General features: G+C 33.4%; 4 protein-coding genes and 2 pseudogenes across 5 annotated transcripts; all 6 read right to left on the bottom strand.

The window, feature by feature from the left end:
• Positions 1–3,445: 3,445 nt before the first annotated feature.
• Positions 3,446–10,016, bottom strand: LOC112018095 (probable magnesium transporter NIPA6). 2 transcript variants are annotated; one of them, XM_065778573.1, is made up of 9 exons: positions 9,491–10,016; positions 7,874–7,930; positions 7,646–7,736; positions 7,385–7,545; positions 7,126–7,253; positions 6,822–6,959; positions 5,902–5,994; positions 5,666–5,783; positions 3,446–3,961 (listed from the first exon to the last, which is right to left on the bottom strand). In XM_065778573.1, exons 1-9 carry the CDS (start codon positions 9,612–9,614, stop codon positions 3,867–3,869), a joined length of 1,005 nt encoding a protein of 334 aa, XP_065634645.1. In that variant the 5' UTR covers positions 9,615–10,016; the 3' UTR covers positions 3,446–3,866. The 2 variants fall into 2 exon arrangements, with proteins under 2 accessions (XP_065634645.1, XP_065634646.1); XM_065778574.1 differs by lacking the exon at positions 9,491–10,016 and adding an exon at positions 8,690–8,991.
• A 10,509-nt stretch (positions 10,017–20,525) lies between these two features.
• LOC112004176 (peptidyl-prolyl cis-trans isomerase) lies at positions 20,526–21,430 on the bottom strand. Its single transcript, XM_024036411.2, has one exon. The coding sequence runs from the start codon at positions 21,339–21,341 to the stop codon at positions 20,820–20,822; it is 522 nt and encodes a 173-aa protein (XP_023892179.1). The 5' UTR covers positions 21,342–21,430; the 3' UTR covers positions 20,526–20,819.
• Positions 21,431–22,715: 1,285 nt separating this feature from the next.
• Positions 22,716–23,485, bottom strand: LOC112004179 (auxin-responsive protein SAUR21-like; annotated as a pseudogene).
• A 1,856-nt stretch (positions 23,486–25,341) lies between these two features.
• LOC112004178 (auxin-responsive protein SAUR21) lies at positions 25,342–26,357 on the bottom strand. Its single transcript, XM_024036413.2, has one exon. The coding sequence runs from the start codon at positions 26,024–26,026 to the stop codon at positions 25,724–25,726; it is 303 nt and encodes a 100-aa protein (XP_023892181.1). The 5' UTR covers positions 26,027–26,357; the 3' UTR covers positions 25,342–25,723.
• A 3,974-nt stretch (positions 26,358–30,331) lies between these two features.
• Positions 30,332–59,883, bottom strand: LOC112004180 (uncharacterized; annotated as a pseudogene).
• Positions 37,340–39,867, bottom strand: LOC112004184 (subtilisin-like protease SBT3). The gene is given in 2 exon segments (XM_024036418.2): positions 37,340–37,795; positions 37,798–39,867. Coding segments are annotated over 2 exon segments (2,304 nt in total). The 5' UTR covers positions 39,815–39,867; the 3' UTR covers positions 37,340–37,508.
• Positions 59,884–66,663: the final 6,780 nt, after the last annotated feature.

Here is a 66,663-nt window from a genome sequence, read left to right as displayed (position 1 = left end):
TTTTTTTTTTTTTTTTGTTAGGTTTAAAAATAGTTATCCACATTCTCAAGCGTGGAAGTTTTACAACCCTTAATTTTTCTTATTATATTAACATTTAAAATATATATATATATATATATTTTGGTTAAACTTGGTTGGTTGTAACTCTAATATAAAACAAGAGGCACTTTAAGGGGAGAAGAATGAGGAGTAGAGTAGAATTGACTAAAAATAAGTAAATTTTGGATTAAATCTACTCTATTCTACTCTACTCCGTCTCCCCCCTCCCTTAATTCAAACGAACCATAAGAATTAATAATTGTGTCATTTCTAATTAAAACTTTTAAAAATAATAATAAGTGCTCTAGATAGAGTTAAATCCACAATTTTTTTTTTTAGTTTAGGAAGCTCTTGATTTTCAATCTTTAAGATGAATGCATATTATAAATTCAATCAATGAGTTGTCCAAAAAAAGAAGTTTACTCAACGCACTTATACTATACTGTTATGAATTGCTTATCTTCTTTTTTTTCTATTAATGTAAAAAAAATATAAGCATTATATTCATTAACATGCGTTGCATTAGATTTGATGTGTGTAACCAAGAAATTTGGTACATCCTTTATCCAAGCACTCATGTCTTCTCTTCTACATGTTGATATATTTTGCCAAGCATCGGATAACTTTGTTACATCTCTTACCTATATGTTGCCCTACCCACCTCCTAAATTGTCTAAGGCTATGCTTTGCTTCATCAAGAATGTGTCCCGCTCTAGATAGATTTGGTTTGTTGGATGGATGCTTACACAATTGTTGGAGAATTACATCCCAAACACCAACATTCCCAATAAAGCTTATTCCTCAAGCTAATGTAATTGCTTCTTTTTTTTTCTTTTTTGGTCCGATTAACTGATGTTATAAAGCATTCAATAAGGAAGTATTTAATGCAACATGCTGCAATCACTTTTTATGCTTTTAAAACACACATGCATTGTCACTTTCTCTCAATCCCATAAAATATGAGGTTATTTTAGTATATTTAATACAACTTTAATGGGTACCATCTTTTGGATTCAAATTCTCTAAATTTCCTAAAGTACTCTACCAAATAGATTTTTTTAAATCCAAACCACTCTTTAATGATTTAATCGTCAAGATTCTGCTATATCAGCATTCTACTAACAATAATCTTAATTGTTTTGTTTGCAACATTATTTTATTATTTTAAAAATATTGTTAGTGGAATACTAACGTGGCAGAATCTTGACTATTAAATTATTAAAGAGTGGTTAAGATTTAAAGAAATCTACTAACATAGTACCCTAAGAAATTTAAAAGATTTGAATCCCCATCTTTTTAATGAAAAAAAAAAGGTATTTTATTCATTCACTTGCATCACATCATGTTGGAAGCGTGTAAACCATGCAGGTTCAGTACATCCGTTATCCAATCACTCAAAAAGGTGACATCTTCTATATGTGGGGTAGATATTACCCAAAAAGTCGGCAAATTTCTTGGCCCTCTTACCTACATGATGCACTTCTCACCTCCTAAATTGTCTATGGTTGCTCCTTTGCTTCATCAAGAATGTCCCTTCTTAGATATATTCGGTTCTTTGGACAAGCACACAGTTGTTAGAGAAATTGCCTTCTAGAATCACATCCCAAACAACATTCCTGACAAGTGACAAGTTATTATTGCTCCCGCTACTGGAATTGCTTCAATTTCCTCTGCATCATAAACCATCCTTTCTTACTTTGCTCAAAGCACCTATTATTAATTTATTAGCAATCCTTTTTCATCCCTTATAACCACACCCATACTAAATAGATATCACCACATATCTAATTTATATTATTCATCTCAAACTACTAAGATCACTTGCAAGGGTGCTAAAAGGTTATTTGGAGTTGCAACAATGGAGCTATAACTAAAAAATTTGGCTTCTTAGCTACAGTGCACAACTAAAGATAGCTGTACACTATAACTCAATGGTAAAATATATATATATATATATATATATATATATTTTTTTTTTTTAATTTTATTTTGTGTTCACACTACTGGTTAGAATATTTATGGTGTTTTTTTTTTTAGTGGAATGTATTATTTTATTGTAGTAAATATATTATTTTATTATAATGTTTATATTATTTTATTGTATTGAAAACTAAAATAAATCTACTACTGTAGTATGTAAGTAGGTAAAATAGATAAAGTAACTTTTTGTAATGCCAAATAACTAAAAATATAGTTCCAATGCTATGAATGCTCTTGTCATAACTAGCTAATAAGACAATGAGATCGTAAGGCATTGCTACTTGGAGAGTTCAAAATGGCAAAGAGAAAACCTTTATCCCCTTTCTCATTCTCTCCGAAATCCAAAAAGAGGGTAAAAGATCCCCTTTTTTTAATAACTTTTTAATATAAAATAGGAATGAACTAAATTTAGAACTAGCAGTCTATAAGCTTCAAAAACCACTTTGTTTTAAGAAACTTTTGACTACCACCTTTCCAAAATTTAATGTTGAAATTAAGTAGCTAATCAAGAGAGAATTGAGATGGTGTAAAACTTGTCATGATTAATTTTACACTTAGTCACAAATATATTGCTTGAGATTTTACAAATTAATGGAGTCCTTTTTGTATCAAGAATATATGCTGAGGTCACCTTAAAGGAGAGGACAAGGGCCGCAAAAGACAGTTTAGGCCCTTAAGGGACTAAAACATTGCTTAACCGTTAATTTGGTAATGAAATTTGTTCGCTTTGTCATGTTTGGCTCTGAACGTGAACTTCTTCTCCACAAAAAACGAAAAAAACAAAAAACAAAAGCAAAAACAAAAACTGTGATCAATTTTACAGTCAAAGTATGCACCAGCGCAACTACCACCAACAAATCGAAAAATGGGTCAAGTTGAGTTTTTGCCAAAATTTGAAATTCGCGAAGAGAAAATTCCTGCAACCTAGTCCATGAGAATGTATATCATGCATCGCATATGCATTATCTCTATTTTAGGTAGCGTTTGAATCCAACGTATTCAAGGCTGCGTTTTCTTCTTGCACATTTTGCCTTTTTTTTTTTTTTTTTCTTTTTTTCTTTCTTGGTTAGCCGCGCTTTTTGACTCTCTGTTAGTGTACATTGCACACCAATGTACTATTCAGCAACTTTTTATTAAAAATAAGTTTCACAGCACTATTCACTCATTTAAAGATTATTTTGCTACAGTATTTTCAGTTTTCAGCAAAATAAATTATATCCAAATGGACCCTTAGTATGTAGATCCAACATAAAATCATGTGATCCATATGTTGTGAAAGTAACGCCGCAGCTTTAAAGTTCAAACCACAACGTGATGTATAATCCTAACAAGCTCATCCAGTTGGTTTTGCCAATTCAATTGGCATGTATTCGATCCTTTAACTATGTTACTATTAATTATCGATCGCAGTACTTTGTGCTGAAAATTGATCAAGTAAAAAAACACTAAATTAAACAGACTCAAAAGTGAAAAAAGAATCAGCGAGATAAACCCTCAACTGAACCATCAATATGTACAGCAAAAAATCATGAACTGTTTATTATAGATGATGAAACCTGCCATGAGCTCATTTTAGGTATCTCCACTTCTGCTGAATGTTGATACAGCTCCAACCCCCATTGGAGTGAAAAAAAAAAACAGTGCATCACCCATAGATTCAGGCGCTCCATGGACCTTGTCCCCTGGCTTCTCATGAACAAGGGAAGATATGTTGCAACCAACTATTGATATCCCAAGGTCTGTCTAGAGAAAATGAGGAGCTCATCATTCTGCACAAGCAATATCTTAACAAGTTGCAGGTTACTTCGGCGCTGTGGCCTGTGGATAAGTTCTCTTGCAAGAAAAACTCATTGTTCAAGACCTTCTGAATTACGTATGGTGATCAAATGTTCATCTTCAAAACTCTTCACTGAATCCCCACTAACATACCACGTTACAGTCCCTGCAGTTAATAGCAAAAGTACCATCATAAACTAAAGGCTTGATGATGATGGGAATATGTACAAAATTCCCAGTGTGAAATGCAAAAATAGAGAAAAATATACACCAAAGAAAAAAATAATAATCACACACAAGACAATAGTTTCGTGGTTCGGCAATTTGCCTACGTCCACAAAGTTACAGAGATTTTACTATTCTCAGGGAAAAATATAGAGTGCAGCAGTACAGTTTTTCTCTCTCAAAAACGATATCGAAAAAAACCCTAATCTCCAAAAAGACATTTTTTATATCCTGCGCACAAGATTCACAATGGGCTACAAAAACGGGCCATAAAAAAAAAAAAATTACAGCTTGAGACTATCAGCCCCAGCCTCCGCTCCATGAACTAAGTTTCAAAAAATCTTCCATTAAAAACTGTAACAACGATATTTCGGGTCGGGTCATAATCCGGATCAAATGCAACTGAGCTCCACAAAACCCAACAGATGAGGCAAAAAAACCCCCACTTTGTAAAAAATTATGAGTTCTTAGTCTATCTTTAAGATTGTACGGAAGACAGCTCTAGAAGCGTTTCATTTAGAAAACAGGCACAACAGTTTTTTAAGGTATTAAGGATCCCAACAAATGAACCAGAAAAAAAGGTAATAATAAAAATTATTACAGAAAATCAGCACACCATCAGTTGCTCCATCCAGGATAAATTCTATTATTAAAACTGGTGTAAAAATTATCAAGATTAGATAGGTAGATAATTGGCCACAAAAGGAGATAGTCTGTTATATTATTCTACCTATAATAATAACATTTGCAGTTCTGAGATAACATTCATCACCCAGACAGGCATGGGGAACCCCACAACCAATCAGCTTAATCCACAATTACCAGTTCCAAAGAAAGAGGACAAGTAGATGAGGGTACTACCCCATTGTAGTCAAATAAGTATTTACCTATATATATCTTGAAGATTACCCATAACTCTAAAAAATAATTCAGTCCTGCTCCTTGACAAACAAGTACATTTAAGAAGGCACAACAGGACCCACCATCCACACAAACTATAGGTGCAGTCATACCCGAAAAATAAATTTTATAAAAAAATTAAAATAAATAAAAAATAAAAAAGAAGATGAAAACCTCTTTCTAAACAACTCAGAATTACCACCAGGACCTTAGGTAGGATAAAAAGCTTGCAGTCCATAAGCAATAATTTGGTTTTCTGTAATCTCAAAAGGCCTCCTTGTGAGGAATCCACTCAATATTCTAATCCAACCACTATTTCCAATGACGACAGGGAGTCTGTATCTTTACTTGTAAAATACAGTACGAATTTTCTACTATCCAGGTCAGTTTCTCTCTTTGGTCGGGTTTAATATCAGACCTGGTTGGGATCAAATGCAAGTTTCGTCAGAGTCAAAAAAATCAATTGGCATCAGTCCAAGGGTGATATAGATTATGCAGAAATCAAGTTTCATTTCTGACATCCTCATGGTTTGTGCCAACATGTATGGTCTAATGCTTGTATACTTCTTGTAACTGTCAGTGCTTAAGTTTTACTAAATGATGTATAAGGGTTTGAGTTATTAACATTAAATGGAGTTCCAAGGAGATATTGAAAGGGTCACATGAACATATCAACTATGATAGATTAGATCTGTATCAAATCAAAGGTAATAAAAGCATTTTTAGAATAATTAAGTTAAATTACCTAGAGGAGGACGTGGCTCCTGTTCTCTGGTCGCATGAAGTATGATTGTTCCTGAAAGCACAGTGATGAATCCACATATCTCAGAGGCAATGCTGCTGACAGTCTGACCTGACCAATCCTGCACAATATACAAGAAGAAAAAGATTACAGCTCACCATTTCTAAGTAATGCATGCAAATTATAAAAGCATCATGTAGCATCAGAAGCATATTTCAGGATATGTTTGAGATACCTACCTTGAACATTATGGCACTAGCAATGATAGTCAGAGTTGTGAACATTACATAATATACTGGAGAAACAATTGCTGCATCGAATGTGTCCAATGCCTGAAATGAAGAAGCCAGAAACATCAGCAAACATGAGAAACTCGCCCTTTCATTTGGCATGGTATTAAAAAAACTTCTACACAGACTTGGACTAAAAGAAAGCCTGAAAACCAATTTATATTGATGGAATAGTCATCTAAGTAGCATACACTATTTAGAAACTTAAGTTTCTATGAAGTGGCATCAATGTATTCAATATTTTGCATTAACAGAGGTATGATTTCACTGGAAAACCTTAAGGACAAAGGCAGACAGGTGCATACACAGAATGACTAATTGGAGCCAACTTACAGTCTTATGTACCCAATTTACACTCGTGTGTATAAATTTGAAGGATTGAAAATTGACACAGATCATTAAGGCTCCAGAAATATGACTCATGCCGTTAAATTAGCACTCAAAAATAAATACGGTTGAAAATTATGAATGCTTGATCCAAGACTCCTGTATTCAATGACAACCTTATCCCCAATCTTTAGAGAGGCTAATTTCCAAACTCAAACCTGTGACACATTTGCTTGGATGAAGGGTACTTGCTATCACACCAAGGTTGTCTGACCACTACATTCTAGCTTGAAGACTTTAATAAAAATAAGAGTAACATTCAAGCCCTATCCAAGGGAAAGCAAGTAATCAACTTGGATTTGAAATATCTTATATTCAATTTTTCATATGCCAAATAATTATAGTATTCACAGTAGGTAGAGATTTGATTTCCTAGCACGAGATGATTAGTCACTCCAAAAGCAACACTGGTTTTTACACGTACAGATATAAATCCAACCAGTAAATAGTACCACTGCCAACAATGATAACACCATACTCACCTTGTTCAGGTAATTTAATTGTGTAATGACGCAGATGACCGCTACAGTGAAAAAAAACCAAGTCTGAGGATAAGCTATTTGACTTACTCCCTCCAATGTAAGCTTAATTGCAATTCCAATGGCCTTTATGCTTACAACCTGAATCAAAGTGCAGGAAGGTTTCAAAGATAAATGATTAGGATGGTATTAAATTATTAATACTACATTGTGAAATTTAAATGCCATAGGAGCTTGATGACATAGTACGATATATAATAGATAACCTTTTGATAAAAAAAATTAAAAAATAAAAATAAAATTTTACCGTAAGTGAGCCCATTAAAGAACAAATTCCCAAGTAGATTAGTATATTTGTCTGCCCACAGCGAGGTTCAAAGTGCAAAATAAAGGCCAGCACTATTGAAAGTGAAGCTACAACATATATTAGAAAGGCTGTTGAAAGAAAAACGGAAAGGAAAAACAATTAGTAATCTCAAGAATATAAACAGTCAATCACAAATAACATCGAAGATAGAAAAAAAAAAGGGGGTCTAAACTCTAGACACGCACACATTTGTATATACCTGGTTGTGTCGCCAAGATCCAGATTTCTTGTACAGAACTTGGAGTGTGCTCCTGAGGTGCATGGATTACAATTATAACTGATCCCACAATGCAGGACACACATCCTACAACACCCATCTTCTGCAGGCGTTCCTTCAACAAGAAGTGAGCCAAAACAGCACTGCACACATATTAATCAAATATATAAGCTATGAAACAAACTTCAAACAGTTTCCCATATGAAATTACCACTTATAAGAAAATCTCACATTGGCATTTACCTGATAATTATACTCAGAGCACCAAGTGGGGTTACTAGAACTGCTGGAGCATAGACATAAGCCACAAAGTTTGCAACCTCTCCAACGATCACTATATTGTCCAGAAATATCAAAGTATAAGATCAAAGCTATTATACAATTCTGCCTACCATTTCAAAGGGGGGAGAGAGAGAGAGAGAGAGAGAGAGAGAGAGAGAGAGAGAGCAGGATCACTATTGCTATACTTACTTGTCACCATGCCTGCCCACCAAAGTGGCTCTAGCAAATAAGTATAACCTCCTACTCCTACATTAGTAAAGAAACAAAAGTCAGTTACAGGAAACAAAAGTCAGTTACAGGAAACAAAAGGCATACATAACCTCAATAAACTCTAGGATTGACAGCACATAACATAATAGCATTACAATAAGCTATTCAACAATACTAGCTTTCTATCTTTTAATAAGTGAAAATTTGTGTTTGATAATTAATTCAGAATTTTGCTACTGTCAAACATTTTTTTTTAAAGGTATATTTTATTTATTTACTACTGTCAAACATATTGAAACTAAACCTTAATGCACTCCAAGTTTAATATCCTTTTCCTCAATTTATGAGAAGAATGGTAACTTCTGTTTAGCGTTTAACCCATCATCTTGTATATTTCTAACATATTTTGAAATTTATATCTTAAAATTTTACTCTATCAAACAACTATAGTTTAGTCACTAACAGTTCCTTATTTATGACTCACTTGAATAGACAGACAACTAGATTTTTGGTTTTTCATAACTGAGATACATCAGGATACAAACAATAAACAGGCAGCACAGGAAAACGTTTTTTGGAGTAAAATGTCGAAGATACATGACAACTTCATAATTGCACGCAGTGAAAGAGACATTGACAACCTCATTTAGAAACAACAAAAACAAGAAAGTCGATAACAAAAATTTAAAGACAAGGGCATAGCTCCTATCCAATCCAGTGCTGAACTGGACACATGGTCCACATGCAAAAAAAAAACAAAAAAAGCAATGGCATGAGTGGCCCCAGAAAACATACAGCTTTCATTCCTGTTCGACACTGGACAGATCAAGGACAATAATAGCAACAAGAAACTTCAAGCATTTCCCTCTCATTTTAACTCTTCTCCTCTTCCTCTAAACTTTCCATGAATCAATCAATCTCAACTGGGTATTACAAAACAGACTACCCCGATAGCAATACAATAGTTCTTCAATAACCCTTCTAGCCACTGGGGGCTAATAGTTCAAAAATTAGAAGCCACTCATGACTGCCTAACCAAAGCAATTGGCTCCAATTTTCTAAGCACTCCGATAGCACTATCAGTGTGCTCAATATGTATATTTCTTGTTTGAAACATTTTATGTAGAAGAGGGGGATTTAAAACCTGGAAATAATTGTTAGAAACATGAGGAAATGCAATTTGACATTATAAAAAATAAAAATAAAAATAAAAAATTTCTTAGTTAACAGCAATTTACTATTTAAAAAAGAAACCTCACCTCGAAATTCAACAACTTTCACACTCCGATGTGTCTGACAGTATTTCTCGGTAATTAAAATCCCAACACTACCAACTTCAATCAGTGAAAAAAAAAAAACTGAATCTTTCTTTCCTATCAAATACAAAGATTCAAACTTCAAAAACCAAAATCAAACTAAACCTCTATATCAAACACAAACACACACAATGCATCTAAAAACTAATACATTGAAATTCAATCCAAACTAAATTCACCGATTTCTCCGCCAAACAAACACTCCATAGCGATCCGATACAAACTTCAAAATACCCAATTGAATAAACAAAAAGAAGAAAGAAAGAAAAAAATGACAAACCTGCACGAGTACCAGTGGAACCAGCTCGTTTAAGACCTTTCTTCTTCAAGATGAAGCTCGTCCCAATGAACACACTCGACGACACCGCTAGTATCAGCCCCTTCGCATTGTCTGACATTCCCATCTCTCTCTCTCTCTCTCTCTAGGTTAGAGAAGAATTAAGTGAAAGAATCAAATTATAGCTTCAATTTTTCCCGCCAAAAAAAAGAGAAACCTCGGATACCCTTTACCTTAAAAACAAAGAAACAAACAAAAAAAAAAGAGAATTTCTGTGTTTTTTTGACTTTGATGACTTTCTTCTGACTTTGCAACCGGGCGACTCAGTGGAGAATGTGACTCAACGAGTTCTGAGTTTCTGAAACCCAATCAAAATAAATAGAAAAATATACTATATATTTAAATAAATACCATTATTGCTTTTGTACAGAGATTTTATAGTTTGAGGGAGAGATCTAAAAAAAGTCTTCTACTTCTTCACGAAGCGAAACACTCTCTCTCTCTCTCACAGTCTCACTCTGAACTCAAAACTCACACTCAAACAACGCGTCGTGTACGTGTTGTTAGAAGCTTCCTCTGATTCCGTGTTTTAGCGGTTTGTTTTTCCCACTTTGCACCCGGTCTCCGCGCCGCTGATCTGATGCTTTAGCCACGTGGTAGGTTTCGTGTGGATTTTGATTTGTGCCGGAAGTGAATACTACGAAAGCGTGTGTACTTTACTATACTAGTACTACTTTTTGGTATTTTGCTTATTATTGCTCATTATTACTTTTTTAGATTTTTTTTAGCACAAAAGAAAAAAGAGTTCAAATTAGGCGTCGTTTGCAGCGTAACTAGAAAAATAGATTTCAGTGTTAAAATAATACTATACATATTTTTATATTTTTTTTATTTACACATATTTTTAAAAAATACAAACAACATTATCAAATACTTCTCAAATACTCTCTTAGTAATTACAACTTGCCAAGTTTAGTTAAAAAAAATTTTGAAAAATAATTACAATATACTGCTAATCCTACCTCGAATTCTTTCCTCCTAGACCCTCAAGCACTTTGTACATGAGGAGGTACTAATTTAGCAATAAGGCCTTTGGCAAGTTCAGTTGAAATTTAAGTTGCTTTTTGTTTGAAATTTAATATTTTACTCACTTAAGGTTAGTTCAATTAGATTTTCATAACCCATCTTTGTTAAAAACATTATTAAATATGTAATTTTACTCTACTTTTATGTCTCTTTCCTCTAAAAATATAAAAATATAAGATTAAAAAGAATCCAACAATACATTTGCATAATGAGATTTCGAATTACAAATAGACAATTTAAATTTCGATTAAACTTTATGTAGGTAAAATGTTACTGCATGGAACAAACCATAAGTGTGCAATGAGTAATTTGCCAAAAATTAAAAAAATAAAATAAAAAAATATTTTGTTTTTGTAAATTTTGAGGTTAGTCTAGTCATGATGTGGTTCGAGGCTTCGAGGTCACTGTTGGGCCATATGATTGTTGCTGAGATTGTTGCTGATGTTGAGAAAAGACCAAAGTAGCCTCTCTAGAATATAATAAATATATTAAACATATTTGATTAATAATATTAATAGCTAAAAATTTTTAAATTAAAGGATTTATAGAGCAAACTCTATCTAATTTATTAAGAATTTTTTATTTAATATCAAATTACTCATATTAAAAAAATTTAATAAGTTCTAATTCATTATTTAAATTTTAAAGCTCCTTAACAAAAAAAAAAATTAAATCAATATACCACAATTTAGCACTATTTGTAACTCTAAAAACCAAACTAATAACAGAAGAAAATAAAAACCAAAATTTTATATATATATATATAAGTAATAAAGATCTATTTCATTATTGATTATTTATTGGACAATATTTTTATACAAACTAAGTGGCAGAAATTTGAAAGCAATCACTACGTGACTGATAAATAGATTAAGGGTTTGTTTGAGATCTGCTTATTTTGTTGAAATTGAAAAATTTTGTTAAAAATACTATAATAAAGGTAAAAATTAACTAAAATAGTACAGTAAACACTAAATAGTACCAAAAATGCAAGACCCATAAATAGTATAAAAAATAAGTTGATTTTTTAATTTGGAGCCAAACGTACACTAAATTTCATAAAAACCTTGCTCTTATTTATTTCATCTTTATATGCTCTAATAACAAGTAGAATGACAAGGGGAAAAATACACTATAATATAAGTAAAAAAAAAAAAATTCAGCAAAAAAAAGAAAAAGAAAAAAAAAAAAAAGAAAAAAAAAAGGAGAGTAAACATTTTTAAGGTGGCTAGCGGCTAGTTTTATAAGAGAATAGTTTTGTAATTCCAGTAAAGCCCAATGACAGCATAAAGCACAGTGTTGTCCATGATTGCAGCACAAGAAAAGCACAGACATTGGTCTTGGATAGAGGCCTTTTTGGTTTCCCCAATGGCTCTCTCTCTTGCACTTGTCATTTTTTTTTTTTTTTTTTTTTTTTTGAGAATCGCACTTCCTATATTGGAGAGTGGAGGCGGTGAGAATTGAGAAAATATTAATGACTATAATCTAAATGATAGACCTATTCCTTTGTTGCCAAGTATAATCATATTACCTTTGCTAAAAAAAAAAGTATAATCATATTACCAAAATAAAAAGATTATAATCTTATTAATATTCGATTTTTGTATAATTTTTTTTTATAAGAAGATTCTTAAAAGATTGAGTGAAAGATTACTGTTACTTACAACAATTGAGTGAAAGATTCCATAATAAAAAAATAAAATAAAAAGTGAGGAAGATTTCATCCTTATCCATTATCTTTTCAACAGGAGAGACAGCAATACCACTCTTGTACACAAAAGACTATTGAAGAATTTGGTGTTGAGTTGGTAGAGATGGGTCACACGTTTAAAATGTCATATCCATCTACATATAGGCGTGTTCAAGAGACACTTGTAAAGTTGCAATTGTCTAGTACCACAATATGCTAGTATAAGGAGTTTTGTTTGTATAATCATGTATTATTATTATTATTATTATGTTTTTTTTTTTTTGGATAGTTAAAAATACTATTTACACTCATATGTTGTTCCGGCATCTCATACCCAACATTTAACATGAATACAAGATTCATCAAAGGAGAAGACATGGATATAAAAGGAGAAGACATGGATATATACACAAACTGTAATAATAAAGATTCAATCTCACTGTCATAATATACACACACATATGTATATAAACATACATACATACATATATATATATATATTGTATGTATGTATGTATGACTAGTGGGTGACAAAGTGAAATTTTAGATATATATATATATATATATTCTTTATAAAAAAATCATAAAAGGGAAGAGGAAATTTTTCAAAATTTAAAAGTTTCTTTGTATTTGCCAGTGGGAAAATAGATACTTTCAAAGTTATATAGCATGATTTATCCTTCTAGTCTACATGCCTTGAAAAAATTATTATCTTCATCTCAAATTATTCTATTTTATGGTTTAAATTAAACCTTACAAGCCTAAAGGAGAATCTAATATCAATTATCAAGTCATTTAAATTTATAATTAAGGTAACGCCATAAATTTTGTTACATAAAAGAAATAAAGTTTTAATGTGAAATAAGAGAAGTGATATCTTTCTTTTCTTTTTCTTTTTCTTTTTCTTTTTTTTTGAAGAAAAAGAGAGGTGGTATCTTATGTACTTAGTCCATAGATTAAACTACTTACAACTATGAAATTCGTGAATATGATAGTTATTCAAAGTAATGAGAATATTATTTCACATAAATATGGCTTTTATGGTTGTATGAATCTGAACGACTTTTGTGAAATTAACTAAACGAATATATATTAAGGATTTCTATAGATAGAGCTACAATTTTTGTTTTTTTCTTTTGTGAGAAGTTAAAGCTGCAACTGATTGTTTGTGAAAGATTTTTTTTTATTACTGGTAAGTTAGTTACACACATTTAATAAGTTTATACATGACTTTACCCTCTACCTAAAACTTATAAAATGAAAAACTAATTTAAGAAACACATTCCATCCATAAATTAGACTGGTAAAGGAATAAACTTTTGCATTTTTTTTTTTTTTTTTTTGAGAAACATAAACTTTTGCATCTAGTCAAGACAAAGAAAAACAATGCTTTTCAAGTTTTTCAAACATCGAATCAAAAAAAGCTATTTTTAACACAATAAAGCCAGCGATCGAGTTGCTTTGAGTCCATTCAGCAACTTTGATTGCGCTTTTCTTCTACATCTCTTTTAGATGACAAAGAACCACATTGCACAACCCTACATTCTTTATAAATCAAGAAAGGAATCTAAGACCTTAGTTCCAACTTCTTTAGCCATGTAACCCACTTTACCTATTGAAATGCCAGTGAAAAATTTCAGTCAATTTTAATAATTCAAAGATTCCTGAGAAAGGTTAGGGATGCAAGGAAGAATGAAAAGGAAGCTTCCTTTCAAGGACCGACGGCGGCGTCCGGTGGACGACATGATGAAGTTCACCTTCGCCACGCGGCAGACGGCGAGGCACACGTCCCTGTCGTACAGCCTGGCAGTTCTTCCGACGATGTCCCGTCGGATCTCGGCTGGAAGGTCGTAGAAGCGTTCCATGATGAATAGATGAAGAAGAGAAACCCAATGGAGTGCGGTCCACGTGGCGCTCCGCGATGGAAGCCACGTGGTTATCCATCCCGAGGCTCGAGTTCCTTTCCTTAGTTACCAAGTAAAATTGGCCCATAAATATATCTTATCAATCAAATCTCACATCAACCAAAATGACCACCACTAGGCAGCAGATCCATGAGCTACAGGCTCTGGTCCAAGAGCTGAGCCATAAAGTGGCCCGCCTGGAGGCGGAGAAGGCGAATCAAGATTGGATCGATTGGCGCGATACGCCCAAGGAATACGGGCCGAAGCCCAGGTACTGGACTCATCCCATCCCTGGCGGGTTCGCTATGGTGGATGAGATGGTCGAACGCGATAAACGGATGATGGCGGAGTTGGAGGCCCAACAAGGCCAAGAGTGGACCAGTGTCGAAGCCACTGTCAGTGGCAGTGTCAACAACAGCAACAACTAGTGATTGTAAAATGTAAAATAAAATGTTGTAATGTAAAATGATGCTTGTTGCAAAATCAAATCCAAACTACTACTACTTTCATTCATAATTCATAATTCATACATAATTAAAATTTGGACGACTACAATCTCAAACATACATCCCCTCCTCCTCGCCGGAGGAGGAGACCTCGTCGGGTTCAACCACGTGTATGCTTATCCTCAGCCGCTTGGGCGGCTGCACCGGCACCAAATCCCGCACGATCGTGCGCACGGCGTTAATCGCCTCCTGCAACTGGTTGCGGGTGCTCGTCGCCCGCTTCATCAGGGCGAACTTCTTGGAGGAAGCTTCGTTTAGAAGCACGCTCTAGTAGAATTCGATTTTTTATCTAATTCTCACAAGCAAGAGCAATCCTTGTAAATTTGAAATACTCCTTATGTCTATTATAATGTTTAGCTTGTTTCTTTTTGAGTACTCTCTTAATTAAGCTATAACTATTTCGTGTCCATTTCATAGCTTGAGCCTCTCATATTCCGTGGACCTTATGCAGCAATGCGACTTACAACTTGTGAGTGGTCTATAGCTTGTGAGAGGCTTGTTCCATGAAGCGGGCATAGAAGATACCGTTACCCAAAATGCTAAATATTCAATATTTAAAACATTTCAGTTGATTTAAAATTTAAAAGTTCAAATACTATTTAGACATTTTAAATTTGCAAGTGCTTCTAAATCGATTTCTTAAATATTACAATTTATAAATTTGATTTTCAAGTATTACAACAATACCAATGCATCTCTTTCATCAATATTCATTAAAATCTTGACATCAATTGACCAAAAACGTTGTGTTGAATAAAACTAGAAAAAAAAATGCAACTTTTTTAGGTGGTTTAATAGTGAAAATGTGACAAATCATGATTTTGATGGGATGGGCACATCGTTAGGATAATAGGATGTAAATTATCAATTGTAAAAAGTTTTCAAAACTGATTTAAAAACGACTTTATAATGAGAGAATGTAAAGTGAATTTTAACCAAGAACCAAAATGATACTCATCCCCCAAGCAATCCATGTTAAAATATGTGCACATGATTCACACACCAAGAGTGGTGGGGAGCCACGTATAAGTTCTCATAACTCACAAGGCTTTACACACCACGTAAGTGTAGAAACAGAGCATAAGATAAAAAGAAATTCCACTGCTTATTAGTGCTTACTCCTAACACTGTGGATCGTAAATTAATAGAGTGCCCACAGCCACAAGCCCCTCTTCATTCTTCAATATCGAATCCATTGAACAAAAAGTTCAAGATCAAGTTCACCATCAACTAAAAGTCATTCTCATCTATCGACTTCCACTGTCTTGCTTGTATCTCAAATGGAAAATGTTAAAGCCGCGAACTATTTTACACAAACTATTGATATAGTGCTTGATTATTAGTAAGTTAAAAAAATAAAAAATAAAAAAAAACAAAAAAAAAAAACAGTGTTATTAGTGGACCCGATGAGAACCCGTAAAAAATTTTCATATTAATAATTTATAAAAATGTTGTAAAATAATTTGCAGATGTCAAATTCCATGAGCCACTTCCAAACTAGTACTATATGCCAAGACAAACCAATCTCTGCTTTAAACAACAAACCCAGAATAGAACAATTGAGAACTAGTCTCCATCATAAAAGGCCTAAAGGCCCTAAACTATATGGACCACAAGGTCCCCACGGCCCATACACACTGGATAGTATTCAACCATACGCAGTAATTCTCTCTCGAGATATCTAAAACTTTAACTAGTTTTGAGGTTTTGAGCCCATCGGACCTTGCTTTTAAGGTCCTTTAAAGATGCAAGGTTTATTCAAGATTCATATGTAAACTAAAGAAAATAATTACATAGTAAAATTATATAATAAAATAGATTAAAAAAATTAGTGTAAATAACATGACGAATGCACATAATTTAAACCTACTTTTTATCAAAAATCAAAGATTGTAGTAGATTACAAAATTAGTTAAAACAAAGAATTAAACTCATATTTAATTTCTTGAAATTTTTAATAATTGAATCATAATTGAAGTAATATGATAATTTTTTTAATACTCCGTAATAGAGTTTGATCATATAATACATGATATAATATAATGCCAAATGTGAAAGTTGAGAACTTTTGAATAATCTAATCTCTAACCTTTTTTCCCTACTCTAATCTAATCTATAGCTAATAGTACTTAAATAGATTGGTTTCCAATCTCCATTTGCAATAATTAAAATTAAATTATTTGGTAATATAATTGTAGCTATAGTAGAATTTTAAATTTCTTATAATTATGTAATATTTTAGTTTTATCCAAAATAAAATATCTTAACAATTAGTAAGCCACTTGCTAATTAGGTAATATAATTCCATTTAGAGAAAACTATTTTAATAACTAATGAAATCTAGCTACTTGTCACATAGAAAAAGTAGCCGCTTGGTGCAATAATTGCTTAGAGGACCCAAATTTATTATATAGTATATGAAAATTAGAACTAAGATTGGGTTGTGTAAATTTTCAAATAACTTTTTAAGATAACAAACTATTATTTACAATTTATTGCTAATATAAATTCCATCTCATAATAAAAACTACCTATATGTATATTTATTTATTTATTTTAAATATAAGGTTAATGATCTAATTTTGAAAACTTCATGGACCAAAATTTTTCTATATAATTAACATAGTTTCAACTACAATTAGTAATTTTTCTCCAAAAAAAAAAAACTATAATTAGTAATTAGCATATTTGTATGAAAAGGTGAAAAGTTTTGGTCTTAGTGTACATGGAGAGAGAACAAGCTAATCAAGTAACTTATTAACAAACTCGAGCTTGTTTGACCCAAAAAAAAAAAAAAGAGGGGGCAGGGGGAGCAAAACCAAACTTAAAGATTCAATCTAATCTGATAATAAACTCAAATTCAGCTCATTATTTGAAATAAAATACTAATATTAAAGTTTTAATATTTAGCTAGACTTATCTACAACCATATGTGGTCTAAATAATTCCACCAATATTATACGAGAAACACAATTTGTCAACCACAGAAGATAAGAAGAAAGAGAAGCTTCTAATCTATTGGGAGGAGAGAGAGAGAGAGAGAGAGAGAGAGAGCCACTAGGAATGACCTTGCAGTTCGTATGAATCCCAAGTGGCAAGTACTATGTTAGAAAAAATGTGAACAAGAAGTTAGGATGTTAAGGATTCTAATTTTAGGCGCAAAAGTCAAAAGAACTAAGTAGAATTGTAGAAAGTAAAGCTATTTGCTAAATCTGGTTCTTGGTAGAGTACACAAAAGCCGCAAACAAAATAAAAACAGTAAGTCCAGCCAAAAAAAAAATTTCACAACCTTTTAGTTTACATAATTAACATGATTTATTGCGATTGATGCATACTTTTTTTTTTTAGTGTCATTAGTTGATTTAATTAAAATTAATATTACTTCAATCACAACATATCATATAAAAAATTATAAAAAAAAGTTGAAAAAAATATTATACTCTTAGCAAAAGCCAAAGAAAAATGCTCTTTTTAAAATATATGTATATAAAAAAATAAAAATAAAAGTAATTAAGCTAGAGGAGAATAGAAGATAAAAACCTTTATAAAGTGTAAATTTCAAAATTCAAACCCACCTCCAGTACATGGTCTCTTCTCGTGTCTTATTTAGTTAAATGGCTATTTGTTTATCAACTTCTACTACTATTCAGTATAATATTTGGCAGTCAGATTCAATTAAAAAGATATTTGTTTATTAACTTTTACTGCTTCTCAATATAGGACCCCATGATTCTGCCTTAGCAAGTACATACTTAATTCTTTCTTAGCGAGTACATTTGAACATATTCTTTTCTTTTATTTTTTTTCTTTTTTAACTATACACGCCAACCTCAGAATCTTCGTAAATTGTATTCTAACTTGCAAACGAGGATCGGGTGGTAGCGTATGTTCTCGGTAGAATACTGTATGTTTAACTTTTTAACTTCATTTATGTAGGGTTTTAATTATTTTATAGCTCAGAATCAAATGGTGTTAATAAACTATTTTAAAAAAGGTTGATACTACTTTTCTGGAAAAATATAATAAGTTGGTAAAAAAATAATTAATTTTTTTTTCCCCATAAAAAATTAAAAGAAAAAACCTACCAATGGTACTCATCCCCTAAAAAATACCAATGGTATTTCATGCCACGTAACACACATCTTGTAAAATCCATATGTTGTGAGTGCACATACTTTGAGGAAGAAATGGATAAAACCTAACTATTATTGCTAAAAATATCTCATTAAATAATCGCATATGTTTCACACACCTAACAACGGTGGGGCGCCACATTCCCAGTTCTCAAAAGCCACATCCACATATATATAGAAAAAAAAAAAAAAAAAAAGAGCCACGTAAATTATTCAAACACCCCCTAATCTAATCTTATTTAAAAAAAAAAAAAAAGTAATTAAGCTAGAGGAGAATAGAAGATAAAAACCTTTATAAAGTGTAAATTTCAAACCCACCTCCAGTACATGGTCTCTTCTCGTGTCTTATTTAGTTAAATGGCTATTTGTTTATCAACTTCTACTACTATTCAGTATAATATTTGGCAGTCAGATTCAATTAAAAAGATATTTGTTTATTAACTTTTACTGCTTCTCAATACACTAGACCCCTTGATTCTGCCTTAGCAATTTCATACTTAATTCTTTCTTAGCGAGTACATTTGAACATATTCTTTTCTTTTCTTTTTTTCTTTTTTTTTAACTATACACGCCAACCTCAGAATCTCCGTAAATTGTATTCTAACTTGCAAACGAAGGTAGGGTGGTAGCGTATGTTCTCGGTAGAATACTGCATGTTTAACTTTTTAACTTCATTTATGTAGGGTTTTAATTATTTTATAGCTCAGGATCAAATGGTGTAATAAACTATTTTAAAAAAGGTTGGTACTACTTTTCTGGAAAAATATAATAAGTTAGTAAAAAAATAATCAATTATTTTTTTCTTTCCCCATAAAAAATTAAAAGAAAAGAAATACCAATGGTACTCATCCCCTAAAAATACCAAGGGTATTTCATGCCACGTAACACACCTATTGTAAAATCCATATGTTGTGAGTGCACATACTTTGAGGAAGAAATGGATAAAACCTAACTATTATTGCTAAAAATATCTCATTAATAATCGCATATGTTTCACGCACCTAACAACGGTGGGGCGCCACATTCCCAGTTCTCAAAAGCCACATCCACATATATATAAATAAAATAAAAATAAAAATAAAAATAAAAAGAGCCACGTAAATTATTCAAACACCCCCTAATCTAATCTGGATCACACAAAACACAAACCAAAACCCCCCCATTAGGGACAAAAGTCAGAGTCACCTAAAAAGTCTCAATACTTATCCACTTACCAACCTTTCTTCTCCCAATTTATCCAACTAGCCTCCAAAAACCACCCCAATTCCAACAACCCCATTTCCCCCAAAAACTAAAAATATCTCGCAAACCCAGAAAACAGTCCACTAAAAGCCAGTCCCTGGGCCCAAACACCACCTCCTTTTTATTGTCATCGCCTCATTGGTACATTACAAAATTTAATGACAATAATGGGTCCAACACTCCAAATTTAGGAAATTTCTTAAGTAAGTTCCGGATTAAAGTAAAATAGTACTCTCACCTCTTGTATTCATGATGCACCTCAGGATGCACCTAGCAGGAGTACCTAAAAATTACTCTAAAATTTATTTGCTCATAAAACACTAATAATATCCAACTTTGAATCATTTTCAATTGACACAAATCAATTTACAAACCACCACTTCAGATCTATATCATCATCCACAATCAACTTGCAAATATTAACAAAGAAAAAGCAGATTAGAGGAAATAAAATTTGCACAATAACAACACCTAATCTTATTTAAAGGCAGCTCATCATTTATCATATAATATATAAAAAGGTTTCAGAACCACCATATCATCAAAGGATAGGATTTTAAAAACCCAGTTCTCATAGACTCCAAAAAAAAAAAAAAAAAAGAGAGAGAAAAACCATAAGCACAACCCCTAAAACGACACCGACACTGAAAGATAAAAAACTAAAGAAGCCAGTAATAAACGACACCCCAATAGGTGAAAACGACAGAGATAGAGATAATCTTATTAGAGATAGTTAAAATCAGGTTTTTGCTGTTGTTGACTTTTTCAGATCTAAGAGAGTTGACCACAGTCAGCGACGACCACAGGCTTCGAGGTCCTTCCGGAGCTCGATCCGACCTTCTCCACGGCCTTCACGACGTCCATGCCCTCGACGATCTGGCCGAACACGACATGCTTTCCGTCGAGCCACTCGGTCTTGGCGGTGCAGATGAAGAACTGTGATCCGTTGGTTCCGGGACCGGCATTGGCCATGGAGAGGATTCCGGGGCCGGTGTGCTTCTTCACGAAGTTCTCGTCGGCGAACTTGGCGCCGTAGATCGACTCGCCTCCGGTGCCGTTTCCGGCGGTGAAGTCGCCTCCCTGGCACATGAACCCAGGGATCACACGGTGGAACGACGATCCCTTGTAGTGGAGCGGCTTGCCGGAGCGGCCGGCGCCCTTCTCGCCGGTGCAGAGAGCTCGGAAGTTCTCGGCCGTGCGGGGAACCACATCGGCGTAGAGCTCCATGACGATACGGCCGGCAGGTTGGCCACCGATGGTCATGTCGAAGAAGACCTTAGGGTTGGAAGCCATTGGAGCAGAGATTCGAAGCTTTTTTTCTGAGAAATAAAAATTTTAGGGTTTCGAAGAGAGAGAGATGGATTTTAGGGTTTTGGGGATCGAGGAGTTTATATAGGGGTTAAAGGACAGGATATGAAAAGGGTAAATCAATTTGAGCCGTCGATTTGTGACACGTGGAGAGTCGAGATGGGTTTGGCTATGACTATAGTTAGGTTAGTTTTGACTAGGGTTAATGTGAAAGGGATCCAAGGATAAGGTGGTATATGCCTCTGTCATTGTTGGAAGGGTAGGAGCGTAGACTTTATTGGGAGGATGAGTTAAACGACGCCGTTTAAGGGTACATTTGTCATACTAAAAAGGTTCTTCAGTGCATGTTGCCACTTGGCTTTTGATTTTTATGTCTGGTACAAAAATCATCAGTAGACAAGTTATTTTAGGTGCTATCAACTGGCAAAACAGATTTCGGCCTTTTTCTCCCTTGTTTCCTTGACCTTTGTTCTGGTCGCATTGTCAAAGATTCAAAGTAAAAGAGTGTAACAACCTTAGCCTTATGAGATTTGGGTACATGTGATCAACTGGTCATACACTCTAAGACTTACAAATTACTAGGATCCCTTCTTTGTCAAAATTGCATATCTAAATATAATCTGACGCATTATTAAATATTCCTATATCGATATCATACTTCTCAAAGTCAATCTTCTAACCAAGATAAACATTGGAAATGAAACAGAAACAGAAATGATAAATGGTTAAATACATTTGGTTCCTCTTACTTAGTCCAGATGAACTTGCAAAATGGAAATAAACTATAAAAGAGGCGAAAATGGCCATGTGATTTATATTAGAATGTTGTATATGAGCACATCTATATAACATTTAAAATCTAAAGCATAGCATTTCAGTCCAGTTTTGTCCATTTAGTCCATTAAGTCCATTTTGGTCCATTTCGGTCCACTTTGGTGATTCTTTGGGAGGAAAGATTTGTGTAGTAAGAGGAGCTGCTTCATTGACATGTCACATTCTCAGCATAAAGTTGGTAGGTTTTCTTTTTATAAAACTACATTTATATAGATAGCTTAGTTTAGAAAATCTTATATATTCTATCAACTATACTTTGTTAGAAAATAATCACATCATTTTAAAAAGGGTTTGAGAGTAACACTTATAAGCCTTATCTACTATTTTCATTAATCATTTAACAAAAAAAAAACAAAACAAATTTTCAATTTTTTTTTACGCATCGCGTGGGTTTGCAGCTTGTGGTTATCCATTATTGAGAACTAAGCCTTCTTTCAATTGTTAGCTTCTGGTAGACTTGATTGGAAGTATTCACTTTTCATAGAAAATTATGCAAAAATAATTACAAAAGGGACTAGAAATATCATAAAAGCGAAAGAAGATAAATTTCAACCAAAATGTGTTCACAGGTTAACATTTTTCTTAAAAATGTGGGAGGAACTGTAATAATTCTATTTGTAATATTCTTAGCGGATGGACAATAGCCATCTCTTCTTCTGCCTAAAATAAATAAATAAATAACAAAGATTTACAAAATTGTTTCTAATGCTTTATCTTAGTGGCACCATATCACAAGTCATATAATTGAGAAGTGACATTGATGAAGAGGCCTTTGCTGCAGGGAATTGTAAGACCACCCATTGGATGATCAAATCCAAATTCTTCCTCAGCTCTACTTAGCAATTCTTGAAATGAAGGCTGGTTCAAAAATGAAATAGGAATTACAAAGCGCCTCCTTTCACTCTCTCCAACATATATTGCAATGTAGCCCTTTGGAACGTCTATAGATGTTGAAGCTACTTGCTTTCCAAATGAGTTTGATCATCGTAAAATGTGCTTAGCATGCATAACACTGAGCAAACGAATGGCCATGGATATCTGGATATGTAATGTTGCCAAGAAAAATGGTCAAGTACACAAAAGAAAAGGGAGAAGAAAGTAATGATTTTGATATCAAAGGATGTGATGACTTGTTTTGGATTTGGATGATATGTTTGCCTGTATATATAGATGAAGGTGTGTGTGTGTGTGTGAAAATTTATCTTTTGTGGAATGAGTGGTGTAGAGGAGAATTGGCTGGGGTTTGGCTAGAGGATAAGCATTTGAAGGATCACATGGACCTGTCTTCCAACAAATTGTCAAGAAATTGGCAGCGATTGAGACCCTATATTTGTTGGAATACAATATGCCCTAGCATTTCCAGGACAACAACCAGCTGCAAGGGGACCCCATTGATTTGAAAGGCACATGGATTGGAGAAATCACTGAACCACTGGCTGACCTTTTGCAAAAGAAGGACAAGTTTAGACATATATGTCAATTATGTCTAGATAAAAACATTTAATTGGAACCAGATTAGTCTCTTGTATGATGGGTCTTTTAGACAAGAAATTAGCTATAATTATGATCTTTTCCAAATTAATCCTTTCTGGTAGGGAACTGCAGTAACGTCATGCAAATCTTACTCATAACTTTTTTATAAATGTGCGTTTGGCATCATTTTGTTTAGCTTTTTATTAAACGTATACTAAAGTATACTTGTATTTTGAAAATGTGACGTTTTAAAAAACTTTACATAGTATATTCTTCTCAGAACAAATTTTGATGAGTTAACCATTAACCTCAATGCAATCAAAATATCAGAAAGAAAATATATTTGTATCAGTAAAGACCCTGATTTTCGCTAATAGAGCATTAGACATTCATTTATGTTTAAAAATGAAAGTGGTATTTCCAATGGTAAGAAACATGAGAATATCTGAAGATTTGTACATGGATCATCATGGCTTAAGTTGAGGAAGAAAAAAGTACTAAATAAAATGTACTCAATCTAAGCCACTGACTTTTTGGTGCCTTAGTACAATGACTTCCAAGACAAACCCCCATGAAGATCACGTGAAGTGTGTCCTGCACGTACAAGTAGTTCAACTGCAACCACTCCATACCTAGGTCGATATCTGGCCTTGTAAGAGATAACATTATTGCAAGTGGCCTACACAAGAATCATCAGTAGACATGTCATTTTGGGTGCTGATTACAGGCAAAATAAATTTCATCTTTTTTTACCCCATTTTTCTCCCTTGACCTTTGGTATGATCTATTTATTAAGAAAGAAAGAATAACAAGCTTAGCCTCATGAAAATTAAGTTCATGTGGTTATCCATATTCTAAGGGTCCCTTTTTTAGCAAAACTGCATCTAGATTTATACTGAACGTTTTGTTTGCATCTGTTAAATATTACCCAGATATACATCATACTTCCGAAGTCGATGTACTCATTAGAAAGGAAGAGGATATAATAAAAGGTTGAAGACTTAAAGACATTCACGTTCCTCTTGGTCAACGAGTCTTAGTGAACAGGCGAAATAGGTGATCAAAGATAGAAAGGAGAAAAAGACAATGTGATCAATATATTTAAATGTTTATGGCCATTGCATAAAAGAGAAATGTATAGGTGTCCAGTAGCAAAGCCAAGAAATTTTCTCAGGAGGGGCTGGTAAATACATTTTTGTGTAATTTTTAGATTTATTATCAAATGTAAAAGATTATTAATGGAAAATTTCAAAAGCTGGGGTGGGGGGGTGGGGGGGGGCGGGGTGTTTCAGGCCCCCTCTAGCTCCAACTATGTATAGGTCCATATGGCTATTGAAAACTAAGTCTTTCTAGAATTGTTAGCCTTTGGTAGACTTGACCTGAACTTTTAAATGTAAATGATTGTTTCACAGAATGTGAAGTAAGGAGCTAATACACATCCATAAATAAATGATAAATATTATACACATTTGCTTGCAGATAATATTGAATCTGCATATTTTTTCGTGATTACTTGTATTGCATTGCCATCAAATGGAAGCAGATTTGCAGAAAGAAAAAATAATTTTGTATGAAATATTTGCACAGAAATTTTTGATATGATTCCCAACTTTCATAACCATTGAAAAAAGGAATTTTACAATGAGTTATGAAATAATCTAACACTCTTACTTCAAAATTGAACAGATAGATTTTTGGGTTAAGAATGTTGAAAAGTTCATGTTTTCAATACTCAGTATCATGTCTTTCATTTCTCTCCTGAGGTATCCAAAACACAAGTTGATCACTGAAGGATTCTCTGCATGAGGTTCTGTGAGAACCACCCATTGGATGAAGTTGAAACCATGAAGCACCTCCTTTGTGTGTTTCCAAGTTGAGCCATCCACATCTGCTTCAGCTTGGCTGAGTAGTCCATGGCAAATTGATATGTTCTTAAGATACAGCAGTGCTGTTCTCAAGTGGGTGTAAACATGCATGCCATCTAATTCTTCTCTGAAAGGAGGCATAAATGTGTGTGAATCCATAAATCTGTCCCTGCTGATTGATCTCAGTGTTATGAATCATGATCCATTTAAGCGAGAAGTGAGATCCATGAAGACATCTTCTCCGTAGGGAATTGTTAGACCACCCATTGGATGATCAAATCCAAATTCGTCCTCAACTTTACTAAGCAACTTCTGGAATGAAGGCTCATTCAGGTATGATATAGGTAGAATAAACCGCTTCTTCTGTTCCTCTCCAACATAGACTGCAAAGTAACCTTTTGGAACTTTCTTGGCTGTAAAAGCTGCTTCTTTACTACTCAGAACAGACCTGCGGAGAATCTGCTTAACTTGCATGATGGCAGGAACTCGGATAGCCATTTATATATTAACACTTTGGAAAAGGTTGAAGCTCACAAATGAGTTGGGAAGAAAAAATGCAGGTAAATATTTGCTAGTGGGGAATAAGAGGACTTGATTTGGCTATGGAATAACCTTTGTGTGTATTTATAGATGAAAATGGGTGTGGGAAAATCTCTAAAATGTGAGTGGTGTCAGTTGTGAGGAATTTGAGTGTATATTAGTGAGAGACAGTCATATGAAGGATCACATGGTTTTGTCTTCCAACTGATTATCAAGAACTTGTCCTGATTCAAATTGTACTTTATAGAAGACTTATGCCTAAGCATTTCAACAGGGAGCACAACCTACAAGCCCCCCCACACCCCTCTTGAATATAAGAGATGTGGATAAGAGAAACCTTCTGTTGAGTTAATTGGCCAACCTCTTGTTACTTGTTAGATAGTGAAACCTTAACTTACTCAGGGTTTCATTTCTTTAGAATAGGAGATGTAAATTCATCATTTCATGCACCGGATAATTTAAAAAACTATTGTGTGATTGTTTCCTCAAAGATCAAATACCTTCTGAGTTAGCTTGGATAACCACAATTGGAACATTGGGGAGAAAATTCTGTGAAACATTAAAATGAAAATAAAACACCAAACTGTAAAAACTTGAAAAGCAGCAGCTACCTGCAAGAGTTTTCACAATATGCAAGAAGAGAACTGCATTTAATAAGATTTCCAAAATTAAAACCACTAGAATTTGTCGGTCTTAAGTACATTAATGTGAAATGTATCTATTATATGGCCAGCAATGTCAACTGGAAACAGTGTTAAGGGGAAATGTACCACTGGGGGGACCATTAAAGGACATTTGTCAAGAGGGGTCATGTGATTTTGCCTCCCTCAAGGTCTTGTTAATTTCATGCTCTGGCCTATTTTCTGTGATTCATCAATATTAACCTCTCAAATACTGAGGCCCACATTGTCCACTTATATTTTCATCACAAACAGATTGTCACTTCATGTGATGATGTTGCTTAATGCATAGAAGGGAAGTATTGTGATTATATGACCAGGACCTTAATCTGAAAGGGAGATAAATTGAAGTGGGAGCACCAAACCACCTAGCATGTGATGATGTTCTATGCTGCTAACATCTCAACCCAACTTGAACAGAACCACCAAATTCAGCAAGCCATGTCTCTGATAAAGAAAATTTTTTATTCTGTTTGGGCAAAACAAATTTCTATTGGCTCGACCATTACCAGCTAGCCATAATGATCAATTATTGACATTCTCTATTATGCTTAGTGTTGGTTGTCTAGGATGTAGAATTGTAATGATCTGATTAAATGTTAAGTGATAATAGACTTATTTCATCATAATTTCTAAGGTACAACTCACCTATCAAAAACCATGATTCATATAACTAACAAAGTTCTACACCAGCATGCAAAGGCCAGTTATCCATTGTGGGTCATTAAATTCTGTTCCTCCAAAACAGGTTCTAATAAACCCACTAGATCTAATAAAATGGGAATGCTCCAAAGTGGCAGAGAAAAGTATTAAGACACTTAAGGAAAAATAATACTCATATTTTGTTTTATTATATAATGGGGAAAGAAAGAAAGAAAGAAAGGAAGCAGCAATATTGTTTTGATATATATATATATATATATATTCTTGAATAGAGAAGTCTAAATTCGGTACAGAGCATCATATCCATGGTTGTGACCATCCTGATTATACTTGGTATTCATGGCTGGACAATGTACATGACCATCATTTCTATCTGTACTTAACAACAATTTAAACTGTGAAATCAGCCTCCTCAAGTCGCGAGCAGTGATAATTTGATGGACATTTCTAATTGGCCATCATTAAAAATATTTGGCTCATCATATTTTAGATTGTCTATAAGAACATATGGAGAATATGTAGCTTTTGTTTTGTTCTAATTATATACTTCATGAAACATGCCATCAAATTAATTGTTAAGAGTTAAGACTAGCTATACATCTTTACCTTCTTCGCCCTCCCATTTCAGTTAACAATATAAAAGTCTCAAAATTTGAAATTAAGCAAAATAGGGATTAGCTTTAGTAGAGCCAAGACCCATGGTGAGGCAGAGAGGGAGTATCTGACCGGCAGTTCAATGGTGGTCACGGGCTGAGATGGCCAAGAGTTGGACCAAAGTGGACCAAAATGGATTGAAGTAGACCTTATGAACGAAAATGACCGAAATGGGCCAAAGTGGTCCGAAATGGACGGAATAGACTGAAGTAGACGCAAAAGACCAGAATTGACCGAAGTAGACGAAGTGAACTGCGTGGACCAAATAGGTGGAAGTGGACCAAAATGGATAGAGTGGACCGAAGTGGACTGAATGGACCGGAATTGACCGAAGTGGACCGAATGGATCAAAATGGTTCAAAATGCAATACTAACTTAATAGGAGTGTAGCAATAATAAATGCTAAGATTTAGCTTTTAGATATTATATAAATATATTCTCATTTGCATTCCATGATTATTTTTCTAGTTTTTAGCAATCTTCAATTTGTTATTTTAAAAAAAAGAAATCTTTGTACTTTAATTGTCCTATTTGGGCTCTCCTATTGAATCATTTCATTCCCTCTAATTTTTATTTAGATATAAGATGTGTGACATTCAAAAATCAAATAAATGGAACATGTCACACTTCCAACTAAAAATGGAAGGGATTTGGAGGAATCAATGGAACATGATAATTTTTATATTATTTTAGAGTATCATGCATAGTATGAATACAATACATACACACACAAAATTTAATCATATCATTTTGTATTTGACCCCTCAAATACAAATTTCTGGCTCTACCACTAGGAACAGGTAAGGTGAAATTGAAAAACATAGTTACATTATGAAGGTAAAAGATAAAAAAGGAAAACAAGTAAAGCTTTTAGGGGCATGATCAAGAAAGCAATGGTTATGCTGAAGTGCTGAACAGCTTTACCAAATTTATATATATATATATATACCAGTTTCAGTTGATCATATCAGTCAGAATGACTTCCATATGTTTTTTCAATTCTACCTTAAAGTCCTGTTTCTCATTCGACAAACCAAACCTAGGATGGTTAGGACACAAACTACATATGGTTATTGAAGAACTCAGTAATCAACCTTTTATGATTATTGAAGTGAGCCTTGTGAAAGAGTAAAAAATAATTATGGAAAGCGAGAAAAAAAAAAATCTATTTGATATATTTGCATGGGAAGTTCTGACTTCTGAATTTCATATAGAACATGCAAAATTTACAATGAAATGAAGGAATCTTCAGGTATGGACTTTGGACAACAAAACTCCTCCTTTTGGTTTCTCCAATATAAACAGAGAGGTGGCTTTTTAATATATTGTAACCTCTTGAGGCATCTGCACACATTGGGGAATATGGTTAGGCTGAATGAGAATAATCTTGGCCAATGCGTGGCGAAAAAACTTAAGGCACATCGAAATTTTACTACTATGGTCTATCTGCATATGTTGGATGTTACCCAAATAAGCCTCATGAGTCCTACAAATAATTTAAGCTAATATCTTCTATGTGCACATGTTGGATGTTACCCAAATAGTCCCCATGTTTCCCAGTCCTACTAATTAAAACAAAATATTAGAAGGCGAAACCCAAAAATCTTCAAAAAGGATTGATACTCAAGTACTAATGAATAAAATAAAAATAATAGGCCTGTTGGTCCATCTTGTTTAATTATTTGCAAATGAAAGGGCAAAAGTGAGGAAAAGAAGATGAATTGAGTCTGCAAATTCATGGTGAAGCTTGTAATGACATTTCCATCAAAGAGAAAATTATATGAAAAGAAAGAAAGATCTTCTATTTGATGTATTTTCATGGAAAGTTCAGAATCCTTAATTTCATCACAGACAATGCAAAATTTTACAATGAAATGAATGAATAAATCAATTCTCTTAATTCCAAACTCAAGAGGAATGACTTTTTCTTTAATTTGTCTGACAGTTCATGTTTAATGGACTAGTGGTTTTCATGTCTTTCATCTTTCTTGCGAGTGATTCAAGCAACCAGTGAGATCATGGCAGGCATTGAAATAAAGCCTTCTGATACATATGGTGACCTTGAGTCATCTGCACCCATTGGAGAATATGCTTAGTCTGAATGATCCTGGGAAAATGTCTACCCAAGTGACCTTAAGTAGACTCATTTCCTTGAGAAACTGCTGTGATTTTTCATCACTTGGGTAGACATTTCTTGCTCTATGAATTCTGACAAAGAGAAGAAATGCACAAATCTGTCTGCTCTGATCAATTTTAGTGCCATGTACTAAAATTCACTTAAGCGAGAAGTGATATTGTTGAAGATGTCTTCTCGGCAGGGAATTGTAAGGCCACCCATGGGATGATGAAACCCAAATTCATCCTCTGCCTTACTTAGCAATTCTTGAAATGAAGGCTGATTCAGGTATGATATGGGTACCACAAACCGCTTCTTCTGTTCCTCTCCAACATAGACCGCAATGTAGCCTTTTGGAACATTTTTAGCAAGACCAGAAACAGACCTGCGGATAATCTGCTTAGCATGCAGAATACCAGGCAATAGAAGAGCCATTTCTGTCTATGTTATGACTTTATTAGAGGATTTAGTTCACAATTGACTTGGGAGAAGAAAGAAAAATACTTGCTAGAAGAGATTGTGAGGATATGATTTGGCTGTGGAATTTGTTTTCTTTGGTTTAGTATATATAGATGAAAGGTTGTCTAAAGAATCTCTGGTATGTGGATGAATGGTGTGGAGTCAAATCAGGTGGGGATTAGCCCAAGACACAAGCACTTGAAGGATCACATGGTCCTGTCTACAAATCATCATTGAGAAATTGTTATTGATTGAGACTATATTTCTTGGCGAACAAACCACAAGAGAGCCACATGATATGTAAGAGATATGAACAAAACAAACCTCTTGTGGACAACTTTAGGTGATTGTTACATAGGACGACATATAAGTCTATTTATTTGCAGACAGAAAAATTGAGGCTGAAGATAATTGAATTAAATAACATATCCAAAGCCAAAATCACCATCATTTATTGCTTTGGTATATTGGTTGCAGGACATACCCTTGTGAAGAGCATGCACTTGTAGCTTTGGTACTACAAAAAGCCCTTGTGAAGGGCATAAGGAGTGTGTCTTATGCATAATCCTCATTGAAACCCAAACCATTCAAAATACATAATCAAATTTGTCTGTTACTGATGACATTATTGCACAATGGCAAGACAATTATTGGCATGCATCTCAAACTTGAAGTTGGGCAATATCAATTACTTGTGACTCAAAAAGGGTTTAAGATATAAAACAATTTATGATAGTTTTAGGTTTGTTTATATAGTCTCATCTCTTAAATGATAAGCCATGGTTATCCTGTATATTTTTCTCTTTCAGAATCAAATGTTGCGTCCTACAGTCAACTTATTCCCTCAACTGCTCAATCTCATTCCCCATACCACATCTGGCATGAAAGTTTGATAATATAGCACATATATATCCAAACATTCTTAGAATCCAACTCGAAAGCTCTCTTAGCGACTCATTATTCCCACAATCCTAGCAACCATGTCAGCAATCTTGGCTGCAGGCACCACAATGCCCGTAGGCTGGGCTATATCTAATCCATATTATTATCTTACAATTCATCAATAACCCAATAACAATTATCGAGTCTAAAGTTCATCCTCTGCATTTTCCCATGCAATAAAGTGAACTTGGAAAACCTTTCAATGTACAACCAGGAAAAAAGAAATCTAGTAGATAATAGTTTAGTCGAGTTTGGTGCTCTTTATCTAGTTTTGGTTAGCTCAACTTAGCTCTACCTTCTGACCGTCTGAAGAAAATAAAAAATAACAAGGAAAAAAAGGTAGTTAAAGTATACGATAAATCTTGTTGTACACAGCTTATCACACACTACCACTACCGTATTCATCACCGTTGAAATAGTGTTTTCATGATTTTGAAGACACAATTTCAGTTAAAATTGTGAAATGGTGAAATCGTATAATCTCACAATTTTAACAAACACGATTTCAGTCGGTGTGGAACAGTGGGTACGTGCACACTGATTTGTAAGTAAATTACGCCCCAATTTAGGAAAGTGCTGCCCAGTACATTAAATATCATGTCCTATTAAATGAAACACAATGAGGACTAGATTTATCATAGAATATAAAGAAAATAAAATGGTGTTCTTCACTTTACACTTGATTGAAAACTGTGTAACATTCTCTGTCAGTAACGCTTTGCAACAGTAGACTATTAATCCAGCCCCCACATCGTCTGCGAGAAAGGAAAATAAATAGGCAAATGTATGTGCATCTCCAAAATTGTCTCTGCTGATTTGAATGAGTGCAGCTTTCTACGATCTATTGAAGCAAGAAGTGAGATTGTTGATGGCACCTTCATTTTCATTCGTGGCTTAAGCAGTGTATTTTACCAGTCACATACTCGCACAATGCATGGAAAAGTATCGATTGGTAGAATCAATTATGAGATTTGAAATATTGATTTATAATTCAAATTCAAAATCTATATTAATTGGCAGTTGAATTATTATTTATTTTCAAAAAGATTTTCAACTTATGATATCTACTTTTGATAACTATTCTTTATCGTGTGGGGATCAAACCTAAATCCCTTATTCACCAAAGTGATTTTTTACTAGGTGAACTATTTGTCAGTTATTTTGCATGTAGTGTTTTGACTTTATTTTGCCAAATTATAGGTCCAAACAAGTTCCTAATGGGCTTCTTTCAACGTTTCTTCATCTGACTGGGCTTCTTTCAACGTTAGGTTTGTTGGGATTTTGCCTTCTGCGATAATAATGGGCTTTTAAGTTCAGATGCCTTAGAACGAATTGCTACATGTAATTATTGTCAATTGTCATGGGCCTCATGGCAGCTTGGGCTTTATGAAACAATAGTGCTTGTAGTCGAGTTAATTGAATGCAAGCATTTTTTTTCACCCCTTTTTTTTTGATAGGTCGTTTTTATTCACCCTTATTTCTTCTATTGGTTTCAATTGAGGATTTTTTTTTTGTCAAAAAAAAAAAAAAATGAGACTTATAAGTGTTAGTCTCAAACTCTTCTTAAAATAATGTTGATTATTTTCTAACAAAATATAATTTATACAATATATTAGATTCTATATTTGTTATTTGAAAGCCTTATAAATTTTGTAATTTTATTTTTATTTTTATTTTAAGGAAACATAATGCATTTTAGTTTTACTACGTTGATGCGATTCAATAAAAATATAGTAACAATAAATGTTATATCTCAACTTTTAGATATTATTAAATAGATATATAAATTTGGGAGATTGAAGGGGTGTGATTTAGAGAGTTAAGAGAGGGTCTATTTGGGTTTATTCATGAATTAAAAGTTGGCATATATAAAGTAAGCTGAGGTAAAAGCTAAAGGTTCACGAGTAAGTCTATGTGCTAGCCATGAACACAAAGATAAACATTGGCATGTCGTATTTGCTTCAAGATTTCAAATTTCCATAAAACCTAAAATAAGCAACTTAAGCTAAAATAATTAAATAAGTAGGCTGGCTACTTTTAGAGCATTCTGACCAAATCTCACAAATTTAGCAAGATCCTTGGAGAGAATTTCCTTAAGGTAAGACCTAGAAACATGAGATTGATCAAAGTATTACCCAAAATTATCATTAAAGCAGCTAATCCTATTATCCAACTAAGGACAAAACTCAAGATTGCCTTTTTTTCCCCTAAAATCCAACAACCAAAAACCTTAGTTCTTATGAGGAAAAAGATAATAAGAGTCTTCCTAGCCCATTATAAAATTATAAACCCCAAGACTGAAATTAAGAATATTCAACTTCCAACAATCTATTTTTCCTAATTGTCACCCATATTTACTACTCTAAATTTGACTAATTAAATACAACAACCTGAAAATATTTTGTTTGTGTGTGTGGTGGCATGATTAGTGTCTATTTGCATTTATCATTATGCATTCATCCAGTCCATGAGTATACTTAATTGTTTATAATTATTTATGGATTAAACATGTTTTATTCAGTTTGTTATTCTTGTTCTAGAAATCACATGGAAAAAAATTATTTTTGTAAAGAAAAAGTTTACTTCCAAACTAGTTTGGTAGAAACTTCCTTCAATCTAATTCTTCCAATTCCTCCAATCCACTACATGGCAATTGAAAAAATTATTCATGTGCATCTTTTTTTACATAATTGATTCAATTAGTTAAGTGACTTGTTTAAATTATAAACATGGATAGTTTTATGAGTTACAAACTTTTTCTTTTTGATTCAAATATAGAAATTCTACTTTAATTTATTCTAAGTGTATATGTTTATGAAATTCCTTTCTCAAGACTTGATTCCCGACTCTTGCTCCTCACACCTTATAAGTACTTATACTTGTAAAGTGACTATCACACCAAGAATATGCGGTGGTTATAAGTTATAAACTTACAGTGTAATAAGTTGGAAGAGATTGATTCTTTTAAACTGGTTTAAAGTAAGAGAGCAATCAGGACAAGCACCTGGATATGAACTTTTCTCATAGTCTGCCCGACCATCATTGACTTATAAAACACATTTATTTTCAAGGCATTTGATTGATTGCTTTTGCCAAAACCGGCACCATAAATTGATCAGTAGAAGCGTAAAGAAGATTCTGTGCCTCCCATCATTACACGCAGCCAACTACTTAGAAGAATATAATGGCCATTTTTGCCCACTTTCTTCAAAAAGAAACTGCCAAAAAACAATGGCTGCAAACATGTTCTAGATTCTCTTAGTAACAGTTGAATTGTATTCTCATTTAGGTAGCAAAGTTGGTGGCTTCTTAACATTGACATTTTTTCAATCATCACGCTTGCGAATGTTGTGTGGTTCAAAAGATAAGGAACACTTAACGTATGAGGATGACGGATTGTACGTATCCTTGCATAAGGGTGAGCTAAAGAAACTGGCTCTTCGGTATGAGGATGAGCTAGGTTGAACCTCATGCTTTAGTCACACTTGTCAATGTCGTACGTGACTACAATTCCGAGAACGATTCAGCAGCATTTGTTTGTTAAATCTTGCTCTCATATAACTACGACAATTATTGTATGAATAGATTTTTGGGAGAATTATATTTTATTACTTTAAATTATACACTAAATTACACTTTACATCATAAATTTTTCGAATGCATATTTTGCACTCTAAATCATGACTATTGTTACATTTTGCACCCTGACATTAAGTTTACTGTTAAGTTGGATAAAAAAGTATGACATCATGTAAAAATACCTAATTACCTCACTTCTCAATCCTCTAAAAATATAGAAGAAATTATACTTTATCACCATAAATTATACCATTGATTACATTTTGCATCATAAACTTTGGATTCCCATCCAAAGTTAACAGAAAACTTAACGTCAGGTGTAAAATGTAACAAAACTTATAGTTTAGGGTGCAAAACACACACACATGGAACACGTATTCTTAACTATTCTTTTCTTGTATATGATCATTGTTAAGCCTTGAGTTTTTGTTGGCTAATTTTGTTTCAAAATTTGGTTGTTATTTTCTTTTCTTATACATTGTAATTTGTTTTGAGTGGGCTATCTTGTGTTTGGGGCACTGTTTTCAAGCCCGGATTGGATCGGGAGGTCCAACCAGGAAAACCAGGAATCGGGATGAAAACCGATTTTTTAAGCATAGAGAACAGGAATTATTGTTAATTTCATCAACCCCTTAAACTGGGGTTGGACTGCACGGTTCATGCAAAACTAGTGGCATGAACCGTGCAGTCCAACCCCGGTTCAATTTTATTTTATTTTATTTATAAAAACAACTTAACACAATTCTATTATACTTAATTAAATTATCCATTTCTTACAAGGAATAAAAAAAATTATAATTAAAATCCTTCAAAGATATTCAACTTTACTTCAAAAATTAATCATAAATTTTAATGTTTTCATAGTTATTATTTTATTTTATTAACTTTCTTATTTAATTTTTAAATATATGCTTGAAAATCATTAAATTTCCCTCACATATATAGATATATTAGTCAATTTTTCTAGTTTTATAAATTTAATATCTATATTTAGGCTTTAATTAATTATTAAATTAATTATGATGTCATTACGGTTTGACTCTAGTTTAACCTCGGTTTGACCTCAAAAACCTTGAACCTCTTCCTTTTATGGTTCAATGAACGGCTCGGGTTTCAAAACCATGGTTTGGGGTTCATTGTTCTAGTACGTGTTGAAAATTTGGTTTTGCTGGAAGAGGAATTTCGGTTGACCAAAATTATACTTCGGTCTCACGACCTAGACACATGGCTTGCATTTGAAAATCAGTTAAGATGGTTTCGCCATAGTTTCTCTTGACTCTTGTGGAACTAAAATTGTTTGAATGGCAGAGAATTCAGTTACGATCTTCTCTACCATTTCAGCCTTTTCCCAACCTATAGGAGTCTAATTTCGATTCCTATGAAATTAAACCTTAATTCACATTTGAAAGTTGAGAGAAACTACCAAATTGTGAGAGCCAAATGCCTAGCCTCTCTCTACTTTCTTCCTCTTACCATAGCCAAATTTTCAAGAGGAGATTAAATACTGCACACCCAATATCACTTGAATTTTGTGAGTGATGTTTGGAGCCTTAAGAATAATTGGAGCTTCCCAATTTCAGTCATGGTGGCCTAAAGATGCAACTAGTGATTGGTTGTGGATCTGAAGACAAAGTTAGAGAAAAGACTCAGCGAAATCAGTTGCGATTGGGAGCTTAGAGGGCATGAGTTCAAGATTGCAGCACTACACTTGGAGGGTTGTGTTTGTCAATTTGTACTACAACTATATCCATTCTTAGTGGATCGTTTTGGTGGCTAGTCGTGAAGAGATTTTTTTGTTCGATTCTTGGGTTTTTTTCTTCGATAACACAACTGGTGTTACCTTTGGTTTTCTTATCTTATTTCCTATGAATTGGTCATTTGACATGCTTGTTGTGCTTATCCATGCAATTGTTGGTAACCATGCTTATATTAATATTGGTTAATTACGTATATTTAGCATTAATTGATAAATTAGACTTCATTGATTAAACCATAATTACGTCTTTTAAAATTAAGGTCTGTTTGGTTAGAGATTTCTAGTATTGTTGTTTAAGTATTGTGAAAATACATGTAGGTTTGAAAGTATTGTGTTTAAACATTAAAAACTGTTGTTAAATACCTCTACCAACCCCCCTCCCCCCCCCCCCCCTCCCCCCCTCTTATTTATAANAATCACTGTTTCCAATAAATTACAACTTGCTTTTATTGATATATAAATATTAAAACATACATACCAACTCCAGTCTCATGTCACAAAGCCAACATATACTTAAATTGGGAAGACAAATAGCTAAGACACCCTCAACAATTAGTAGTGTTGAGCAAGTGAATATGCTAATATTATCAACTAGAAATTGATGGCCACTATGGGGCTTGACACTATGTGACTATCTTGATCAACCCATTTGAGAAAACCATAAATTACATCTAGAAATTCCTTTTCGAGCTCAACGCTGACAACAAAAATTCGAGTCTGATATTTGCGGGTGAATGTAAGGGTCCTTGGTTTGACACTTATTCTCAATCCAGTGGGAATGTTCTCCAAATATGCTCGGTAAACAGCTTTATTGTTTCCAACATTTGTCACAACCCTGCTAAATTTCATTGTCACTGGATATCTTGTTTTGGTTGGGAGACAGCCATGAAAGAGGGATAGTTTAGATCATGAATAGATTTGTTGCTACAACTCCATCGAGTTCGCCTAAGAATAACACTCATTTGCTTTTTAGTGTACCCTAAGCCACACAAAAACTCAATATAATCTTGCAAACTCATGTCATAGATGAGTCCAGGATCCATGGCTTTATTTGGGTTAATGTGGCCAGCCCCAAACTCTAGAGGTGAGGCAGATCCAAGATCTAACAGTTGACTTTTAAAAACTGTGCCTGTATTGTCTTCAGCATAGGCCGTGGTCATTATAGCTGATCGGATAGCTGCTGGGCTCCATTTGGGGTGGATTGATTTCAGCAAAGCTCCAACACCAGCAACATGTGGTGTAGCCATTGATGTGCCTGACATAAATTGATAATCTGAAGACAAATTATATTTGCCGACTTTGATATATGGTTTGGTAGGGGCAACTGCGGCTACCACATCATCTCCTGGAGCGAGAATATCTGGCTTTAGAACTCCTGGACTGATTGGGTTGGGTCCTTTAGAAGAGTAATTGGCCACTTGAGGTGCAGGCTTTGTACCATACCTTGTTGACACAAATCTCATGTCTTTCACCTTTGGGTTTCTCACCTTTGTTACATACTCTTTAACCAAAGTCCCTGAAGCAGTTGTCAGAATAAGACTGGGAATGGAGTATTGTTCTGCAAATAAAGAGAATGATGCATCTGTCAAGAAGATAGCCGCAAAAGCACCTGCCCTTTGGACCTCCTTAATCTGTTGAGAAGTAGTAATGTTGGTGCTATAATCACAGAGGACTACCTTCCCAGAAACGCTCTTTATATCCAATGCTTTGTCATTGCAAATTGCTTTGCTCAGGTTCCCTTTGGCATAGTACAAAGGTATATCAGTAATGAAAACACTCTCTGGAAAGTACGATGTACCTTCAATGGGAACCCCATTTCCTAGAGTCATTGTTGCATGGAAACTTCGATCAAGTGTGCCAGCCCCAACAGTTGTGATCCAAGGTGCTCCATTGGATACTGTTTTGTAAAGATACTCATTGCCGGCAGCACAAACAACAAAAATCCCTTTTTCAACTGCAGAAAGAGAACCTTTGGCAATGACATCAGTGAAATAAGATATCTGATTACGGAAGCGAAGAGACAAAGACATGATATCAACCCCATCAAGAATTGCTTGTTCCATGCCAGCAAGAACATCAGGTGTTTCAGCCTGTCCTTTTAGCCAAGCAACTTTGTAGATGGCAAGATGTGCACGCGGAGCCACCCCTACGGCTGTGCCTCTTGCATATCCAAAATGACTTACACCGGGCACATAATTACCTACTGCTGTGGATGCTGTGTGTGAACCATGACCCAAAAAGTCTCTCGCAGAATCAAATTCCTCTTCCTTGGATATGTCATGACCTTTAGCCCGTATTCCTTTGCTAAAGGATCGAGCCCCAATGAGCTTCCTGTTGCAATATGAAGGGGAAAATGCTGTGCCATTCTCACACTCTCCCTTCCATCTTTGTGGCACTGGTGACATACCCTCGTCATTAAAACTCTCACTTTCTGGCCAAATTCCTGAATCAATAATGCCTACAATCACATCTTCTCCATATGAGGCAGCAGGCCATATGCCAAAGTTTTGTTGTAGTCCCAGAAACTTAGGGGAGTAAGTTGTCATTAGCTTGCCAGTGGACCCTGGGACTGTAGCAAGGTGAGCTGGAGATTCCTCAATCTCAGCTAGTTGAGAGGGTGTGAGCCTTGCACTGAAACCGTGCATGACATGGCTGTATGAGTACAACAAGAGTTCTTTGTCATCATCATCAGCAGGAGATGACAACAATGATTTTAGGATGGAACGATGCCATGACTCATGGGTTAAGAAAGACGCAGGCTTATGAGTATGGTCCATATGTATGATGTATGTTTTGTATTCTTCGGATTTGGGCACTGCTTTTACAATAGCAAGTAGAAATAGTAGCAGCCAGAGCAGTGAACACTGTGAAATCAGATGGGAGAAACTCATCTTCATGGTTATAATACTGATGGGCTACAGGGTTAGGAAGCAATGAGAATGGAAAGGTCTATATATAATATACCATACGAAAGAAAAATATTACGTTAATTTCAAAACTTTAGCTTAATTTGTCCTTTGCATGGACTGACGGACCCAGGTAATTTAAAAAAAAAAAAAAAAAAAAGAAGTGGAATGTCTTTTTTGTGAAATCCACATACAATTTTTGTGCCAATTAATTATCAAAGACAAAAGTGGTGATAGTTACACGTAGAGTGCATATAATACACCATTAAAATTGTGAAATTGTGTTTTTATTGTGTACGGTACGGTACACAACTAGTTACAACTTGTATAACAATGGATGGCAACGTTTCTTCAAATATATGTGGTGTAGGAGCTTGTGGCAATAAGGCTTATTGGATTCGCTTAATCTATGCTATCAAATAGCCACTTTAAACATTAAAAAAACAAAAAGATACGGTTCTTGGATGCATGGTCCAATGGTATAATATATTGCAGGATTTGACTCATCTTTTATGAGTTATAACTCATTATCCATTGTGAAGAATAAGTGAGAACTTCTGATCTTCCATGGTAGGCTAGAGGAGGTATTTATTCTAATTATGGAGCCGATCTAGGAAATCATTCTTTCAACACGTGAGATCCATGAATGTATACGTCCAAATAGCATTTGGTGGTAGTCAGGGACGGAGCTAAGTATTGACCAAGGGGGGCTCTAGCTCCCCCTGACCCCATGAACTTTTCCTTAGTATTATACATGGTAGAGAGCTTTTCATACACTAAAAGGGTTGTGGCCTCCCCAAGTTTTTCAAGAAAATTATATTCGGCCCCCTAACATATTTCTTGGCCTGTTAAGCAAATAAAAATTAGCCCAACCTTGCACCGAATAATATATAACCCAAACGATAACAAAAAAAAAAAAAAAAAGATAAAATTGGTCCAAATAACATTATTTCTTGGTTTGTTAAGCAAATATCTCCTCTCAACTCCTTGACGTCAATGATGCCTATCTATATCTAGTTCTTCTTTCCAGGTATTTGTGAATTGAATTTTGTGGTATGTCTTATTAACAATCTCAAATCTCTCTCTCTCTTTTTATTGCATTTGAGCTTTGTTTTTTTAACAATACATGTACCTATTAGTTAGTTGTAGGGACAGATGCCCTTGTCTAATTAACATCTTCAAGGGCAAGCTACAAAGGTGGAGCAACAACAGCAAAACACGTAGCATATGTTATTATTCTCTCTTTAGAAAGTTAGACTCACTTAGACTAGTTAATGTTAGACCCTTAAATTGACTAGATTAGTAACTCAAGAAAAATCTTACTTCTACCTTTTTAAGTAAAAAAAAAAAAAAAAAATCTGACTTGGTTATTATAACTAGTTAATAACAGGCTACAAAGGTGATTTTAAGATTAGGTTAGTAACTAGTTAGTAACTCAAGAAAAATCTAACTTGGTTAAAATTTAAGATGATTTTTAGACAAATTGCTGTAATAGTTGTAATGATTTTTGACATTTAAAAAAATGACTTCTCTTTTAATAAATAATTGTGTTGCAAAGTATTTAAAAATAGTTATTTTGTGTCCTTTTTGTTGTTGCCATTTTGTTAATACTAAATGAATGTTAATTTTTTAATTTTTATAAAAATAAATTGTTTTTACTTCGCCCCCCCTCGATTGAACTTCTGGCTTCGTCCCTGGTGGTAGTGCAGCTTTCATTTGCGTTCAGTACGTGGCTATTAAATTCATGACTTCATACTCTCTCCTATAGAGAAAAAAGTTGCCAGTTGATTTCAATGCCCAAACGATTAAGTAGTAATACCCTTGAAAATTATATGGAGAGTAAAAGAGATGTTAAAAACTTCGTGTAGGAACTTTTTTTGATATATAGAAACTTTGAATATAACAAGATGTTCCAGAACATGCTATAAAAAAGAAACGCATCTCATATTTTATGAAACAAAAAAGAACGATTGGTAGAAGGAATCAACAGTCAAGAATTGATCCATGGTGGTGTTGTAAAGGCAACTAACAACGATTCAAAGAAAGATGCATTTTGACTTATATACTTTCAAACATGTCTCTTTTAGCAGTGGTAAAGGAACCTACTACACTATACAATACCCAAAAAATCAGAGCAAAAAGTGATTTGTGTGTACGTTGTGTGCATTAGATTAGCACCTTTCTTGAATTGCACTAATAGATTTTCATCGACAAAACTAATTATTTTTTAATAATTGGTGACGGAAAATCCTTCCTCACTAAAATTTGTCCCCAAACAAGAATTCATATCTTTTGGATTTTCTAGGGTACTCTACTAAATAAATTTTCTTAAATCTTAACAATTTTTTAATGATTTAATGGTTTAGATTTTGCCGTGTTATCATTTTACTAATAATAATCTTAATTGTTTTGTTTGCAATATTATTTTATTATTTTAAGAGTACTGTTAGCGGAATGCTGACATAGCAAAATTTAGACCTTTGAATAATTATAAAAGAATTGTTAGAATTTAAGGAAATATATTATTAGAATACCTTAAGAAATCTAGAGGATTTGAACCCCAAATATACACATTGTTGTAGTAACTCTCCACAATTAATGAGGATATTAATGGCATTACTCATATAACAAAAATTGACGTTGAAGAGATGTTAAAGAGGAGATTAAGATAAGATTTGGGGCTCAAATTATTAAACAACATGAGAAATATCTTAGTTTAACTTCTTTGGTGGGTAGGAAGAAAAAAAATAACTTTCAATGATATTAAAGAAAAAGTGACAAAAAAGTTAGTAGAATGGAAAGAGAAGTTGTTGTCAAAGGTTGGGAAAGAAGTGTTGATTAAGGCTGTTGCACAAGCTATTCCGACTTATGCTATGAACTGCTTTCTTATTCCTAATTCCCTTTGTGATTAATTGACTAGTATAATATGAAATTTTTGGTGGGGACAAAAGAAGGATGAAAAGAAAATGGCATGGTCAAGTTAGGAGAAATTGTGTGTGCCTAAGTCATGTGGAGGATTGGGGTTTTAGCTTTTAAAATCATTTTATTTGGCTCTATTAGCGAAGCAAGATTGGCGTCTTCAAGTGGGTATTCCGACTTATGCTATGAACTGCTTTCTTATTCCTGATTCCCTTTGTGATGAATTGACTAGTATAATATGAAATTTTGGTGGGGACAAAAGAAGGATGAAAAGAAAATGGCATGGTCAAGTTAGGAGAAATTGTGTGTGCCTAAGTCATGTGGAGGATTGGGGTTTTAGCTTTTAAAATCATTTTATTTGGCTCTATTAGCAAAGCAAGATTGGTGTCTTCAAGTGGGTTAGAATTCATTGGTGTACAGAGTTTTTAAAGCAAGATATTTTCTAGATTGTGATTTCCTACATGCATCTTTAGGAAGTAAGCCTTCTTTTATTTGGAGAAGTATCCATTCGGACAAGGGGATTGTTGAAAGAGGAGTTCGATGGCATGTGGGTAATGGTCAGTGTATTAGTATATGGGATGATAAGTGGATTCCTAATTCTTCTTTGCATCAAATTATCTCTCCTAGAAAATCATGTTCACAGGTCTCTATTGTGAGTGATCTTATTGATGTGGAAAAGAAGTCATGGGATTTGTATATTCTTAGTCAGGTTTTTCTTCCTTTTGAGGTTGAAATTATTAAGGGAATTCCTTTAAGTAATCTTATGCCTGTTGATAAACAAATCTGGTCTGTAACACCCCATAATTTTATATAAATTTATTTCATATGCATAAATTAAAGAGGAGTCTCATAATTAAATGGATTTAATTGATTTGGGCCTAAGATATTAAAAATAAGATAAATACTATGGTATATGAAGCCCAAGGTGGCATAAGTAAATATATGAGCCTTGATAAGTTTTTAAAAACCCTAGCCTTTTACCTCTTAAGTTACATGTGTACATACATAAGAAGGTTCCTTTTGTTTCAGCCGTAACACACGATTAAGGTTTTCTTTTCTTCTATGCAGCTGTGTGTGGAAACCTGCAGGTATGATTTTCTCATGCTCTAAATTTAAGAAGTTTGAATATTCAATAGCTAGCAATTGTTATGAACCTAGACTATCATTATATTAATAGAAAAAGGGCTCCTATAATTGTTATTATATTAGATTAGGAATGGTCAATATGGCTGTATGTCAGGAAAGGGTACTCCACAGGCTTTGAAATTGTACCTAATAAAGTAATAGGCTTGGACCTTATCAATTCAAGTTTGTCACTATATGAAAGGTAAAAGGTTGCTTTATGGTTGATATTTATCTCTTATCATCCTTCCAGTGACGTGTATTCAGCTCTAAATTATTGTAGAAGGCAACAATGCTTTTCAAGCCTATAATATATTGTTAGCCCCTATAACGTAGGAATAAGAAATTATATATTATTTAAGTTAACCAATTTTTCATCCATGTATTGCCATTGTTCAAAAAATTGACTAGCAATATCTTATGTTTTATGGCATCAAGGGATTTATGGTGGCAAATATAGGTGAACACTATAATTAGAATAGTTGTGAAAATTTGGAAACCTGATTGACAAGTTCAGGCATCAAACGGGGCATTTCAATGCACCCATTTATCAATTTAATAACTGCAAGCCCAAGTAGTGATGGCCATGAATTCAATAGCCAAGCTCACTGACAAAGCTGAAATGTATTTCAAAGAAACTAGACACCTCCATAGGCCTTAATGATGATAGGTTAAACTATTCAAGTGTGAAAACTGATTTTAAGTGGGAAATTGTGTATTGATGGACCTATCTTTGGTGTTGCTAGATTCTAATTCTACTGATTTGTTGTGATTCAAGGGAGGTTGGTTTCATATTATTGCAACTAAGGATGCATTTGGATACTGCTTATTTTGCTGAAATCTGAAAACTGAAAATACTGTAGCAAAATAATTTTTAAATGTGTGAATAATGCTTTGTGACCCATTTTTAATGAAAGTTTTGGTAAAAAAAAGAGATTTGTCAGTCCTGTGAATAGTGCATGGGACCCACTAAAAGTGCTGAAACGCGTTTTATAAAAAAAAAAAAAAAAAAAAAAAAGCAAAACGCGGTCGCGCAAAACTCAGTATCTAAACGGATACTAAGAGGTAAGAGGTGTTTACTAATTTTGGGCGTTTTCCCAAAATAGTGTTAATTATTAAACTATATTATATCAAAGATATATGTTGATATTCTATATATAAATTGATATTTTATAAATGTTTGATGTGCACATTGACTATTTGTTTTATAAAAAACTTGTGGGAAAACCTAAATTTATTTAAACTTGTATGTGTGAATATATCTTTATATTTTTGAGAATTATGAATGGATTATTTTTGTGAGCATATTGAATATGTTTTAGAAACCTATGGCAAGTCGTGATTAAAAGCTCAGTATTGTATTTAGTCCTTAGCAATAGACAATCATACTGCAGCTAGTCCTTAGTAAGAGACGGTCTCAGAAAAGGGGACAATGCACATTTGATAGCTCCTTAGCAAGAAAGTATACTATTAAAGATCCATAAAGGAATCTCCTCAGCAAGGGAGTGCACCTTTAGGTTCCAAATGAGTCACCCTTAAAAAAGGGGATGAAAAGGAGGCTCCAATCCCAAAAAAGAGACAGCATAACCCTGTCAATGGGGCGCAAACGTTGACTATGAGAAAAGTCTAGAAAATTGTTTATATGATGGTATTGAAATATATATATATATATATCATGATGGCTCACAATATAAAGATATTTTTTTTATATGAAATATTTGATGATAAAATATTGATGAGTTACAAATTATGAATTTATTGTAAGAATTATTTATTTGGAAGGTTTGTTCTCATACCCCAATGTTAGTAAATTTCACTTATTGAGTTATCTCACCCTCCCCCCCTTAATTTCCCCTTATAGATACATTTGAGGGATTATTTGAGTAGAGATTCTTGAAAGACAACAGTTACGAACTATTTTGTGGAACTGAGGGTTTTATTAATATTTTTATGGTATTAAACATTGTACTAAAGAATTATTTTGATGATGTTTTATCTTTAGTGGATTAAAACTCTGACATTTGTGATGAGATTTTAGGTTGTTAGTTGCTTTTATTTAATATTTTTATAGATTATTTAAATTGAATAGACTTTTATTATTTATGATTTTGGGGCATTACATGGTCTGAGACTGCAAATGGAATTTTTTCAGTTAAGAGTGCTTATAAGATTGCTTTGGAGAAGATGCAGGAAACTGATGTGGGTGGCTCTGTTTCAGATGGTGGTACTATGCATGCCTATTGGAAAAAATTGTGGAAGTTTCAAGTCCCTAATAAGGTTAGACATTTTATTTGGAGAGCAGCCAAAGATATTTTGCCAACAAAAACTAATTTAGTCCATCGGCATGTGATTGTTGATGATTTATGTGATGAGTGTGGGCTGTATGCCGAGTCTCTGTTTCATTTGTCAATGGAATATCCTAAAGCTTGGGAAATTTAGGGCTTTACTTAATTTTCTCATCTACTTTCTTCAATGAATTTTCGAAGTTTTATGGACTTTTTGTGGTACATTGTAATGGTGGCTAAATGGTCAAATGATGACGTGGCCTTGGCTGTTACCATTGTATGGGCTTTATGGACAAATAGAAATGAAACACAGCATGGAGGGATGAGGAAATCTGCGAACCGGATTTTTCAGTGGTGTATCCAATACTTAGATGAATATTGGTCAGCTTGTAGTCTACCTATGAAGAAGTCTAATGCAGCAAAGAAAAACTGGGTGCCTCCTACGGGTTTAAACTATAAGGTGAATGTAGATGGTGCAATGTTTTCTGCTCAAAAAGCAGCTGGAGTAGGCATTCTAATCAGAGAGAATGAAGGACATTTTATTGCTAGACATAGTAAGAAGCTTAATCTTCCTTTGGGGGCGATTGAAACTGAGACTAAGGCATTTGCAGTGGGAATTGCTTTTACTGGGGAGATTGGGATTCGGGATTTTGTTTTGGAGGGTGACTCTCTTATTATTATACAAGCTTTGTGTGAATCTGCCCCAGCACCATCTTCGGTGGCTTCTCTAGTTTATGGTATTGTAGCTGCTGGTCATGATTTTAGGAGTGTGAACTTCTCCCATGTTTGTCGTAATGGAAATATTTCTACTCATTTGTTAGCTAAAAATGCTTTAGTCATTGTTGATTATTGTGTTTGGATTGAAGAGAGTCTTTATTTTATTGAACATGTTCTCCATAATGTATCTTTGGCTTTTACTAATTAATGAAGTTTCAGTTTGTTATCAAAAAAAAAAAAAATTGACTTTGAAAATGGCCATCATATTCATGATTGCTACTCTTTTCTGAAAAAAAAAAAAAAAAAAAAAATGGTCGGCAATCATGATGTCCATACCACAATTTGTGGTAAAGGATTGATCTGCCAGCCTTCTGTCAGAGAAAATTTCGCCGTACCATCACCATAAGATGGTGGCTTTCTTTTAGTAGTGCGGTAAGTTCGTGCCTGCGTGGGATCCTTTACTAGTTTGTTGTATCAAGGCTTGGCTTTTTGTTGATTGAAATGACACAGCATATTCTCATTCTGGACAACATGTAAACTTGGTTTGGCATTGTTGGTTTATAGAATTTGTAATAGAGTCAGCTAATTTATGCAATGGATTGCCTTGCATATACTGATTTCTAGGTATTTTTACCAGAGTCAACTAATTGATGCTAGTATAGGTTGACTTTTTAGGTTTTAAATATTGCTTGGCACTAACATTACATTAGCATTAGACAGAAATCGATAAAAGGAAGGAGAATTTGGTTAAGATAAAGATATATTAATTCCCAGTATTTCTCTACAAAACAAGAGGAAGTTCATAAGAAGTTACAACAAACACCCTTTCTCTATTATAAATTCAAAATCAGGGTGATTGTTTTTGGGTCTGTGGTGTTAAGGAGTTCTGTCATCCAGCCAAACCCTTTTCACAGCTTTCTCCTCTAGGCTCCAGGTCATCAAGGTCATCTGCAATTGAAACCACTCAGGTTCTGATACCTTTCATCATTAGATGATCAATCCAAGCTCCAAACTGGACCTGACTATCAAGGCTCTAGAATGAAGGATGCTTCACATATGAGCTTGGAACCAAAAATTTCTTGCTAAACAGCCAAGCAACATCTTGTACATATTTAGGCATTGTTATCAAAACTGTGTTTACTGAACGTTAGTCTCCACTCTCATTTACTACGTCGAAAAGTGAATTGTGAAATCATGTTTTTAAAAATAATTTTCAAAACAAGATCATTTCAGTTAAGGAAAATTATATGTTTATATTGTACTGTCAATACAAGAATTACATTGTAAACTAAACAAATGTTTACAATATTGCACACATTTACAAGAAGTGTACAATATTGTACATATTTGTATAAAAGTGTACAATGTTTTACACATTTATTTAGAGACATTGTAAATCTTACATTGATATACAATGTAAACTAAGAATTTTTCTTCAATTAAAATTGTGAAATTGTGCTTTTATTTTTTATTGTGTGTACAGTATGATACATATAATTAGTTACAATTGTGTAACTAGTAATGTGCAACAATAATTAGTGTAATTGTACTATAAGTTCATGAATCATGAATTGAGGAAATTCCTTTTTCTATACAAATTTTAAGCAATGAATGGCAACGTTTCTTCAAAAAATTTTGGTGTTGGCGCTTGTGGCAGTAAGACTTACTAGATTGGCTTAATCTTTTGTATGACTATTGAGAGGTAGCTAGCCACTGTAATCATTAAAAGAAAAATAAAACAAAAAGACTTAAATTGAGCATTATAAAGGGCCCGCTATATACAGTTATTTCCAGAAAAAGGCAACAAGAGGATAACGGAAAAGTTCATTAAAAAAAAAAAGAGGATAAGGGACAAGATAGGGAAGTCTTGGATGCAAGCGCCAATGGTATTGCAGGATTTGACTCGTCTCTCATGAGTCATTATCCATTGTGAAGAATAAGAGTGAACTTTTGATCTTCTAGGGTGGGCTGGAGCCTAGAGGTGATATCTAATTATGGAGTGAATCTAGGAAATTATTCTCTCAGCATATGTGAGATCCATGAATGTTGAAAACTAACTTGGTGTATAAAACACTTGTAAATGTTTTTAGACCTCTAAATACAAATATTCTAAAACAAGCTTATATTCAAACAATATATGTTTAGACCTCCAAATTACTCTAAGCCATTAATTAATTACAACCAGCAGAAATTAAAAGCTAAGTGTGCATTTGGGAACGCACGTTTTGCGTTTCAGATTTTTTTTTTTTTTTTTGAGCCGAAATGTTTGACTTTTCTGTGAACAGTGCACATTGCGCACTGTTCACAAACTCACAAATTTCACTTTTCAGCAATTTTTTCATTAAAAATTGGTCTCCCGATACTATTCACATATTTAAAAATTATTTTGCAACAGTGTTTTTCAGTTTTCAATTTTCAATTTTTAATTTTCAGTTTTCAGCTGTATCCAAACAGATCATAAGAGTAAGGGAAAGAGAGATGCAAACACAAGATAACACCGGCACGTGTTATCGAAGATGAAACTGAAAAACTCGGCAAAAAACCTCTTCGCTGCCCTCTAAGCGGTAAATGATCAACTAGAAAATCAGTTGGGATACATGAATAGCAATAGACCCCTCAAGCCTAATCTACCCAATTCACCTAAGCTCTCCAAGCTTCTTGCTCCAATAAGGTTATACCGAACCGTGTCTTCTCTAGCTTTCCAAATCCCACAATTAGTCCATTGCATCAACCAATGTGAATTGGTTCTCTCTTAAACTGCTTCCCAAACACCAAGGACCTTCTCACTACTCTGAATTTGGTGAGGTATTTATGATCCTCTCATGGGTATGACAATGAAAAGGGTGAGAGTAGAGGAATTTAGAGAATCAAGTGTATAAGATTGTGGATGAATCAATCTTGTTTTCTCTAGAGTTTCTCTCTCAAAATTCTCTCTGGAAGCCTTCTACATTTCATGGATATAAGGGTATTTATAGTATAATATGAGATGGAATGTGAAAAGTCACTTTTCAGCAAAACAGATTGCATTGGTGAGCCACTCGCAATTGGGATGAGTTGCGAGTTCCAATTGCCAGTTACTAGACTAGGTCAAACTGTACTTTTTGTCTTGTAGTGATCTAGCTGGCCTAACTCTTCATCTTCCTACATGCTTCACAAGTGTGCTTCATTTTGACGAGTCACCACTCGCGAGTCAGTTGCGAGTCACCTTCTTGTTGCACACTCTTAATCAAATTTTCACACTCTCTCACACACAACTTTTACATTATTCCCACCTAAATACAGGGTTTCTAAATGATGAATTATAAGCAAATTTCGCATGGAATAAAGCCAACACATAATTGAATAAATTAAACTTTACAAATGTATACGTCCAAAATAGCATTTGATGGCAATGCAGCTTTCATTTCATTTTTGTGCCCTATGATTGTCCTTTGTGTGTGTTATTTTTTGTATCTATTTTTCGTATCTCATAAATTTGGGAATTTATGAATATTCCCATAAGTTTCCACTTGATTTTGATGACCAAACAATCTAGTAGGAGTGCCCTTGAAAAGTACATAGAGTGATGTTGCAGAAACTTGAAGAAAGCACACATGATACTCTCTCTGATAGACAGTACCTAAACTGTTAGTTTTTGGGTAGTAAATCTCGAATCCATGAGAGGTTCCTTGAATCCACAAGGAGATAAAACTAGAATCCATTAGAGAAGAGTTTGAGAAAAATTCTGCAATTTTATTAATAATAATCTGATTTGCCTCTTATGGCTACAAAATATATAAATATTGAGAAAGTAAAACCCTAGGACGATTAGGAAACGCCTAAAACTCTAATTCGTACTAATTACGAGATTAGGTGGCAAAATACCGATTTTTACCAAAAATAATAAAATTAAGTTAAATACAAAACTATAAACAACCGACCTTAAGGATTATCCCAAAATAGAAGGGATCTTATTCTGACTTTTAAACTAAAGTTATTAAGAAAAAAAAATTATTATAAATAGTAAAAACACTTTTTTTGAAGCCTTAATGAAGGAATTTTCCTAAATTTAGGCAACACTCTTAAGTTTGGATCAAAATGCCATTTCCCTTCAACCTGCTAAATTTCATGCAATTTCAACACTGTCACCCCAATCACTTTTACTGGCATTCTTCTTTGATCTTGTACTATGACTTTTGGCGTCCTTGCTCTACAAAAGCATGTACTGTCTGTTCTCTGTTATGAAAAGTAAAAGAGATTTTAAAACGAAGATAGAAAAACTTCGTGAAGAAACTATGCACTGATATATAAAATCTTTGAATATATCAAGATGTTCCAGAACATGCTGCAAGAAAGAAACACGTCTCATATTTTATGAAACAAAGAAGATGCATTTTGACTCACTCTAAAATACCCACAATATAACCCATAACCTAGGTTAAGCTGCCATCCTCATCACAAGTATAATATTCGGTAATTTTTTCCTAATTTATATTTACCCTAAAATATTATGGGAAAATACTAGAGATACAAACTTTTTTACAAAATCTTCTACAAACTGCTGATGTGGTGAGTGATTATTAGTAAATAAAACAGTGATGTTATTAGTAGGTCTAGACAAAAACCAATAAAAAGTTACTCACAATAACAATTTGTAAAAATGTTGTAAACTAATTTGTAGATATAGCATTACTCAATATTATGGGTATTTTAAAGTGAATTTTTGTTGTTGTTTTGTGTGTGAGCGTGGGAGGGGGAGTGGGGTTCTAAAAGAAAAGGCTCCATTGAATGTAACAATACATGCTGCACATTGTCCATAATATAATGCATGCATGAATACAAGAATTTAAGAGTTAAAAGGGCATACTTGTCGTTAAATTCAAAGCTCAAAATCGTCTGGTTACAACTTTAATTTTTTTTTTTTTTAAATAAAAAAAAGGTCCACTTGGGGGCCTAGCCACCGAAGTAGCCCAACGAGGCAACGAGTAAGATTCGGCCATTATTCTTTCTGCTTCATCTCGTCTCATATGGCTCAAGCCCACTTGAAGAGATTTCTTTCGGGGAACTTTTGGAAGCGTGGTTTGGAGGATCTAATGAAGGATTTTTGGCACTTTTGAGCGTTATGGAAATGGAAGAGGAACTATATGGGCTTGGAGCAGCCCATGATGTCTCACGTATAAGTCCAAAATTCAGAAACAAATCTATGCTATATGAATTTTTCATTTCAGGCTCATTCCTTGTTTCTAGGGGATGTGTAATGAACCCGCAAACCCGTAAAAACCAATTTGATCCAACCAAACTCAACAGGTTGGGTCAGTTTTAAAGGGTTAATGAGTTGAGTTGGGTCATGAAATTTTTTTGCAGTGAATTGGGTTGGGTTTGAGTCATAAGATTTACAAATCTGCCTAACCTGACTCAACTCACTTATATTTAATATATTTTTAAATTTTTAAAAAATATATTATGTAATTTTGTTATTTACTTTTTTGCCCCTCTTCCTAAATAAAATCCAAATTCTAAGTTCTTTTCATAGAGTTTGTGTTTATTCGGTGTTATACTTATGATTAGGGGTGTTCGCGGTACGGAGTGGTGAGGTTTTGGGCCATTTTTAGCATTGCACTTTGCGGTGAGGTTTAGCTAAAACCATAACTGCACCATACCTTGTTTTTACGGTCACATGTGCGGTGTGGTGTAGTTTAGAATTTAGTTAAAACCATAACCGCACCGCACTGCACCACACCTCATTTTTGCGGTCACATGTGGTGAGGTTTTGGGTCATTTTTAGCATTGCACTTTGCGGTGAGGTTTAGCTAAAACCATAACTGCACCACACCTTGTTTTTACAGTCATATGTGCGGTGTGGTGCGGTTTAGAATTTAGCCAAAACCATAACCGCACTGCACCTCATTTTTGCGGTCACATGTGCGATACTATGTATAAGATGCGGTTTGAAATTGGTATATTTTTCAAATTTTGGGCTTTTCCTACTCAGCCCAAAACTAATTTTTCCCTTTTTTTGGCCCAAGTTTTAAATTATTAAGCTAGTTTTTCTTTATTTTGGATTGGCTTTTCTAGTCAACACTTGCTAGGGTCATTAAACTTTTTTTTTTTTTTTTGAAAACTAGGGTTATTAAACTATTAATAATATATTTAATATTAAAAAAAATATATATATTAATATATAGAAAGGGTGCGGTTTTCTTATTATAAAACTGCAAACCGCACTGCACCATGCGGTGTGGTGTGGTGCGGTTATGTCATTTTGCGGGCGGTTTTGGTGTTGTTTTTGCAGTTTGTGCAGTTTATGCGATTTGGTGAACACTCCTACTTATGATTATTTTGTTATAAATTTGTTTTTATTTGTGGTATTGTTGTTCTAATGCTTAGTTTAATAATAATAACAGTAATTAAAAAAAAAAATTGTCCAACTCATAAGTCCAATCCGACCCAACCTAATCCACATGGATTGAGTTGGACTCTTGTGATGGGTTGGGTTGGATTGAATTTTTTTTTAACCCATCATGATAGGTTGGGTTGAAAAAACTCTTCAACCTGACCCATGCACTCCCTTACTTGTTTCATATTGCCACCTCTCTATGCACAAAGTTCTTGAAGTGTTAGCCGCATGTTGTAATTATCTCTTAAAAAAATGTTGGTTTCTCATTGATTAGCATTTAATGGTGGATTCGCACACCACCATCATTCATATTTATAAGATTCTACTAGTTAGGGCACTATGTGTAAGGCACGTGCTTGCCGTGAAATAAAAGTAGTGATTAAGGTCAATTCTAAATTTTATTTATATCACAAAACTAAAATATAAATCATTTAATTTTTAAAATACATAGAGATTTACATTAATTAAAAAAGATTGATTTTAAGAATTTTGATAATTATGTCATAAAAAGTTAATCTCATTCGTATAAATATTTTGATCTCACACAAAGTTAGGGTAGCTATTTAACATATAAATATTTATTTTACTATAATAGTTTATTTAGTACCTATTTGCTAAGGTTATATACCCATTCAATAAATTTTTTTGAGAATGATAACAAATATCATCATCTTCCAACAATAAGCAACTAAGTTGTGCTAAGAAAAGAAAAAGAAAAAGAAAAAAAAAGAAAAAAGATAACAAAAGGCATGTGTCATCAAATTTTCCATTAGATAAATTATAAGTTTCGAAAATTTAAACCTAGAAAATCAATGTTCTTTAGATAACAAATAAAATACCTTATATCATCATTCAAACTTTCCAAGCATTACTACCATCTAAAACTCAAAATATGTAACAAAATTTTTTGGATGTTAAAATTTAGTTAGAGTATTTTAGACATTACACAATAAAATATTTTAAGAATCATAAACTTTCGTTAAAGTTTAACTGAGATAATCACAATATGACATATTTGCTCTTTCCAAAATATATTAAGGGAAAAATTGCTTGATTTTAAAATTTAAGAAGGAACTGTAAACTACTGCAAACATAAAGGATGAAAAGTGTTTTTATCCTAAATTTTTGTTTTTGTTTTTTTTTATTTTTGTATGTAAAATTATGTGTTTTTACTTAAAATGGTGAGTAAAGAAAAAAAAAATACAAAAAGTTAACTCAAGAAAATTGTACGTTAAACAGTAAATTTTGGCTGAACAAAATTGATTAAACCAATAAAAAATTTCTAGAAACACAACATAATGGCACAACATTTTCATAATACCTTTATAATTTTGTTATATTTTATTTTGACTTGTAAAGAATTGGCAGCTCAACAATTTTGAAAATATTGTGACACTAACAAGATGTCTTAACATTTTCATGAAAGAAATGTTATATCCACAACATTTTAATAATAAATTATAAGTAGTAAGTTGTAACAGGTTATTATTAGTAGGAAAAAAAGTAATTTCATTGGCAAGTTTAAATTAGAACCAATAACAATTTATTACTTATGATTTGTTATGAAAGTGTTGTGAAAAATGTTGTGAATATAGCATTTTATTTTTCACAATACCTTTATTTTTAGTTATGGTTGGTTCCAATATGATATTTTATTATTTTATTTTGACCTATAAAAAATTAATACCTCAAAAACTATGAAAATATTGTGCCAATTTATTATTTTAATATTTTATTATTTTGTGAAATATTGCGAATTGAACAAACTAAAAATAATGTAGAAAACTACTATAGCTTTATGCATTAAAAAAAAAAATGTAGCCAATGAAAATGTGCAAATTGAACAAACCAAAAATATTGTAGCGAAGCTACTGTAGTTTTAAGGCCTTCAATCTTTTATATATAGATAATATAATATAAAACAAAAATAAACTGATGTACTTGAGAAGAAAAAAATTTATCTCACCAGATTGACCAACTACCTTGAATAAGTATGAAATGTTTTTTTAGTAGCATTAGAATGAGTCCAAAAACTTGACTAAACCAAAATACTATCCCTAACACTATTCCTAAGCTTTTTGACTCTTTTTATATAGTTAACAAATATAACAATTTACCAAGTAGGATTTGTTATAAAAATGTTATAGATGTAGCATTTTTTTTTTTTCACAATACCTTTATTTTTAGTTGTAGTTAGTTTCAGTATGATATTTTATTATTTTATTTTGACATATAAAAAAGTTACACTTCAACAATTGTGAAAATATTGTGGCAATTTGTTGTGTTAATTTTTTATTATTATCGTATGAGCAATTTAAAAATAAAAAATAAAAATAAAAAGAAGGAGGGAGGAGGCAAGTATAACTGTATAATTATAATAGTGGGACTAAATAAAATGAAAGTACTGTGCACAGATACTGTAGAGCAAGTATGCATTCACTTTTTATATATATACTAGTTAGGGCAGCATGTGCAAGACACGTGCTTGCTGTGGAAAAAGAGTAGTGATTAAGGTCAATTTTATATTTTATTTGTATCACAAAACAAATATATAAATTATTTTATTTTTAAAATAAATAAAGATTTACATTAATCAAAAGAGACATTAATTTTAAGAATTTTGATAATTATGTCATAAAGATTTAATCTTATTTGTATAAGAATTTTGAATAACTACAAAGTTAGGGTAGCTATTTAACCTATAAATATCTATTTTACTATAATAGTTTTTTAGTATCTATTTGCTAAAGGCAATGTATACACTTACTAAAAACTTCTAAGAATGATAACGAATATCATCATTTTTCAACAATAAAAAATTGAGTTTGCTAAGAAAATTAAAAATAAAAAAGATAACAAAAGGCATATGTTATCAAATTTTTCATTAGATAAATTATAAGTTTTGAAAATTTAAACCTAGAAAATCAGCATTCTTTAGATAATAAATAAAACACCTTATATTATCATTCTAACTTTCCAAGAATTTCTACTGTCTAAAACTCAAAATACATGAAGAAAATTTTTGGGATGTTAAAATTTAGCGGGAGTAATTTAGACATTACACAATAAAATATTTTAAGAATTATAAGCTTTAATTAGGGTTTAACTGAGAGAATAACAATATGACATATTTGCTATTTTCCAAAATATTAAGGGAAAGATTGCTTGATTTTAAAATTTAAGTAGGAATTGTAAACTACCCCAAACATAAAGGATGAAAACTGTTTTTTTTTTTTTCCTAAGTTTTTGTTTCTGTTTTTTTGTGTAAAACTATGTATTTTTACTTAAAATGGTGTGCAATGAAAAAAAATAAAAAAGTCAACTCAAGAAAATTGTATGTGAAATAGTAAATTTTGGCTCAATAAAACTGATTAAACCAACAAAAAAATTCTAAAAACATAACAGAATGACACAACACTTTTATAATACTATTATAATTTTGTTATATTTTACTTTGACTTGTAAAGAATTAACATCTCAGTAGTTTTGAAAATATTGTGATAACAATAAGAGATCTTAACATTTTCACACATAAAATGCTATATCCATGACATTTCATAACAAATCATAAGTAGTAGGTTGTTACAAGTTTTTATTGGTGGGAAAAAAACATAGCTTCATTGGAAAGTTTAAATTAGAACCAATAACAATTTACTACCTATGATTTGTTATGAAAGTGTTGTGAAAAATATTGTAGATGTAGCACTTCTTTTTTCACAATATTTTTATTTTTAGTTATGGTTGGTTCTAGTATGATATTTTATTATTTTATTTTTCCCTATAATGAATAACACTTCAACAATTGATAAAATATTGTGCCAATTTGTTGTATTAACATTTTATTATAATGTGAAATAATGCGAATTGGACAAACCAAAAATAATATAGCAAATCTACTGTAGCTTTACACATTCAAAAAAAAAAAAAAAAAAAAAGCGGCCAATGAAACAGTGAAAATTGAACAAACCAAAACTACTATAGTGAAGTTACTGTAATTTTTTCCATTCATCCTTTTTATATACAGAATGTAAATTTATATTGTAAACACATAACAATTGTCAAATGTTGTACACATTTGCAAAATATGATATATATATATATATATATATATATATATTTACAAATGTATATAATATTTGCCACTTTTTGTGTGTATCCAATATAAGCTTACATTACAAGTACAAAGTAAACATATAAAGATCTTAAAAAAACAAAAAACAAAAACAAGCTCAAACCAAATTGGTGAACTTAAAAATAAAAATTAAAAAAAGAAATGCTCACTAAACCAAAAACACTGTTAAAACACTGTTCATGAGCCTATTAGCTCTTTTTATACATAGAGATTTTAAAGCATATTTTTAGGTAGAAAGTTAGGTTGATCTTCTTCTTTAAAAGTATATTATTGTAACTCAATTAGTTGACAATTTTTGTGGTGATATTTAGGAATCCTCCCCCTATTTGAATTATCCATCAAAAAAAAAAAATGACAAATAAATTAAATTAAATTTTTCTTCTTTTTGTGTGTGCGTGTATATATATATATATATATATGATAAAAGAAGAGTAGAAGGTGGTTTTTTTTATTTTTAGTCTAAAAATTGTTGATGAAAGGAAAATTAGGAATAACCACACAGTTTCGTCGCTTCTTTTCGTAACGCTTCTTGCAGGTTACTTCTTGTGACTTGTGAGGGTCATTACTCATTAGTAATAGCGACCTATTTCGACTTAGAAACTTCAAGACTGCGTTAAAAACAGGTTACATGGCTATTGTTCTTTCGAAGTAACAAATAGAATTTCGACTCAATAACCAGATAATATCCAAAAACAAAGGTCGACTTCATAGGTGTTCTTTAGCACTAGTAGTTAGCCCAACTGGAAAATTTTGTCTACGCCTTGTTGCTCGAGCTGCTCTTCTTTCAACAGCAGCTTCAAGGTAATTTTTTTTATAATTAATTTTTAAGCAAATTAGTATTCTTCTTTAAATTTTGTGATGATATTTTTGTTTTTCATTTTATATTTGATTGCTGAGAAAAAACAGTGAAAGAAAAGAAATTTCAATGTCATGGAGCTTGGAATCTCTATTATTGTGTTGAGGCAATATTACTGACTCTTGGCTTGTGCATCTTCTTTTGTTTTACCATATTGGGTATTTCAAAGTTTGAGTTTTTAATGAATGGAACTAGTTTTGGGACTTGTTTGGTTGGTGAGAAAATGTTGGAAAGTGAAAGGAATTAAGGAATTTGAATTGGGTTGCTTTTTATTTGTTTCGGTTTTTTTATTGGGTAGTTTAAAGTATGAGTTTTTGTGGCACTCTTTTATAGCTTAGGAAGGGTGGAAAAACTGAAAATAAAAAGGAATTTAGATAGTATGATTGGGTCTAAGTAAGCTCAGTAGCCATTTTATGATACTTGTAGTTCTACCATTTTATAGTTCTTGTGAATATTCTGGCTCTAATTTTTCAGTTTTCCTCCTAAGATTCTTATAAGAGATAGCTAAAAGCCTTGTTGCTCAATTGTCACCCCCTAGTGTCTCCAACAAAAACATCCAGGATTCAAGGCTCCCTTCCCTATTGTAATTATGGAATTATCAATAGAGAGAGAGAGAGAGAGAGAGAATTTTGCATATGGATGACATATATATATATATATATATATATTGACAAAGCAAAGTATGATCAAGAGTTGGCTTTTTGTTGATTGAAATGACACAGCATACTCTTATTCTTGAGACCATGTAAACTTGGTTTGGCATTGTTGGTTTCTGGAATTTGTAGTAGAGTCAGCTAATTATGCTATGGATTGCCTTGCATGTGCTGATTTCTAGGTATTTTTAGTAGAGTCAACTTATTGATGCTAGTATGGATTGCCGTTTTTGGTTTTCGTTGCTTGGCATTAACATTAGATTAGCATTAGTCAGAAATTGATAAAAAGCGGGAGCAATTTGGTTAGGATAAAGATAAATTAATTCCCAGTATTTCTCTACAAAACAAGAGGAAGTTCACAAGAAGTTACAACAAACACCCTTTCTCTATTCTAAATTCAAAATCAGGATGATTTGTTTTTGGGTCAGCGGTGTTAAGGAGTTCTATCATCCAGCCAAGCCCTTTTCACAGCTTTCTTCTCCAGCTCACGTGCAATTGAAACCACTCAGGTTCTGAGACCATTCATCATTAGATGATCATTCCAAGTTCCATATTGGGCCTGACTATTGAGGCTCTGGAATGAAGGATGCATCACATATGACCTTGGAACCAAAATTTCTTGCTAAACAACCAAGCAGGCTCTTGTACATATTTAGGCATTGTAGTGAAAACTGTGTTTCTTGAACATTAGTCTCCACTCTCATTTACTTAGTCGAGAAGTGAGATCAAGGAAGATATCTTCCCTGCAGGGGATTGTGAGACCACCCATGGGATGATTATATCCATATTCTTCTTCAGCTTAACTTAGCAAATCTTGGAATAAAGGCTGGCTCAAGTATGATATTGGAACCACAAATCTCTTCTTTTGGGTCTCCCCAATATAGACTGCAAAATAGCCCTTTGGACCATCTATTGCCTTCAAAGCTGCTTGGCTTGCAGTAGTTGAAGACCATTGAAGAGTTTGCATAGCATGAATAATGCCAGGCAAGCGGAAACCCATGCTTTTATCTTTCTAGAGGAAGAAGGGAACAATATCTCAAAGGAGTTGCAAGACTTGTTTTGATCGTGAATACAGAGACTTGTGTTTCTTGTCAACCAAAGATATGTGTGTATATATAGATGAAATGGTTGCAGAAATTCCTCTCACAGGAATTGAGTGGTGAAAATTGGAGAGGCATATACATGCACTAATGAAAGACGTTAACCTGAGCAATCACATGGATTTGTCTTCCAACTCATCTTGATAAATCATGTGTGATTGGCCAAAGCTGTTTACTTTTAGAGAAACATCAAGTCCTACCTCTTCTTAGTTGGCTGCCAACAGAAAACCCAGTAGAAGTCATCATTTATTTGGATAGATGAAATATCTTCTAAAATTAAGCCTTTAAATTTAGATTAGAGACATTAAATTTAAATTTAGATCAGCATGACGATATGGACAGAATCATTAAATAGAAGATACATCTGAGTTTCAAATATATACCCCTTTTAACTTGTAAAATAAGAAGTTGTGGATAACTTGAATAAAATCTCATTTGGTAGGTATCCAAGCTCAGAATAGATATTTGAAGGGTTTGTACTCATTGTAGTTAGAATTTATTAAACATATAAACCTAAAATGAGCATATCATATCTCTAGACTCTATGCAATGAACAAAAAGATTCTTCCCCCCACCCTCCTTTCCAAAGTGAATGAAAGCTTTGTTGGTAGACATTTGAGCTTTAAAAACCCTTTAACAGACTCAGTTCAAATGACATATACCCTACTGCTCGTCCCCATCACTACCAAACAAACTTTGAAATGCCAAAATGCTGGTTTACATGATGTTATTATAGCAAAGAAATCAACCACTTGTAGTATTTAATATCAGTAAGTTTAACCATATCCCGGGGAAGGCACATTACAACATAGTAGATATGCTGCAAACAATGTCAAGTGATGTTAACCAAATGGACTCTATTAGTATCATGACACATTTTCATAAACCAAGTGAGAATATATAAATTAGGTATGAGGTTATTTGAACCATATATGGATGGTTTTTTGAAACTTATTTTGTAGAATGGGGTGACATAACAACTTACGTTTCAATTATCTTATAGAAATGAGTGCTGTGTACTATTATTGTTTGTATCAGATGCTACTACATCAACTTTTCTAAAGATCATTGTTTAAATGCAAATAAGCATGGAGCCCGTCAATGATTACTCAAGAATATATGGCNTTCCCGTAGGTATCAATCACGCTCCTGTCCGAGGGAACGTGCAGCAGGGTTTTGAGGGGCTATTGTGGGGCTGTGGGCCTAACAACCTCAACCCATCGCGTAGTAGGCCCAAGGTCGACGCTGAGGAAGACTGACCATCCAAAGTTAAGTTGGGGGAAAGCCTCTTTTTTGACCCACGCCGAGACCTCTTCGTCCTCGGCATACTAAGGATAATTTTGGGAAGAGACAAGCCCAGAGCAAGCTGTGCACATTCACACTTAATGCATTCACCTAACCCCTCTGGCCCATTAATAGGGGATAACCCCTTAGTAGGGCAACGTTGATCAGAGTGAACCACTTGAGTACTGATAAGGCCTCTGATGGGACGGACGGCCAGAAGAGAGGCGAATGGATGATTAACAGATGGAAGAAGGAGATAGGAGATGAAAACTATATAAGAAAAGCAAGTAAAGTAAAAAAAGGGGGGGGAAGAAGGAGAAGAAAAGGGGCTCCTTGGACGGGCCGAGGAGCATCCGCCAGTTGTAAATAAACTCTAAGTATTTTTAATAAAAAAGAGTTCATGCTTGGTGAACGACGGCTAGCGCCTAAACCTTTAACCCACTCTCTACAAATTTATTGTTTGGGCTTGTTGAGCTGAAAACCCATTCATACTCAGGGTCAAATCCAAATTGAGTCCCTACAATATATATATATATATATAGATGACTTATAAATTTGAATTGTTTTTAGTTATACAAAAAAAAAAAAAAAAAAAAAAAAAGGCTCATAAATATAAAATCATTCAAACTCTCTCTTCCTCTAATTTTTTTGGTAGCCTCTCTTCCTCTAATTTATATATAGTGTTAGATATATGATTGTGTTTTTATGATTTATTTATAGGCGAAAAGCACATTTTCGTCCCTACATTTTCACGCGATTTCCATTTTGGTCCCTAAATTTTTTTTTACTGCTTTTAGTCCCTATCCTGGAAAACGCGTCTCGTTTTTGTCCCTGCCGTTACATTAGAAACAGAAATTGCACAGGTGGCAAACGGAAGATGACGTGGCCATTAAAATAATAATAAAAAATATTATTTGACATTAAAAAATGCCACGTCAGCACCTAAATTAAAAAAATTAATTTATTAATTTTAACTAAAGAAAAAAAAATTAAAAACTAAAAAAAAATTAAAAACAGAAAATGAGAAAACAACATTAAACTAGAATCAAAGATCAAACCCGACATTTTCCTTTATTTGAAATCCAAATAAAAAACATTTTGTTCATTGCTCATCCACTAGATTCAACTTACTAAAGCTCTCTCTCATCTAAATTGAAGCTCTCTTTCATCTAAAGCTCTCTTTGTCTCTCATATCAAAATCTCTGTCTCTATCTCTCTTTTGGCATTCTCTTTGGATCTGGGTTGAGAGAAAGAGATGGCTTCTCCGCCTCTCTCACGCAAAGCGAAGCCGATACGATCGGCCAAAACCCCTCAGTCCTCGCTGTGTTCGAGGACCGCCGTCGCGAGCTTCACACCACTCAGTCATTATCGGTCTTCTCGATACTGGAATCTGGCCAGATCGGCGTAGCTTTTCTGACACCACTCGGTCTTCTTGGTCCGGTTCCGTCTCGGTGGAAGGGAGCTTGTTGGTGGGTGCTGGGTTTGACTGGGTTCGTTGGTTGGGATTGAAGGGAGCTTTTCCGACACCACTCGGTCTTCTCGGTCCTGTTCGTTGACTGGTTTCATTGTTGTTGGTTTGATCGGTGATCGTTTTAGGCATTTGGGGTTTGGGGTTTGCTAGGTTGTTGTTGGAATTTCACATTTTGAATTCCGCATTTGGGTTGTTGTTGGAATTTCGCATTTGGGTTTTGGGGTTTGCTGGGTTTGGGGTTTGGGGTTTGCTGGGTTGTTGTTGTTGTTGTTGGAATTTCGCATTTTGAAATTTCTTTTTGTTTTTTAAGTTATTAACTTGTAGTGGTATGGGTGTTGCTGGGTTTCTATTCTTAGGATGGTTTGGTTTGGTTTGGTTTGGGTGTGATTTAGTGTGAGTTTTCCTGTGTTTGTTCTTGTTCAACCTCTTTAACTTGGTGATGTTCATGTTTTTTTTTTTCCCTGTAGGTTTGATGTTCATGTTCTTTGATGTTCATGCTCTTTGATTTTGGGTTTGATGTTTCCTGCTGGGTTTATTTTTTGATTTAAGAAGAACAAGTTTTTATGTTCTTATATTTGTAATTTTTTGTTTGTAATTCTGTTTTTAATTTTTTTTTAGTTTTTAATTTTCTTTTTCTTTAGTTAAAATTAATAAATTAATTTTTTTTAATTTAGGTGCTGACGTGGCATTTTTTAATGGTAAAGTGAAAACAGGTCTAACCTCAGGTGGGTTTACTGTAATTATCCCTATGTATAAACTTGAATTTTTATTTATTTAATGACCAACATTTATAGATAATAATGACCAATAGATGAATAACTGTTGTCACATTAAATGGGTCAAATGTTACGTCAATCAAATAAATGCACAACATTAATAGATAAATAGCTAATAGCTGGAAGATACACCTACAGAAGGCAACCTGTCTCCACAAAGAGTAGTACTCTTTCCATATGCTTTTGGACCTCTCAATATATATATATATATATATATATGCTCTTTAGAGTCTTGATTTAAGCATTGGGGACTTAGGCTAGTGCCACACTGGTACCCCCTCCGATTATCCCTCTCTCTTTTGCAGGGTTGTTGGATCATCCAATGTCACCCCTTTGAAAACATCTTCCATCAACATCTCTAGACGAACTACCCAACTAAAAGTGAATTTTCACTCTTAACAGTTTTCATGGTTCCAAAACATACTATTCGAAAATATTTATTGCTTTTTCGAAATTGATTTGAGTTGGGAATGTTTTATATTAGTAATGATTTCTCTCAAAAAGTTTTTATACGCAGTTGGTCTCTGTTTCATCAATATTTTCTTCATTTGACTTCATTTTTGTTGGGAATTGCATTTTGGCTAAGCGCCTGTCTTTTTTATGCCCTTCTCTTAACTGATTATGATTATCGTTCTCGATAAGTTTGCATAATGTTTCTGTGTTTGATTATTGGCCACAGTGTGATATGTTGGTTTGGGTTTGGTTTTTGTTTATAGAAGAATGTTTTTTCAAATACAACACAAATAATTTGTGGCCCATTTGTAACAAACTATGTGGATCAAATTTCAGATATGTTATTTCAGCAAACCATTTGTCACCACACATATGCTTGTTAAGGGATTTCATAGCATTTAGACAATGTCGCGCTCATTGCAACACAAACATGCAAGAAAAATTAACGGTTCACGTGGTGATGTTTTGAGAAACATACAGTGAGGAGAGAGTTGGTGGTCATATGAACTAGGGCCTAATTTTGAAGGGTTGCCTGGTTGAATGGAAGCACAAACCAGCAAGCAATCCGCGGTTTAAAGAAACATTTTCATGTCTGTTGGCTAACTCTCTTTTACACAACTTAAATCTTCCTTGCATTTCACAAGACTCTCCTATGCTTCTTTTTTTTGGTTGATTACATGAAAATTCTGATACAGAAATGAGACTAATATCGAACTTAAATATATGGCTTTGTTCTATCATAATAATAATAATAATCATAATCATACTAAAGGCTTTGTAAAACAGGAAGTTTAATTTTTGCATCAGTAAATGATTAAATGTTCTTGTGTTATAGCTTATAAATGCCTTTATTACATATAAACAATTGCAATTAAGTAAACATACATAGAACTGTATAGGAGCTCAAATGGATTGTCCCAAAATTTATGAATACGGCCTGTGAGGTTTGAACATCGACATATAGAGATCAAAACTAATGATATAAGAACAAAAAGCATGTATGCTATTGTATACATACATGCTATTGATGATCACAATAGCATGTGATTAAATAAAATAATAAAAAATAAAAGAGAGAGAGAGCAATAACATTTTTTTATTTTTTATTTTTAATGAAAGTGCAAAACATTCTTCTATAAACAAAAACCAAACCCAAACCAACATATCACACTGTGGCCAATAATCAAACACAGAAACATTATGCAAACTTATCGAGAACGATAATCATAATCAGTTAAGAGAAGGGCATAAAAAAGACAGGCGCTTAGCCAAAATGCAATTCCCAACAAAAATGAAGTCAAATGAAGAAAATATTGATGAAACAGAGACCAACTGCGTATAAAAACTTTTTGAGAGAAATCATTACTAATATAAAACATTCCCAACTCAAATCAATTTCGAAAAAGCAATAAATATTTTCGAATAGTATGTTTTGGAACCATGAAAACTGTTAAGAGTGAAAATTCACTTTTAGTTGGGTAGTTCGTCTAGAGATGTTGATGGAAGATGTTTTCAAAGGGGTGACATTGGATGATCCAACAACCCTGCAAAAGAGAGAGGGATAATCGGAGGGGGTACCAGTGTGGCACTAGCCTAAGTCCCCAATGCTTAAATCAAGACTCTAAAGAGCATATATATATATATATATATATATTGAGAGGTCCAAAAGCATATGGAAAGAGTACTACTCTTTGTGGAGACAGGTTGCCTTCTGTAGGTGTATCTTCCAGCTATTAGCTATTTATCTATTAATGTTGTGCATTTATTTGATTGACGTAACATTTGACCCATTTAATGTGACAACAGTTATTCATCTATTGGTCATTATTATCTATAAATGTTGGTCATTAAATAAATAAAAATTCAAGTTTATACATAGGGATAATTACAGTAAACCCACCTGAGGTTAGACCTGTTTTCACTTTACCATTAAAAAATGCCACGTCAGCACCTAAATTAAAAAAAATTAATTTATTAATTTTAACTAAAGAAAAAGAAAATTAAAAACTAAAAAAAAATTAAAAACAGAATTACAAACAAAAAATTACAAATATAAGAACATAAAAACTTGTTCTTCTTAAATCAAAAAATAAACCCAGCAGGAAACATCAAACCCAAAATCAAAGAGCATGAACATCAAAGAACATGAACATCAAACCTACAGGGAAAAAAAAAAACATGAACATCACCAAGTTAAAGAGGTTGAACAAGAACAAACACAGGAAAACTCACACTAAATCACACCCAAACCAAACCAAACCAAACCATCCTAAGAATAGAAACCCAGCAACACCCATACCACTACAAGTTAATAACTTAAAAAACAAAAAGAAATTTCAAAATGCGAAATTCCAACAACAACAACAACAACCCAGCAAACCCCAAACCCCAAACCCAGCAAACCCCAAAACCCAAATGCGAAATTCCAACAACAACCCAAATGCGGAATTCAAAATGTGAAATTCCAACAACAACCTAGCAAACCCCAAACCCCAAATGCCTAAAACGATCACCGATCAAACCAACAACAATGAAACCAGTCAACGAACAGGACCGAGAAGACCGAGTGGTGTCGGAAAAGCTCCCTTCAATCCCAACCAACGAACCCAGTCAAACCCAGCACCCACCAACAAGCTCCCTTCCACCGAGACGGAACCGGACCAAGAAGACCGAGTGGTGTCAGAAAAGCTACGCCG

Source organism: Quercus suber, unplaced genomic scaffold (genome assembly GCF_002906115.3).
Source record: "Quercus suber isolate HL8 unplaced genomic scaffold, Cork oak 2.0 scaffold_186, whole genome shotgun sequence".
NCBI classification, from domain to species: Eukaryota; Viridiplantae; Streptophyta; class Magnoliopsida; order Fagales; family Fagaceae; genus Quercus; species Quercus suber.
The sequence above is the reverse complement of the archived record's forward strand: the minus strand, read 5'-3'. Positions and strand labels throughout refer to the sequence as shown.

Excerpts from the sequence above, each read along its gene's own strand:
- LOC112004178 (XM_024036413.2), bottom strand. The coding sequence starts at position 26,026 with ATGGCTATCCGAGTTCCTGCCATCATGCAAGTTAAGCAGATTCTCCGC.
- LOC112018095 (XM_065778573.1), bottom strand. The coding sequence starts at position 9,614 with ATGGGAATGTCAGACAATGCGAAGGGGCTGATACTAGCGGTGTCGTCG. Across the intron at positions 7,546-7,645 it reads GCTCTGAGTATAATTATCAG|TGCTGTTTTGGCTCACTTCT; the intron begins GTAAATGCCAAT and ends ATATGTGTGCAG. Across the intron at positions 3,962-5,665 it reads GGAGCCACGTCCTCCTCTAG|GGACTGTAACGTGGTATGTT; the intron begins GTAATTTAACTT and ends TATTAACTGCAG.
- LOC112004176 (XM_024036411.2), bottom strand. The coding sequence starts at position 21,341 with ATGGCTTCCAACCCTAAGGTCTTCTTCGACATGACCATCGGTGGCCAA.